This window comes from Triturus cristatus, chromosome 3_2 (genome assembly GCF_964204655.1).
Source record: "Triturus cristatus chromosome 3_2, aTriCri1.1, whole genome shotgun sequence".
Lineage (NCBI taxonomy): Eukaryota > Metazoa > Chordata > Amphibia > Caudata > Salamandridae > Triturus > Triturus cristatus.
The window spans coordinates 26,348,472-26,420,560 of record NC_140584.1 but is presented as its reverse complement, the minus strand read 5'-3'; positions in this window follow the sequence as shown (position 1 = coordinate 26,420,560).

Sequence of the window (72,089 nt, the reverse complement as noted above, 5' to 3'; positions counted from 1 at the left end):
CGTTGGCAGGCACTGGCGTAGCTAGGGGGGGGCGGTGGGGGCGGTCCGCCCCAGGCGGCACTATTTTGGGGGCGGTGGACACATGTGCGGCGGCAGTTTCTGAGCAGCCAGTCCGTCACTGCATAATCTGCTCACAGCGATAGTATGCGTAAAAATCTATTTGTGCATCTCGACTCTAAAGAAGTGATCTTTAAGTGTCAAACTCGAGCGTTCTGAACGCCCGAATTTGACAATTAAAGAGCACTTCTTTAGAGTCGAGATGCACAAATTGATTTTTACGCATACCTACGGGGAGGAGCTGCGTGTAACAACTTGGCCTTGGCGCCGGAAGGGGGGAGTGGGGACGTAAGGGCACGTCCTGCTGCCAGGGCGCAGAGAGTTAAATTTTGTAGGGAAATTTGAGGTAGAGGCTGGCTGCAGGGCTCACTGGTTTGCGAGCTGCACCAGAATCATGGTGCTCGGCTGGCTGGCAACACTACTGATTGCACCGGCTGCCAGGCAAGCCTGTTGCTGTGGGGCTAAATTATCTATGGCTGCCCCCTGCCAGCAAATAATTATTTCCGAGCCGGGCCGGTCGAAGGAGAGTGCTGGAGCCTGTGACGGGAGCCGGAGATACAGGCAGAGTGAGGCTGCTTCTCTTCGCAGCTGTCCAGCTCTCCGTTCGATGACAGAAAAAGGGCCCATTAGTCCTGCAGACTTGAGCCTTAAAAAAACGGAGTAAAATCGAGCTGGGTGAGTCTGCCCCCTCCCCGTCCCACTCACAGAGCTACCGGCAGCAGGTGTGCTGACCTCATTATACCCCCTTTAGTTGGTAGATATGATTCTTTTTATAATAAAAATGCCTATTTGTTTAACAATAACCCCCTCCCATTGCAGGCTCAGGCCTCCTTCTGCATTTTCAATAACGTGTTACTGTGGAGCTGCTGTGGATGGGTGTTTTTGGAGGGGGCACACGTGAGCCTGCGAGTGTCACTTTTTTATTACTTTTTTTTTTGTAGAGTTTTATATAGCGCGAACTTGACCCGAATCCAATCAGGTATCAGAGCGCTTTACATAGCAACAGTTCCAGTTACGTTACATGAGGACACACATTCATTTTTCTTTTGTTGGGCACGGGGAGATTAAGTGATTTGCCCAGAATCACAGGATGTTCAGCGTCGTTACCGAGACTCGAACCCAGGTCGAGCGCCGTTAGGCCAACTCCTCTCCCCACTATCTGTCTAGGCCTGCAGAAACTGGATAACTAACACTAATTCACACTTCCCAGCGAGCTGAGATCACACTGCCAGTGATTCTCTGTCCATTTCGACCGGAGTCAGACTGGGACAGACATTAGGCACAGGCATCAAAGTAAAAGTGCTTCAATAAGTGAACGAGACCCATGCTTCCAAATAGTGCCAGGTTTCACTCATACACGTCATACAAGTATTTTGCAAGGAATAGAAAACCTAATGAATTTAAACATTGCTATGTTTGTTTTAATAACAGGCAAATCAACAGTGAAAACCGGCACAGCAGACCACAAAACAGGCCACAAACAGACAAAAAACCAGCGCACACACTGACCTGGCAGACCAGGCCTTCAGCACTGGCTAACTGCCCCTGTAGAACAGTCCGACCTTGGCTCGAAACACATCTTTCAATTCCTGCATGCTTCTGCAGCCTGTGACCCTCCTTCCCAGCCTGGCCAAAGAACACACAGCTCAAGCAAAATAAATGAGAAAGTCATTCTTTTACATTAATCTCATTCAATTTTCGATTGATTAATACAACCTCTAAATGTTGTCCTTTTGGCGCAGTGGTGGATAGTGACTTCTGTATTCTACTGCTCCAATGTCCCATCTGCGACTCCGACCACTAGAATATGCACATTGCAAGTCTGACGCAGGTAAAAATTGGAGCCTTGCAAGTTCTGAGAAAGAGGTAGTATGCATGGTTGAGAGGGGCAAGTGCCGTGGCCATTTTTGCCTCTTTTCTTGATTTTGCTCGCGAGAAAGTGTTACTCATAGTCGTTGAATGTCACTCGTAATTACACTGAAATTATAAAAATGTCACACATAAGCAATCTGAAATCCTGGCAGCTATGTGTCGGGCAGAGGAGCAGCGCGTGCTGCAGGAGACCACGTTCCTCAGACTGCACTGTCCTCTTCTGACAGACCGGGCTTCCTGAGCCCAAGGGGTCTCCGGCCTCTTGCCCCTCTCGCACCGCTTCGGGCACTCCCCTCAATGTGCCCCCGAGTGCTGAGACCGTGGCCTGCCCGGCAGGAATCCGCACCATGCTGAAGCTGCCCTTCCAGGAGTCACCGAAGGGCTTGGACACTGATTTCATCGGTGCACCCCTGGACATCGGCACCTCCAACCACCCGGGACCCAGGTATCAGCGAGCAAGGGTGCGGGGGCCTAGCTTCACTTAACACATGGTACATATCTCAAGTATGAGATGTCATTTCACTTTATTGCACATCTAATTCTTCCACGCATGCAATTTGGCAAGCAGTGACTACGTCCCATGATAAATTCGAATTGGAAGCCAATACTTGAGGTAACATGCTAGTGAGAAACTTTATGGGTTTCCAATTCTGAAAGCAGAAAGACAGGCACCCAAAGGGATTTGTACAAAAGCGAATGAAGGGCATGACCCACCAGAGCGACATCAAAGGGCAATAAATGTGGACCTGGCTAGATGAGTACTTTTGAGAATACGCCTGAGACTCCAATAAAGAATAAAGCATTTTAAAAATGAGCATTGGCAAAACCAATAGGTCCCGCCTATATGAGAGCTATTGGCTTTGGCAATGTGTTTTAGCCATGTTGTACACCAGTTTGGCTGCTGTTCAGCCAGGGGTGTAACACAGGCCCCTGCAGTCTCCACGGTGCGGGGGACCCTCGTGCTCCAGGGCCTCCTCCGCGGCCGTGGCACAGTCACCAACCACTTAGCACTCCACACATCTGAACCTTCTCGGATGCATTGCTGGGAGTTACGTAACTTATGTTACGCTCGCCATAGTTGCAAGCGCGGCCGCCTCATCATAAATTAATTGATGTGCGGCCTTCACCCTTAGTGTGGAGCATACTATGGTTGGGCTCAGCTGAATCGAAGTCTGGTGACGTTCTGCCCCTGGCCCGTGAATGCCACTTCGCTCTCCCCTCTGGGCGCCCCTGGCGTACCTACGCTCCAGGAATCCCACCTCACATGTTCTCCCCAGGCTGGCCGGTCCCATTAGCATGTCATGACTGGCGCTGACCGCCCGCCCCTCACGCTCCCTCCGCTTAAAGCCTCGGTATTTGCAAACTTTGTAGCAGAAGGCGCGCAACCAGGAAGCAGCCCGCAGAAGGAATATCCCTCTTGGAGCTGCCGGAGCTGCTTTCATGGTCGGTCGTAAACTCAGAGAAAGGAGTTTGTGGAGCTCATGGGGTTGTGGCTTTCAACACCATGGGTAAGGACTGTCCATTGTCACTATTAATGGAAATATTGAACGATTATGCAGCGTATCACGCAAACCGTATCATGTTACTTCAGTATTAGGTGACATTTTTACCCATCACATCCACTTCGAAGGTTAAAGAGCCGAGTTGGTCCTGCCTGTTAAACATTACAACCCAGTGTTTGCTACAGGCGCACGCATAACCCACCAGGGCGCAGCTTCGGGTGGGGGGTGTTACCCCCCAACAAATGTATTCTATATTAAATATTTGGGTACAGGTACCTTCAGTTGGGTATGGTGAGGTGTCTGTCGAATTTCACCTAGGATTTTTTACTATGGCACACAGACAAAAACATACACACACACTCCTCTCTGTTTTGAAGTTCTTGAAAATGCTTTTACTTTACAACATATTGTGCTTTGAGTATCCCTAACAATCTGCACTGCTCTCCTTTTCCACTGCCCCCAGGGGCGTAACAGGCCCCTGCAGCCCCCGCGCTCCAGGGGCCCACTTCGCGGCTGCGGCGCAGCCAGCAACCACTTAGCACTCCACACATCCGAATCTTCTCGAATGCTGGGAGTTACATAACTTACATTATGCTCCCTGTAGTTGCAAGCGCGGCCGCCTCATCATAAATTAGGGTGGTGCATACTATGGTTGGGCTGGTCATTCTCATGCGCATGTCACTTTGCGCAATTTAAAGTGAGCGTGAGGTTAGGCGGCTGAGAGGGACCGTGCGGCCCAGGACGGACAGGTGCGGCCTTAATTTAATTATTGCCAATGCTAACGTTTCCCTGCCTTCTGCTGCCTGCTCGCGCCTGCCACTGAAACTGCAGGCCAGCCTCAGGTGAATCAGTCTGTCGCCTACACATTCTCACGTTTGAAAAGTTGATTGTCTCACACAGCATAATTTTTAACCTCCATGTCTTCAATGGAACCCATTTCCTCCACTGCCATCAGCATGGGCTGGGACACGTGACCGTCATAGCTCGACCATCCATGCAGTGTTTAACAGATGAATCTTTTCTGGAATCAATTATTACTGGCAGTTTCAAAAGTCAACCCTGGAGATTAACATTTTTATGTACAACATCCGACCTCATAACAAATCTCTACCTAATGCTCCACCAATCGCTACATCGTCTTGAGGTCCCGTCCACCTCCCCTCCCTTAATTCCTGGATCCACCTCTAGGCATGGCACATACAGCACATGCACTGATGCACCTCTACCCAAAAGTGCAGTGGCATAGAGTGGAGTGGCGTAAAGTCAGGCAATCAGCGCAGTAGTTGTAGCTCGCAGCTGCAGCATGGTTGCACCAGTTGCCTCAAATCAGTCCTGCAGCCAGGCGGCCTGCCTCATAAATTAAATGATGCACTTCTGAGCCTCTCAGTAGTGAAGATGGGTTGGCCCTCTCTCTCCGGTTTACCAGCCCAGCATCATCGTCTTTGTTGTAGCACAATCTGATGACCAAGTTATAGATAGAGCTACACAACTATAGGGGGAGCAATTACATTTTATGGTACGTTATTTATGTTTATATAAAGCATTCTATGGAAAATATGGCCCACGGCCCAAATGCCATGTCTGTGCTTAGTTAGATGTAAGCAAAATGTTTTATTTAATGTGTTGTGTTGGAAGTTTGTGTGTGTTCCATGCTATTGAAAAGTGCTCTTCGGAGCCACATTGCAGCCAGCTGAATAGCATATCTGCGCTATGTGGGGTGTATGCAAGGTCTGGCCAGAGCGTTCTGTTCGATGCTTGCGTGTGCTTGCGTGTGTTTTAAACTACTTACAATGCTCTTGGGAGCTGTGTGCCATCCATCTATATGGTATTTCTGAGCTATGTGCTATGTAAGCTCTACCCAGTGTGCGCTATTCCATGTCTGCATTTGATGTACATTATCGAAAAGTGTTGTTGGGTGCTACAGTGCACCACAACAGTCAGCTGTGCGCTATATCTGAGGTGCACAGTCAACATACCTATGTGAACTGGTTACCAAGGCTAAGTTTTTTCCTGGTTCCAGTACCCCCTGCCCCCCCACTCTGCTTATTCCTTGCATTTGAAATTTACATTTACTGCTGTAGTGTGAGAATGCATTTCATGAAAAGGAATATAGAGTAGGGTTGCCAAAAGAAAAATGCCAGCCATGTGTTTAAAGAGCCTGAAAAGACCTTGTCTTGGCACTAAATAGTGTTATAAATAAAAAAGTATGTATTCATTTGTAATGTGACTTTTCTGTCTTCGTTTCCTTTAATTATCAGTCATGGATCTCATCATTCATGCAGCCCTAGAACACAATTAAAGTGCATTCTATTTATATTTGCTGTTTGAAGTATGCACAGATAAGTGCTGAAAATACGGTTTTAGGTGACTGCTTATTTTTGTCGGTGGAGCAAAGTGGTAGGTGGTGGGCTGGGCCACTGGGCGGCCCCCTCATTGTGCTTTGCAGGGGGGCCCCCTCAAGTTTCGTTACGCCACTGGCTGTAGTGCTATGAAGTGACACCACATACCATCATGACTATTAAAATTCAGTTGTGGAATGTATTTTCCTATAGTAAAGTACAATGGGGCACGTGCATCAATGTAAGGAATTGCGATTCCTTCAAAGCTATTTTTAAGGAATCGCTTTTAAGGACTCGCAATTCCCTACGCATGTAGGAATCTCTAAATAAATTGCGATTACTACACATTCCCTATTAGCGAATCGCAAATTATGATTCGGTAATTGGGAATGTGTTCCCATTCATTCCTATGGGCCTAGAGGCCCATAGGAATGAATGGGAAACCACTTGCAATTTCCGATTACCAAAAATGTAATTGCAAATTGCGCATGCAATTTCAAGGGTGATAGGAGGTCAAAAGGCCACCCTGATTTATCCACAAAACTGGCAAAGCATGGCACTTTGAAAAATGCAATTTCTAGCATTTTTCTAAGGATTTGCAGATTACTACCAACTTGAAGTTAGTGGTTATTTGCGATTCCTTAATGCTAAGTCGCAAACTCAGATCACTTCTTGCATTGCATTTAAGGAATCTCAAATTGCGATACCCTAAATGCATTCGCAAAATAGGTAATCGCAAATTTTGCAATTACCTATTTTGCGATTGGGTTTGGGCTTGATGCATCCCAATTGGCTAATTACCAGTCGCAAAGGGGCCGATTCTGCGAATCGGCCCCTTTGACACCAGCAATTAGCTTGATGCATATGCCCCAATGCATCTTAAAATGTGATGTTTAAGCCTTGTAGTGATGCGCTTCTAATCATCACGTATTGGCTGTGTTCAGTGGCGTAGCTGGGGGGGGCGGTGGGGGCGGTCCGCCCCAGGCGGCACTATTTTGGGGGCGGACAAAGACATTCAGATAAGGCTCGACTTGCTTTCGTGTACGTTCGGGGACGGGCAGAGAAGGAATAGGACTCGGGCAATGTCCTCTTATTTTTTGTGCTGGCAGCTGTCCCCCCTCATCTTCCTATTATTCCCTCTCTTGCTGTCTTGCTCCTCACTTACTGAAAACCGTAACTTGAAGAAACGGTTCACAACCTCTCTTTCCTTCTTTCATTTAGTTGCTTCCCTGTGAAATGGATCCAAAAAAGAAAAACAGTCTTGCGGGAAATGCCCGTTTTCTGACATTTTTCTATTCCAAAGTGCAGCGGGATGGAGAGAAATAGAAGGTTTTAAATATGAAAAATAAATACATAACTAAATAAAGCAAGACAGAGTGGTTGCAAAGTGGCCAGATAGGTTTTATTCACATCCAAATACATCAGCCTCACTTTACAGAGTTTGCCAGTGAAGCGCTACTTTTGTTTTCTTGTCTTTCTTTGAACAGCATTGTTGTTCCCAGGTGGGAAAGTGTACCATTCCTGGAGGTACTGCAATACCTGGTTGATGGGTGGATTGGAAAAAAAATGTGTACCATGGCTCTGTGTTTATGGATGTGGTCTTTGTAAACCATACTGCTTACGGTTTGTAAGGATATAAGCAATGGACATTGAAACGGTTACCTTCAGGGCCCTGTAGTCATGTCCTTAACTTTTCAGGTAAAATCACTCGCTGATTTCTGAATAGTGAGTGAGAGATCGTTAAGGTAACCATGTTGTTTCTGCTTACATTTCACATGCTTTACTTAATCTTGCATTCCCTATGAGTGTTTGCTTTTACTTTTTCTTTTTAGGCAGCATATTACTCTTATCAAGTGCATAATTTGAATTGAGCAACATCCAAGTGTTTATAGCGGGCACAATTAGGTTATAGCTGAAGGCAATGCGAGTTTCTCTCAGTGGTCAAATATGGTGTTCAGTGGGGGAGAGGATGTGGCACTAGGGCCAGAGCTGTCGAATTTGGAACTGGGGAACTGGGTTCAGCCTTCATGACCAGTCCACCAGACCACTCTACTGAGGGAGCATATTCCCATGCTAGACATTAGAAGGCTCCACTAGACCTTAGAAGGCTTGATGTCTTAGCACAAGCAGGTGTACCCTAGTGGTGTCAATTGTGAGTTAACCTTGAAGGCCTGTCCACCACAATCCATACTTAAGTTCATCTCCAGTCTTGCGGGCAAGCCTACGAAGCAGCACACCCTAGAGCAACAGTGATCCAGTCACTGTGACTCTGTCACTGAGGTCGCATGAACCTTGAGCAGGTTAGGGCAGTGTGAACGGTGTGACCTCACTGGGAACCTATTTCGGGTGGGTGCGTAGTGTTTGCAAGTATATTATGGTTTAAAAAAAACTTGCTGCCTCCTTCCTGGCCTCCAGCAATTTTCAGAAACAATAAAAATGTCATGATAACTTCGGTGATTAATGTTCTTCCTAGAGAGAGATCCAAGTTTTGTCAAGTGGAAGGGTTGACTCCTGGAAAGGTAGCACAGAGTAATGTGCCTGCTGCAAAGAACATGTACCATGCAGATCACAAAGTGCACTGTTTTAATGGGGGGACCATGATGAATGGTCATTTAATGTCAGCCGTAGATGATGGATCCCTGAACAGTGTCATGCATGTGCATGTTTGCATTGTGCTGAGGGGATTACCAGGTAATTGTTCACGCAGCTCTCTGATGGATGTCACATGCGGTTTTTCTGAGTCCCCAGATAGATCATGCAGTCTCTGTGTTCCTTTTTGTACTGCCAGTCACCGGTGTATTCAACTCTGTAGCCTTGGACCGTGTCTTGATGTATGTGCATGTAACTTGCATGTTTGAGGTAACTATTAGCAGCGATACTACGTGTCTCTCGGTCCTCTTTCAAGTGCTTGCTGTCCTTTTTCCCCAACAACCCCCACCCCCCCCAGGGGCGGCAATCTGAGGGATAGCCTCGGGCGCCACAAGCTCTAGCTACGCCTCTGTTGGCAGGTAAAGAGCTCCATGATGATACGGTAAACCTCGTCGAATCTCTCGCCCAGGATCATCCTTCATCCATTTCTCTATGTCAGCCAAGGACATCGAAATTTGATTTCTTTCGTCCTGCGATTCTTGCAACACTGCTCCAATCACCTTTTCAGCAGGTAAAATTGTCTGAGCCTTGATTTCTTCAAAAACTCCTTCAGTTCCCCTTCCGGACAAGGCACTGGCCTTACCATTTTGCGAACCAGGACGATAGGTAATGACAAAGTCATAGTCGGCGAAATATAGTGACCAACATAATTGTCTAGGAGTCAAGGTTCTGGCCGACTTAAAAAACTTTAAATTTCTATGGTCTGTATAGACGGTCACTACATGCCTAGCCCCCATCAAATAGTGTCTCCACTCCTTGAATGCATCTTTAATGGCTAACAACTCTTTCTCAGTGATGGTGTAGTTGACTTCAGCTGCAGTTAGTGTCCTAGAGCGATAAGCCACCGGGTGCAGTTGTCCTGTGATCTTGTGTCTTTGGGAGAACACACCTCCTAAAGCCCAATTGGAGGCATCAGTTTCGACAGAAAATGGTCCTGATGGATCGGGATGGAGTAAGATTGGTGCTGTGGTGAAATCCTTCTTGAGTTGGTTAAATGATGCTTCTGCTTCCTTAGTCCATTCAAATTTGACCCCCTTCTTAAGCAATCTTGTCATAGGAATCAATTTCTGAGAATATTTTTTAATGAACCTCCTATAAAAATTAGCGAATCATATGAAACTTTGGATTTCCTTCACTGATTTAGGAGACTCCCATTCCAACACCGCCTTGATCTTGTTTTCATCCATGGTGACTCCACTCGAGGCTAGCACAAAACCCAAAAACTCCACAGAGAAAACGCTAAATGCACATTTCTCCAATTTGACAAACAAACTGTTCTCTCGCAGTTTCTGCAGGACCTTTTAACCGTGTTCTTCATGTTCTTCTACGGTGTTTGAATAGATGAGTATGTCATCTATGTACACGATTGCATTCCGGTCAATGAATTCTTTCAACACATCATTGATGAAATGCTGAAAAGCGGCTGGGGCATTGCATAAGCCATAAGGCATTACTTGATATTCAAAGAGCCCATGATTGGTCCTGAATGCCGTCTTCCATTCATCTCCTTCTCGAATTCGGACTAAATGGTACGCCCCTCGCAAATCCAATTTGGTTTAAATCTTAACTTCCTTCACCTGATCCAATAATACTGAGATTAAGGGCAAGGGGTATCGATTTTTTACAGTTATCCGATTTATTGCCCTGTAGTCAATGCAAGTTCTCAAATCCCCGTTTTTCTTCGGAATAAAAAAAAGTGGAGAAGACACTGGGGATTGGAATGGTCTTATAAAACCATTCTCTAGATACTTTCGTATGTACTCTTTTAAATGTTCATCTTCTCGCTCCGTCAAGGCATAAATTCTGCTACAGGGGTGATTGGATCCTGGTTCCAAATCAATTTTACAATCAAAGTCTCTATGCGGGGGAAGCTTCTCAGCTTCCAATGCACTGAAAACCTCCTGAAACTCAGCATATTCTTCAGGCAATTCTGTTGTATTTATCACACAGATTGTAGATTCTCTCTCACTTAAATTAAATGCCGGCGTCTTTTCTTGATCTCTATGACATTCCTTGTAACAATTTTCCTTACAGTATTCTGAGTTCAATGTTACTGAACGAGCTTCCCAATCGATGGTAGGATTGTGCTCAGTGAGCCATGGCAGTCCCAATATCAATTCGAACTGTGGGGCATCTATCAAATTGAATTGTAAGATTTCTCGATGTCCTTCTTCAGATTCCAACTCCACTGGTTCTGTATGGCTTACTATGGGTCCTGATGACCGCTTTGTTCGCCATAAGTTGGCAGGGTATGCTCAGACGTGAGTCCCTTGCTCACTTTGCCACTGGATTCAAGCAAGCCTGGCTGAAGACGGCTGAAATGCCAGAAACCGGTCCTAGGAAGCTTGTTTCCGGTTCAGGGAAGGCATGGCTTGGCAGTTCGGGCTGGACTGTTCCCATGAGGCACAGGGTCAGACTGATTTGCATATGGCCATGTCTGAACTGGGGTGGCAGAGTGGGCTAAAGAACGGTGAGGGATCAGACCCAGATCTGTTGACTGTGTGTGAGTGTTTGATTGGTTCTGATGCTCCGTCCATCACCACCCCCTTTTGTACCGCTTTGTTCACCACAAGTTGGCAGGGTATGCTCAGACGTGAGTCCCTTGCTCACTTTGCCACTGGATTCAAGCAAGCCTGGCTGAAGACGGCTGAAATGCCAGAAACCGGTCCTAGGAAGCTTGTTTCCGGTCCAGGGAAGGCATGGCTTGGCAGTTTGGGCTGGACTGTTCCCATGAGGCACAGGGTCAGACTGATTTGCATATGGCCATGTCTGAACTGGGGTGGCAGAGTGGGCTAAAGAACGGTAAGGGATCAAACCCAGATCTGTTGACTGGGTGTGAGTATTTGATTGGTTCTGATGCTCCGTCCATCACCACCCCCTTTTGTCCTGCTGACTTCTAGTATAAGCGCGTGACTGAAAAAATGAACGCTTGCTAGTTGAGCACAGACACCGCCCCTTGTAACTAAAATGGAACAGTCTTACTTCAATGCTTCTCTACTCAGCTCAGAACAGTACTCAAATTCTTTGTAGCGTGATAAAGTTCGTAATTTCCCTGACTAACTTCGCGACGCGTTTCCAGGCGACCTCCTCTCCTTAGATGCTCAGTGAAGTGCACCGAGCAACGCACCAACACCTGGATCTCCGTGATTGTTGTGGAACGCTGGAGCGCTAACCTGCTGCTCCGTAGTTCCTGTACCAGCGGCCATCTTAGATTCAGTTCGATCTTTTGTTAGGCTCAGGGTGTAGCGCCTCTTTCCTTGATTGTTGCCTTTTAACACTTTAATTCTTACAAAAGGTTTATTTATTATTTTAGGCCTGACAGTCCTGACAGTTGTTCTTTCAATGTTAATGTTATTTCACACGATTGTCTAAGTTTGTTTCACTTGTCATTTTTCTCTTTGAATTTTTTCGTTTTTAAGTGGAATATAACATTGTGTATAAATGTGTTTTCTAAATGTGGTGTTCTGTAAATGGAAGGTTTCTTTTCTAAGACATGAAAAAATATTTATTTGCTTCGCTAATCTAAATAATTTAAAGTAAGCTAAATAAAGCAATAGGAACCCTAGAATTGATGGTCTAGGGGATTCTCTTTAAAGTGTGCAAACTAGTCCTTCTGGACACACTCTTTTCTCTTGTATTTACAATGGTCCAGTCCAGGAGGTTTTAGGACCCGAGCCATCTTTGTTTTCAATGTAGATCTTGCCATGGCATATGTTTTATCTTTCCGTTGAGGGTCTGTGCCTTCACAATAAAAAGTTTTAAAATTTTGATCTCTGGCCCATAATCATTGTATGCGATTTGGCTATATTAACAATTAAATCCAGAGATCGCATAAAGGCCCCAAAAGAATCCAAAAGCCTCTGAAGCCCTACTGCTGTTTAAGCCAACATTACAGCGTCATCTACGTATAGGAGGGCAGGGATAGCCCTGACCCCTACACGGGGAATATCCTGTCTGGCAGAACACAAGGAGGTGTTCAGATTGTTTATGTATATGGTAAAGAGAAGTGGAGCTACAATGCAGCCCTGTCTGACACCTCTACCAATGCAAAAGTGCTTGGTGCATTTGCCATCTTGGCTAACTTTCACCCTTGCAAAAAGATCCCTGTGTAAGTCGGCCAGGAAGTTGACTAAGCAGTGATCCACTGCCATATCAATCAATAGAGCCCATAGCTTTGATCTATTAACTAGATCGAACGCAGAGGATAGATCCATAAAAGCCAACTGTAATGTCCCAGCCTTGGCCACTGTGTATTTCACAATTAATAAGTGCAAATTTTGAGACTGGTCTAATGTGCTCCTTCCTTTACGAAGACCATATTGGAGATTTGTTCATACACCACTATCATCCAGCCAGTCTGAACGTTTGCTGAGAATCACTCTCCCTAGCACTTTTACAGCAGAGTTAATCAGGGATATAGGCCTATAGCAGCATGGGTCACCTTTCCGGCCTTTTTTGTAAACCGGATTAATGGTGGAGTGGGACCAGGACCTCGGAAATCCCTGCTGACTAGCCACATTAAACACTTTAGTAAGAATTTTTGCCCAGAAAGTTGGATTCTGTTTGTACAAATCAGTGGGGTCACCATCCGGGCCAGGGGCCTTATTGCTAGTCATTTGCTTAATTGCTAGCTCTACTTCACCTTCATTAAAAACATAACAGAGGGGCCCATTTCTTGATCTAGGGGAGCGGGGTATCACAGCTCAACTGGGACCTCATATATGAGTTTAAAATGAAAGTACCATGGATCCTCCGAGATATTGCATTCTAGAAGGGAATTTTAAGTTTCAGAAAAAAAAGGGTTTATTTACTATTGCCCAAAATCTGGCACTATCCTTAAGGACCGCCGCTGCTAGTAGGTCATTCCATGCTTCCTCTTTAATTTAATTTTTGCGGGTTTTCAAAGCACACTTATAGGACTTTCTTAGCATGGCGATGGAAGTTTCATCTTGTGGAACCTGTTTCAGAACAACTGCTATCAAACTATCTCTCAACTGTTTCTTTACAACTTCTGCTGGGAAGGGTAAGGCCTATCGCTACCTGGACATAGATTCCTTAAAACGCAGGGAGTAACTCGGCCCCCAGTTTCGTTGGATCAAGACAGATGCCGAAGTTCTCCTCTTCGATCCCAGATCCTAGATCCTGGAGAAAAAGGTCCGGAATTACCTTAGTCCATTTCAACTTACATCCCTGATCAGATGGTTTTAAGCAGGTGTCAATAGATGGTTCTCCTTGTTTACCCTTTAAACCAGTTCCCCAGCCTAGCACAAGGAGGATTGGGTTATGGTCACTAAAATGAGACCACGGTGTATTATAAGAGACCAAGACAAGGTTTGTGTAATCTTTGTGTTATAAAACTCAACTCAAGCAGAACGCGTGATCTGACTGTGTGTTGTTTTTGATTTGTGCAATCTGACTATGTCTATCTGACTACGTGTCTATTTCTACAACCTCAGCATAAGGATGACACGTAATCTTGCTCTTGTTGCAATGTATTTTGATCATCCCTGTGTCTTATTTTTTCCTACTGAATTGACCTCAAAGCTGATTGGTTTACTTGCCGGCTTGCAGGATCATTCTCTGGAGGAAATGTCAATACTGGTTTGTTTGATGTACCAGGGATTTCTTGATTTGTTTGTTTTATTGATTTCTAGCTACCATCAGTATGTATCAAAGGTTGCAGTTATTCTCTCTCTGACCTCCTCCGCTGTAATTTAATAACTTGAAGCGTTGGGCACATATTGCTGTCTAGCACGTATAATCCTGAATTGCTAAAGGAGAGGCTTTTTAGTGACATTTTCTCTGGGTCCTCAATGTCTGTACTAAAACTTTAAATACTAGCATTCCCCCCCTTTAGTTGATTCTTCAACTATCTCAGAGTTTGTCCTGTCTTTGTTAATCTTGGATGTAAGGTTTGCAAACTGTCTATTAACATAGATTGCCTTTCCCAATTTTGTGACAGCAATGTACTATTAATTGGAAGATACAACACATAACAAGCAGCCCCACTATTATTGGAAGTAAAGATTTAAATAGTCCAGATACCCAATTCAGAAGCCAACTAAAGCAGTTTGAGAACCATTCATCTGGGGCACTTCCTTCATGCATAGTCACTTGTTAGTTATGTAAAGTCTGTTTGGCTTTGGTTAGAGAACCATTTTCTGCATCATTTCCTGGGATAAATGTACAGCAGGCAGTTTCTATTTTGGCACACTCCACCGTTGATAGCTGTGAGTAAATACAATACATTATCTTTTTTTGTGTTACCGTTATTCTCATGGCTCTCAGTTCTTTTTGATTGAATTAAATCAGTCTTCAGTATCGTTCATCATTTTGTAGTGCTAGAGGCCCTCTTATGGTTTGGAACCATGTGATGACCTTTAACTACCATGATTTTAATTGACTTTTGGTGTTTTACATAATTTGTTCCTGCATGTGCCTTTCTTGCCTTGAACATTTCTTTCATATCTCTTTTAGTTTTAAAGAGGGAACTGTCACAGCGTAGGAAAGAGAAAGATGTGGAATGTACTTCTTGGTCTCTAAGTGCAGTGTTATGAGCAGTGGTGATCAAATGTACATTATGTTGTACATTGGGCGATGAAGTGTGTGATGTTATAAGCAGTGGTGCTCAAATGTGCATTGTGTTGTACATTGGGAAGTATTATGAAGTTCTTACTATTGGCTTTCACATGCCCTCAAGTCATCTTGAATTCTGACTCTGTCTTGCTTGAGATTTTTGCGCACACAGGCAGGCCCCCAGACTACTCAAGTTGTTTAGGTTATTCATGTTCAAGGTTGCTTTGTTTTCTATGCTTTTGGAGATTGTTGAATGTACTGCCAGAGACTTTCGTAAGCTTCTTCAAGAAAAAGGCGGGAACACATGAGAATACAAAAGGAACATGAGAACTTCTTTGCCTTTGGAATGCTTCCATGGAAAGTGACCCATTCCAGTAAGTTTCCTTGGTGCAGAGGAGCGCCTCTCGGAACCATCTAGTGTGTTTTGAGATTATAAAGCTGGGGTTTGTTGACTTAGAAACTGGGATTGGAATCTGAATGGCTACGGATGTGTCTACTTCGGCAGAACCCCAGTTTGTTGAGGCTCTTAACCCTGACTTTGGTCCCCCCAGTCTGGAGTGGGCTAAGATGCTGTGTTTGCAGCCGGTGAGGTGATTTGTTTTTGAGTATTGACTTTGTGATGTGTGAGTGACTTTGTGTGCATATCCATGTTAATCATCTGATGTATTTAGTGTATATATCTTTCTGAATTTTTGCAGGATGTGCAGCATAATCTGCTTGTGTTTCATTCTAGCATTATTTGCTTGTGTTTCATTTTATTATTATTATCTGATTGTGTTTCATTTCATATTATTATCCCTGCATTTAACAGTTGCATTTGCCAAGTGTGTTATTATTGCTTGCATATATGTAAGTATATACAGCGTGAAGCCCCCCTGTCAGGCCGATTGAAAGCACGCCAGTGGCTGCCATCCATGGAACCCATAACCGGAGAGCCGGAGGGCACCCGGAGTACAGGTAAGTGGGTTCGGCATTCTGCGTGCAGTATTAGGCTGTGTAAACGGAGAGGCAGCTGTGTGAGTATCACTGCATTGGAATCTGGGAGGAAATTGTTGTGACTGGGCAGGCATGTAGTCGGACTGGCTGAAGGAGCGGGAGGAAGCTTCTGATAAAATGTTCGATGAAGCAGTGAAGAACGTGGGGGACAGTCTGGGCATTGCAAGCACAAGGTCCAAGACACCCGAAGCGAGTATTCCCAATACATTGAAGGAACTTGAGAAATTACATTGCAATGAAATCATTGAGTGGTGGAAGTACAAATCGCTCTCCAAGTACCTCGAGGTTGGCAAAATCCCACTAGGACTGCGCATATTAATTGCGCCAACGTACGAGAATCCGGATAAGGACATGCTCAAGGAATGGGCAGATAATAACTCGGAATCGTCACGAAGAATGCTACAGATTCTAATAAAATATGATCAGAGTGACAGAGAGAAAATTCTGGCCACTATTGAGGTATTGCAAAGTGACATCAATCAGCACCTTGACAAGGAGGAAATAGCCAGATTCAAAAAGGACATGATAATTAGACTACAAAAACATGAGCAAGTCATAATGACATGTAAAGCCACTAAGTTCCTCAGAGACAAGGTTGATTATCAAAGGGGACAGATCTACACCTTTGCGCGCAGGTTCGACAACATAAAACGCCAACAGCTGTCTGACAAATCACTTTCAGCAACCCAGAAACAGATTTCTGCAAACTCGGGCCTGAGCTCCGAGGTAGAAACAGACACAGAGGAGGGCCCCAGTGGGGAACCGACGTCTATCACAGATGAGTTGCATTTTTTACGGCTAGATCGGACAATAAATCTAAGACCCCGACCTCCAAAAAAAGACAAAATTGGCAATCCCAAAGGAAGAGGCAGAGGCAAAACAGAAGGAGGAAGAATCGAGCAGCCGCCTGTACAAAGACAGACGCGCCCCAAGACATGATCATGGTGGATGCCAAAACAGTGATTAATCTCTCTGACATGGAACTAAACAGCAAAGAAAAGGACATTCTTTCTTTGGGCCTTTCATTTTGCAAACCAACTAATTTTAATGTTCTTATAAACAACCGCAATGGAGCGCACACCGCTAGCTCCTCCTCCGGGTCGCCCCATGGGAAGCTGGTGCATGAAGTTCTTAAGTGGTTCACCCCAGTGGGTGCAAGTGAGTACTTGTTGATGATCTCTAGACCCGATACATGTCCCGGGTTTTCAAATATCGCCCGAGACATGGCTCGGGTTTCGGGATAACTTCCCTCCTCAGTAGAGAAAATAGTTAGGGGTGGAAGAGAGGGCCGCCAAGCAACCGTCAAGGGCCTCAGTGCCCACACAGGCACGCAGGTGCGTCGTCCAGGAGCTCGTCAGCTCAAAGCTCGAGGGAGCCATTTTTATAAACAACCGCAATGGAGCGCACACCGCTAGCTCCTCCTACGGGTCGCCCCATGGGAAGCTGGTGCATGAAGTTCTTAAGTGGTTCACCCCAGTGGGTGCAAGTGAGTACTTGTTGATGATCTCTAGACCCGATACATGTCCCGGGTTTTCAAATATCGCCCGAGACATGGCTCGGGTTTCGAGATAACTTCCCTCCTCAGTAGAGAAAATAGTTAGGGGTGGAAGAGAGGGCCGCCAAGCAACCGTCAAGGGCCTCAGTGCCCACACAGGCACGCAGGTGCGTCGTCCAGGAGCTCGTCAGCTCAAAGCTCGAGGGAGCCATTTTTATAAACAACCGCAATGGAGCGCACACCGCTAGCTCCTCCTCCGGGTCGCCCCATGGGAAGCTGGTGCATGAAGTTCTTAAGTGGTTCACCCCAGTGGGTGCAAGTGAGTACTTGTTGATGATCTCTAGACCCGATACATGTCCCGGGTTTTCAAATATCGCCCGAGACATGGCTCGGGTTTCGGGATAACTTCCCTCCTCAGTAGAGAAAATAGTTAGGGGTGGAAGAGAGGGCCGCCAAGCAACCGTCAAGGGCCTCAGTGCCCACACAGGCACGCAATCTGGTTTAACTTTATATTCAGGCTCCCTTGAGCCGGTGGAGTCGACGGACTCATGGTTACGCACCTGCGCGCTACGAGAGGTACTAGACCTGATAACGATTTTAGCAGCTTACACAGCAACCCCACACATTTTCCTACTCCCTGCTGACGAGAGGCAACTACCTCGAAACACGTGTCCAGGGATGGCACACGCCACGCATACTTGCATTCACACTCGAGCATAGGTGTATCCGCCGACGCTGACCTTCAGGGACCATTTTCATTGGGGGAACACGCCTGGTAGGTGTAGCAGTGTGCGACCAATCTGGTTTAACTTTATATTCAGGCTCCCTTGAGCCGGTGGAGTCGACGGACTCATGGTTACGCACCTGCGCGCTACGAGAGGTACTAGACCTGATAACGATTTTAGCAGCTTACACAGCAACCCCACACATTTTCCTACTCCCTGCTGACGAGAGGCAACTACCTCGAAACACGTGTCCAGGGATGGCACACGCCACGCATACTTGCATTCAAACTCGAGCATAGGTGTATCCGCCGACGCTGACCTTCAGGGACCATTTTCATTGGGCGAACACACCTGGTAGGTGTAGCAGTGTGCGACCAATCTGGTTTAACTTTATATTCAGGCTCCCTTGAGCCGGTGGAGTCGACAGACTCATGGTTACGCACCTGCGCGCTACGAGAGGTACTAGACCTGATAACGATTTTAGCAGCTTACACAGCAACCCCACACATTTTCCTACTCCCTGCTGACGAGAGGCAACTACCTCGAAACACGTGTCCAGGGATGGCACACGCCACGCATACTTGCATTCACACTCGAGCATAGGTGTATCCGCCGACGCTGACCTTCAGGGACCATTTTCATTGGGGGAACACGCCTGGTAGGTGTAGCAGTGTGCGACCAATCTGGTTTAATTTTAATGTTCTGTAAACAGAAATTGACTTGTTCAAGTACGTAAGGAAACTCAAATTACAGAAACATTTCCATTCTCACACCCCAGGAACTGAGGTCCGCAATGAGGCCAAAAATCTGTCCGCCAATCTGCAAGTGGCAGATTTGGAACTCCTTCAAGACTTGGACCAACTAGAAAGAGAGAGTCGCGTTAACAGCAGACCTCTTGATGCGAACCTGGGGGCTGAACTTGGGTGCAGGGTGCACTCACCTTTCAAGCCTAATTTGGTGTTCACACCAGTTATGCCTAGAGATGGCTTGGACATATTTTCTGAACTAGTCACCATGGACCTAAAGAGACTAGTAATTGAATCCAGCAAACGATTTCAAATAGACAATGCAGGCCGGTTGCTTGAGTATAATGCTGTCATGCAGAAGATCTCTGCTAGAAACGATATTGTGGTCCAGCAGTTGGATAAGGGGGGGCAACATTGTATTGTGGCCCTTGTCTATGTACAAGGCTGAAGCGTATCTTCAGCTCAATGATACATAATGCAACAGCAGAATGTCTCCCAATAGCTACAACGTGATCAAGGAGGGGTTTCACAATAAATTGTCTAGGTGGCGTGGCATGTGGTTACTTAACAATGACGAATTCAAATACCTTAAAGTTGCTATATTTAATCCCCAAATTCCACAAATATGCTACCAACCCCCATGAGATACCCTTCATATCAGCTATAGGGGGGTTGTTTGAAACAACCTTTAAGTATATTGACCATTTCCTTCAGGACCATATCAGGAACCTACCATCTTTCATACTTGACACAGGTGATTTCCTAAAAAAGATCTATGACATTGTTTGGGATGAATCTTATGTCTTCATGACCTTAGATGTTTCATCCCAGTACATCAGCATAAGACACGAACAAGGACTAAGGTCTACCAAACACTTTTTAGGTGCCAGACCCTTCAGTGTGTACCAACACGCCATCATGATGCTTCAAATGATGGAGTGGTGTTTAGACAACAATTTCTTTCTGTTTGAGAAGCATCTGTACAAACATATACAGGGAACTGCGATGGGCACCTGCTTCTCCCCCAGCTATGCAAACTTGCATATGGGCTGGTGGAGGAGCAGGTGCTCACCTCGGAATTTTCTGAAGAATGGACAGAGAAATTTTTCCTGTGGTCACATTATATCAATGACCTCTTTGTGCTTTGGAGAGGGTCCATTGAATCAGATAGGGACTTTGTGGCTCGACTTAATGTTAATGACCTGAATTTAGCATTTACTAGTAACATCAGTAAAAGTGATGTCGAGTTTCTAGACTTGAATGTGTATGTACATAACAACCGAATTCACACTAGGACCTTCTGCAAGTAAACTGTGGGCAATTCCATACTTCATGCGCAAAGTTTTCACCCGCAAAGATTGAGGCAGAGTATTCCTTATATCGAAAACCTGTGCATGAAAAGAAATTTCAGCAAAATCCATTCATTGAGGGAAGTTCAGTCTGAGCTAGACCTCAGATTCTGAGCGAGGGCTACAGCCCTGAGTTGTAGAAAAACACACAGACCAAAGTTGAGTCCATTTCTAGAGAGGTAGATCAAAGACACAGAGCACAGTGAGAATGATTATGAGGTACCACACATACCATCAGAAATTGAGGACATCCTCCACTTACATTGGAATTTGATACGCATTGACCCGATTATTGGACCTTCTATGTCCATACATCCATTCCTCTCCTTCAGGTCAGCTAAATTCATGAGGGGAGAACTATGCAATAGCAGGCCAGAGATGGTCACATCAGAGTCATGGTTGGCATCATCCCCTGGTTTCCACAAATGTAAGGCATGCACCATCGGCCAAAATACAAGTGAGAGTCACAGCTCTCTTAGTAACACCACTCTCAGAATCCATCATTCCTTTAGCTGTAGGAGCGACTTCGTGGTGTATGTTCTTGTCCTAAACAATACGTGGACAGCACCAAACACATGGTCCACGCCCGGATCCTTCAACATCTATGTGCTATTACTAAGAATGACAAGACGTAGCCTGTTGCATGACACATCAATGAAATTCATGGGGGCAATAGTGGTGATCTGGTGTACTTTGTCACTGATTCAGTCCCCAGTCACATCAGGGGTGGCAATAGGGAGCTTAAATTGTGTAGACTCGAGTCCCGCTACATCATTTTTCTTAATAACAAGATCTCCAACGGTCTGAGCTTGGACCAGGATTTGTACATTCATTTGTGATATTCCCTCTCTCAAGGACTCATTGGGCGTGTAACCCCCCCCCCCCGTCCTTTCAGCCCAGTTCAAGCGCTTCCAGCTGCATGCAGAACTTTCTGCTGGCCATTTTCTGTTTAGGTCTTGGGTGGGTTTAGTGTCACTACACCTGTCAAGCACTCAATTTCACTTTTTCCACTTTTGTCAAGCAGTGTCACATAGAGAACTCATGGAGGCGCGTTTGACTTGTCCTGGGGGGTATTTCTTTAATGTGTAGACTGATGAACACATTGGACACTTGTCCAACACACTATGTTCCACAGCGAGTCAGTAAGCTTCATATTCAATTTGCTGTCCAGTATATGCCCATCTGGGACAAACACACTCATAGTCACACAGGCTACACGGGCCCATCAAGCCCTGTTGTGTTACATAGTAAATTGCAGCACTACAATGAGAGTGAATACTTACAGCTATGATCCCTATTTTTAACATTGTGTCTTGCTTAAGATCCTGCATTGTTTCTTACTCTCAAGCTGGGGTTATGCCATTGCGTGTTCTCTCTTCACTTTTACATTCATTTTTGTTCCAGGCAGAGTGTGCTTCTGTCATAATTCAATGCAATATTGTAAGATAAACTGTAACGCTCTGCACTGGTTTAAGTTGTGTATTTTTTGCTTTCAATCCTTTATATATTCATTGTTATTCTTTGAGTATTTTACTATTCTTTGAGTGTTTGAATTATTTGTTATATTTGCCACAAATTGATGAGTTACATTGTTTCATGCTATGCAATTTATAAAATGAAACATTCATACTTCTTCTTTCTGTTGCTGCATCCATCCCAGTATGTTTTCTGTGGCCCCTTTCAGCCACGCATCATCAAGTGGGGGGACGCAGCAAGCAGGTGTGTGGGCTTGAATCTTACCAGAGAGAGGTGCCGTTCATTGGGGCCCCTGAGGATCGCAGTGCCCGCGCCGTCTCCCTCCCGCCGTCACTTGTAGAGGTGGCCGCCGTGTGGGGGGAGCGCAGGGAAAGACTACACTTCCCAGCATTCCCTGGGGGCCGGATATCGACGTCAGCGCGCCCGGAGGCGCTATTTACCGGACCTCGACCCCGGCAGAGCGGGGGACGCAGCAAGCAGGTGTGTGGGCTTGAATCTTACCAGAGAGAGGTGCCGTTCATTGGGGCCCCTGAGGATCGCAGTGCCCGCGCCGTCTCCCTCCCGCCGTCACTTGTAGAGGTGGCCGCCGTGTGGGGGGAGCGCAGGGAAAGACTACACTTCCCAGCATTCCCTGGGGGCCGGATATCGACGTCAGCGCGCCCGGAGGCGCTATTTACCGGACCTCGACCCCGGCAGAGCGGGGGACGCAGCAAGCAGGTGTGTGGGCTTGAATCTTACCAGAGAGAGGTGCCGTTCATTGGGGCCCCTGAGGATCGCAGTGCCCGCGCCGTCTCCCTCCCGCCGTCACTTGTAGAGGTGGCCGCCGTGTGGGGGGAGCGCAGGGAAAGACTACACTTCCCAGCATTCCCTGGGGGCCGGATATCGACGTCAGCGCGCCCGGAGGCGCTATTTACCGGACCTCGACCCCCGCGACGCGGACAGCGCGCGGGCAGCGCCGGGAGAAGCCCGGGACAAGGGCGGGACCGTCTGTGGCCGTCCGGGGCCGGAGGAGGCCGGGCTGGGCCATATCTCCTTCGTCCTGAGACTGTGAGTCACCACGGTGTTCTATGCTATTGATTTGTACTTGATTATTACCAGGCACATGTTTCTGGATAAGTTTATTACCCACTGAAGCACAAGACCCCTCATTTACGGACCAGAGACTATTAACTGTTTGGATTGTTATTTCCACCTACTGTTTACTTGTGGCAGATTCATTTTCATATTGGGTGTATTAGCCCTACGTGATAAAATTAGGAAATGATGAAACGGGGAAGGAAAACAAACGCCAAAGCCCCCGCAACGCGGTCACACTCTAAGTCCCTAGCTGCAGGTTCCCAGCCACTACCAACATTGACTGCTATTGATAAGATGCTGCAGCAGACCATCGGGGTCGTGGCCAATGCTATAGAGAATACCGAGAGACGGCTCTCCATTACACCATCACTGTACATTCCAAGTCAGGAAAGAGACACTTCGGTCACTATGACTGAGGCGCTGGAGGCTAGCTCCTTCATGACATCATCTTATATAGATCTACCTTCCAGTCAGGTGCCAATAGAAAATTCTAAGGATCCTCGAGATAGATCCACTATACTGGCTTCTCCCCCTGTTGTGAAGAAAAGGGTGGACACATGTAAGCCGTGCCCGAGGAATAAAAATAAAAATAAAAATAACACTGTCCCAACTAAATTAAACAAAAATATCCACACCAACCATGACCTGGTGACTCCATCCGAAAATCTGCGTGACGCAGCGCCAGGAATACCGTGTTGGGTTACTAATATGGTCACGGACCTACAAACCTCCTTGGAACGTACAATTCTCACTCAGCTCAAGCCACTGGTATCAAAACTAGATAAATTGATTTCCATGTTGAACACCAGAGGCGGGGGGAAAACTGAGGCAGCTAACTCCCAAAGATCGTCGGCCCCTCTTGGTATGGAAGCCCAACAAAATAAAGCTCCCCGCACTTTAGTTCCTGACACTACTAGCCAACCGGCACAGATTGCCAATACGGGAGTGACTATGGATGCCCAAAAACCTACATCCCCTCCACCCCAAGACACTCTTAGTGATGGTTCCCAGCAAAGATATAGCCAACCCACAAAAACTCTGGCAGGTAAACCTGATAAAGTCCCGATTACGTTAAAGCAAGGCCAGCTGAGTAACAATACTAGCATTCCCGCAAAAGCTAATATGATACCAGAAGCTAATGCCCAGCACTTGCCCACAATAAATTTACCACCCGAAGCACAAACTTTTGTCGTCGCACTGGTGGGTGTTCCACCCTTAAGAGAGGGCAAAAGAGAAAACGAGGGTGAGTTAAAGAATAAGTGCATTCAGTGGCTCACAGTAAATAGGCCCCTACCAAGAGACATTTCAGGAGAAATTTTGCTGGTTAGAAGAGTGGGCTGGATTGGGAGGAACCCAAAGACTGTAGCAGGAGATGTAATAATTCTAAATTTTAGGGATGCCACTGCTGTACAATATATATGTAGTAGTGACACTTATAAACAAAGCACCCAAATATCTGCTCTACATCTCTCCTATTTCTATCCTACTCCTAGCTGGGAACCGCACTATTCTAGAGCCAGGATTCTTAATAGGGGGCACCACCTCCCACCCTGCAATTCGGAAAATAGAGGTATACACAGAGAAGGTTGGCCTATTCGTACTCCTCTCTACCCGCTACAGTCACATTGGAATAGATTCAGTGTACTGGAAGAGGTGGATTGACTTAGCTTGGGCGGAAAACTAGATCAACAACTTACTAGTAAAACCACCAGCTGGACAAGGGCCATAGAGGGAGAAGCACCGCTAGCAGACTGTATAAATAGCTCACAAAACAGGGAAACCAATATAAATAGCTCGGACACTGAGAGCCCTGATGATCCGACACAAGGTTGCATAAAATTGGTCTCTTGGAATATAGCTGGCCTAAAAAACAAGTTGGGCTCCCCAGATTGGACTGCGTTTATGACTAAATTTGACATTTGCCTAATGCAGGAGACCTGGGCACTGGAGGATAGTAGAAGCCCGACTTTTGCTACCTATAACATCCTCGCAACATCACTAGGTAAAGGCCGCCCGTCTGGGGGATTATCGATATGGGTAGCCACACATTTGGGAACCCAGGCCGTACAAATACCAACAAAATCGCTGGACTTCCAATGTGTTTTATTACAACCGCCAAATAACCCCCCAGTAGCACTAATCAATGTTTATTCGAGGCCAATCAGAAATGGTAAAGAATCAACCACACTGAGTGAGCTGGCATCATTTATCTCAGGGCTAGATCCTTATATTTCTATAGTCCTCGGCGGGGACTTTAATTGCCAGTTTGAACCATTGGGTGGGGTGGATCAGGGTGAGCAGGATGAGGTAGATGCGCTATGGCACATCCCAGACCCGGATATTTCCCCAGTCAGAGCTTGGACACCTTTGGTATTACAAGCAAAATCCTTCTGCCTTACAACGTCTCTGCGGGCGTGTAATGGGAGATTGGACTCTGACCGCCCAGCAACAGGAACATTTAACCGGACAGACAGGGTCTCCATCATTGACTATATAATGATTGAAGCCAAAAATTGGAGCAAGATAAAGAACTTTAAAGTTGAAAAAAGGCAGGATAGTGACCACAATGCTCTGACTTTAATTTTGAAGCCAGGGTCGTTCGGGTTAAAAAACCCTGAGACTACACTAAAAGTGGCAATTCCTCCCCTTGTACTAACTAACAACCGTAGAAGGGTGAAATGGCCTCGTCTGGCAACGTCACCTTTACAACTTGCGAAAATTTATCAAACCGCGATACCCTGGATAACTCGGATGGCTGCTGAAACTGGGCCTACGCAGGTAGTGGAAATACACAAACAGCTAGTATTGGAACTGGGGGATGTTTTTTATCCAATAGCTAGAGCAAAGAGGTATGTGCCCAAAGCGTTTCCTTGGTTTAATACTAGGTGCAGGGAACTAAAAAAGAACCTTCTCGCAGCAATTAAATAAAAAAATAAACCCACCACTCGAGATGCTAGACAAGCGTATAAGAAGGAGCTGTCTAGGAGTAGGTTGGAATGGGAAGAAGAGAGGTGGGAAGCACTGAGGGATGCCTTGGTGACTAAGGACGCCAAACTCTTCTGGGAGCTAGTGAGTTCTTCTGTAGGAGGCAGTGGGGAATCTTTCCTGCCAAACATTGCTCCCTCAGTATGGGAAACGCACTTTGCCACATTGTATTCTTCCCCCTCGGTCACCCCGGAGCCACTGAATAGAGCTCGGATAATGCAACCAAAAGACCAACTCTGTGTTCCATTGGATTTAAATCCTACACATGACCATTGTCCTCAGGAGCCGTCAGACCGTGGAAACTACTCTGGCCACGTAAGAACTAGGAAGCAGATGACTACTGGTAGTACTGAGGTTATCTCAATCAAAGAAGTAGAATCTGCTATTACCAGGCTACCCTCTAACAAAGCCCCAGGGCTAGATAAAGTGCCAGGCGATCTCTTTCGTTCACAACCTAAAATCTGGGGACCTTATCTAGTTGTACTATTCAATGCAGTCCTGGCAGGAGCTAATTTACCAGATACCTGGGCAGGGGCTGAAATTGTTCCTATTTACAAAAAAGGTTGTCCTTTAGCTCCCTCGAATTACAGGCCTATAAGTCTCTTGGATACTACACAGAAACTTATGGGCCGGATCATACTAGATAGAATACTTGAGTGGGCAGAGGAGAATAAGATATTAAGTACCTACCAGGCAGGGTTCAGAGCAGGGATCTCGACCCTGGATCAGCTCTTTAGACTACAGGTCTTGTTTTGGAAAACCGTAATTCTGGGAGGGGGTAGTCTCTACCTGGTCTTCGTAGACTTACGGGCTGCTTTTGACCTCGTGCCCAGAGAAAGCCTATGGAAGGTCCTGAAAGATCTAAACCTCCCGCCTTACCTCCTAGAGGTTCTGAAGCATTTCCATAAAGAGAACTATGCTCAGGTACGCTGCGGGAAAAATGGAGAGCTTTCAGAACGTTTTCCAGTTACTAGAGGTGTGCGTCAGGGCTGTGCCCTGGCCCCCACCCTCTTTAGCCTTTACATCAATGGTTTGGTGGGTGAGTTGGACAAGGTTAAGAATGGTGATGTTCCCCGGTTGGCATCTGGACGGGTGCCTGCATTGATGTTCGCAGACGACACCTTATTGCTGTCTCGAACCTCTACAGGCATCCAGAGGGTATTGGATGGCTTTGTAATATTCTGTGCTTCGAGGGGGCTCGAGATCAACTTAGAAAAGACAAAGTTCATGATCTTCGGCCCCCCGAAGCGCACTCGCCCCTGCCCAGTCCTAAATGGCATCCCACTGGAAAGGGTTAGTACCTTCGTCTATCTGGGTGTTACCCTGACCGAAGATTTTGGCTGGGGCCCACAGGTGGTCAAATCTGCCCTGAGGCTCACACAGATAGCGGGGGGTATAAACAAATTCCAAAGGAAAACGCTATTTAAACCAGTCTCCCCTGGCCTCGAAATTTATAAAGCCCAAGCTAGACCTGCTGCAATGTACGGTGCAGAACTCTGGGGCCATACCCGTGTATCACCTCTTTCCAAGGTCGAACATACATTTATTAGAAATTTGATAGGGCTCCCTCAGAGCACCCCGCTGATACCCCTGAGACTAGATTTAGATCTAGAGCCTATCTTTGAACTTCTGGCGAGCAGACCCCTCTTGTACTGGAGAAGGCTGTGGACAGCGTCAGAGCTCGGCGATTACAGAGCTGAGTTTCTTGCAATTTGGGATCAGCTGAAGAGTAGAAACATACCTTGGCTATCCCATATAAAGGCCACATTATACCAGATTGGCCTCCCCCAACTTTGGGTGACCCCAGAGCAAGGCTGTCTGGCGGTAAAAAGAACGGAGTTGTTAGCTATAATTAGACAGCATAATCTGGACCAACTATACCGCCTGTCATCTATGGGTAGGTTGACAACGGAATTCCTGCAAGTAAAACTGACCCCCAGTAAGGAGGAGTACCTAGACTTGATTCAGCCGCCCAGAGCAAAGAAGTTATATACCCAATTAAGGTACGGCTGTCTCCCGATTGGGGAATTGACTTGCAAGTGGACGGGAAGAGGTGTGGGGGTTTGTCCCGTCTGTAATAAAACCAAAGAAGACCTTGCCCATGTTTTATTTTTCTGCTCCGCTTACAACAAAATACGAAGAACCTGGCTTGTGCCATTGTGCAGAAACTTGGGATTAAAGCACTGTGCGCAAGCCTGCAGGATTTTACGCTATGACACTTCCCTCCCAATTGTGTTTTCTGTCTCCCGTTTTTTATATGGTATGTGGAGAAGAAGGTCAGCTCTGATAAACCAATCAACTACTAACTTCTAATATAATTGGAATTTTATTGTTCTTTGTTCCCACTTTGATAACTGCTGTTTAATAACTTTTTATCCAAAATACTGAATTATTTATGTATTTTATGTATATGTATATATTTTATCTGTGCTTTTATGGTCACTGACCGAAATAAAGCTATCAAAGTGAAGGTATTAAAGGCTTTTCAATGGTGGCCGTGCTATGTGATCAAGGTGGCTGTGTCCACCGAAACGCGTCATCCAGCATTCATTTCTACCTAAATAAACATATTTTCCAGATTCCTGGTTGCCGGTGTCTGCTTTAATCCTTGGTTATAGTGGGATTGATTTGGATATATATATATCTACATACATTTGAATGTTGTTCATTTGACATCTGGGAAAGCCTTTCTGTTTGAGAGCATTAAATAAATAAAACCCCAAGCCTTATTCTGAAAACGGTCTTTGATGTGCTTTTATTTTACAAAGCGAAATCCCTTTCCAGGTGGTGTTGTGTTGTTTTTATTGCTTTGCCAAGTTTGAGCCCCTGTGTGGGAAGGTGGTATCCTCTATTATCAGGGAGTGCAAAGCAATAGACATTTTTAAAAGCTCCCACCTTCCGATCTGCAACCACCTTGCATTTGCTTTTATTTGCAAGGTGAAGAAGGGTATGGACATTCTTGCATTCACTTGGCTTTCACTAAAAAGCCCGAAATCTTGTGCAATATCTTTGTATGTATTCCATCCAAAATACTCAGTTTCTCTTCTTGTTCTTTTCTAGTGAAGAAGGGTAATCTTTTTGCTCATTGGTTGTTTGTGCAATGTTGAAATATGCTACCCTGGGATTATTAGCACCGGTGTATGCAGAGGTACCAGGGAACAGATACTATGACATTCGGGTGGCAATTGGGCATAGATGTTTTCTCCACAATGCCAGTAATAATCCATTCATCCGGAGGTGCCTTGTTGTAAACATCCTAGATTTTTAGTGGTGCTGCAGTTATGGTTGATCACCACTGGAGCTGTATCTTTGCCTCAAAACATGAAGAAACATGTGTTACTTTAATCACTTTGATAGTTTTAGGAGTAGGGCTAACAGTGATGTAACTAGAGGCCTAAGGGTTCCAAATGGGCTTACACCCTTTTGTGTGTGTGGCATTTTGCCCCTCCTCCCACAAAGACCTTCCTTGGCAAGAAATTATGAGATTGTGACTCCACCCCTCTTGTGAGTAAATTAATCCATCTATTAGAATCCTTGGACTTATTTCATACCCATCTTGAAGAGTCTCATTGATGTCTGTGCAATTATTACATCTAAGATCGGGATCGCATACTGCTAGTTTTTCCAGTTCTATCATATATTCTTTCAGGCAATGATGTATTTTATAACTTCCTAAAACCTGTCCTCATCTCCCCATATCTTTTAGTGCTTAACCTATCATGGATCTGTCTGTTATGATTTTGGTTAAACTAGCAATTGTTTTCTAGACAGAGGCGTTCGTGAATCTGTTTGTTGCTTGGAATAAATAGGGCTGTATTTGACTTGTTACTCTACAGGCAAGCAAATGTATTAAGCAGAAGATGATTTTTGAGTCTATCTCTTTTGTTAATTATAAAGTTGGGGTGGACGTTGAGTGAGGTATTAATAAACACACATAACATGATATATTTTTGGTTTGTTCTCCAATGTTTTTCATATGTGCATACCATGTGTTATCCTTTAATCCTGTATGAATCTTGTCACCCTTAGTTTAAGTGTTTGAGTGTACGCTATTCCTTTCTCTATTTTCCCTACGTGTATGTTTGTTTATTCTATAATTGTCACTATTGCTATTATTACCCATATTGTTGCTCATAAACTCTTTAGGTGAATTAATATGATATATCTACATACATAATCCAGCCGTGGATAACAGAAAAATTGATAAAATACATATCTCATATATCTTTGTGGTAAAAAAAAGTCCAAATGCCACATTGGAGGGGAGGATCCATCCCCCCTTTTGTTTCTTTCACATCTCCTGGTATTAAGTTTTCTTTGTCCGTTTTATATGGCTTAGGTGAACCCATGGTGTTCTGTCTTTCATTTTCAGTGCTGTATCCATTGATTTAGTGACCGTGTAAGGTCCTTTAAACCTAGGATCTTTCTACTTCCTGATGACCTTCTTGATGTACACGTGTCTCCTGGTTGTGGGACCAGGTCTGCCTCTGCAGGATCATTGGAGCTCTTTTGTTGGTACCATAAAATCTGTTTAGAAAGCAATTCTGCTGCCTTTGTAGTTGAGACAAATAGCCATACATTACTTTTCCTAGTACCTCACTACTTGTTTCAGCATCTGGTTTTCTTCTGGATAGAGGATGCTGCATTTTAATAGTTCTCCCTGTCACTATCTGATGGGGATTGAGTTGATTGGTTCTTGGTGTGTTTTGTAGTAGCAATACTGCAATGGAAGGCAGTGTAACCATTTTTTGTTGAAAGTTGCTGATATTTTGCTAATTTTGTTTTTTGAAAAGGCCATTAAGGCGTTCTACAATTCCATTATTTTGTGGATGATAAGCTGAAGCCAGTTTATGCCTTATTCCTAACATTTCTGTGATATGCTTGAAGATATCATTTGAGAAATGAGCTCGTTATCTGATCTTATTGCTCCTGGGACTCCCTATCTCAGTATAACCTCTCTTACAAGGAAGTTGGCAGCTGATTTTGTGTCAAAATGTACACAGAATCAAAATGTACACATGGGCCTGCCTCTATCTATCTTGAAAATGGACAGACTCAACTAATAGATACCTGTAGTTGTTGCATTTAGCTAACATATCTACAAAGTCAATGTGCAAAGCTCGTAAATGACCCTGTGGGCATGGTATTGTTGATGTGATCACTTTTAGAGTTGGTTTTGGGGAATATTTATAACAGGTTTGGCACTCACTTAAATACATAGTCACCATCTCATGTAAATTTTGTATGAACTATTCTGATTGCAACTCATTGCATATAGGAGTAATGGCGGTGCATGCAGGGTGATGTATTTTATCTAAAGCAATGATCAATAGATGTTGAGGCATCACTGGTTTGCCTGCAGTGCTTGTCTGAATATCCAGTCAGTACTAGATTGTCAACATCCTCTCTGTTTCCAGTGGTCTTTTTCAAACTCAGGTGCTGCCTCTTGCATATGTAGCTGGAAAGTCTCAACATATGGTGTTGTTCTGGATATGTTTATCTCATCTCTCTTATTCTCTTCATTCTCCTCTTTTTATCCTGCATAGAAAATATGGTGTGTTGGTTGTGTGTCTCTTGCTGCTTCTTTTGCTGCATGATCTGCTAACTCATTTACTCTGGACACAAAGTTCTGCGCTCCTGTGTGTGCTGAACATTTCACTACCGCCACTCTAGTTGGTGATTCTGGAGCTTCAATGATGAGTTCTAAAATATCTCTGTGTGTTACTTGTGTTCCGTCACTTTTGAGGAATCCCATCCTTTTCAACCTAGAGATTCTAGAATGCACTGTGGTGGTGACATCAGCTGAATCTGAATACGCTGTAATATTAGCTCCCTTCCCATGTTCCAGAGCAGCCAGCAGAGCTATGAGTTCTGCAGCCTTAGCCGAATAATGGGAGAGCAGTGTTATTTGCTCTGTTATCAAGAATATATCACTGTGTATTTTACCCTCTACTAAAGCTGCACCGGTATATCATATTCCTTTTACTTGGTCAATTGTGGATGAGTCATCACTTAAGTATATATACTGTTGGGTATTGGTTCTTCTGCCTTTATAGCCTCATCTAGTGTAAATGTAGAGCAGTCATCTTTAGCTCCTTCCTGTACTGGGTGTGCTGTGAATGTGGCGGGATTTACAGTGTGACATCTCACTATTCTCAATGAAGGTGAAGATAATGTTATTTCATACCCTGGAACTCGTTGTGTGGTTAAATGTGCCTTTTCCATTCTGTATAATGGCAAACACTGCATGTTCCACATACAAAGTTAGAGAAGAGCCCATCACAATAGGTGTGCTTTTTTCAACAAAACAAACACAAGGAGATGAAGGACTGAGCGCTGAAACCTTTTAGTCACTCACCCCCAGTCACAGATCTGGGTTGAATCCATTATCATTCTTCAGCTCACTTCACCACCCAGTTCAGACCAGCTCTATGCAAATCAGTCTTGACCTTGTGCCTCATGGGAACAGTACAGCCCGAACTGCCAAGCCAGGTCTTCCTTGGACCGGAAACAAGCATCCTAGGACTGGTTTCGGGGTAACAACCCTCATCAGCCAGGCTTGCTTGAATCCAGTGGCAAATTGAGCAAGGGCGCAACGTCTGGGCATACCCTGCCAACCCAGGCCAAACAGAGAAAACACAAGGGAATGATGGACGGTACACTGAAACTTTTCAGACACTCACTCCTAGTCACAGATCTGGGTTGAATCCATCATTGTTCTTTAGCTCAATTCGCCTCCTCAGTTCAGACCAGCTAAATGCAAATCAGTCTTGACCCTGTGCCTCATGGGAACAGTCCAGCCCGAACTGCTAAAGACAGGTCTTCCCTGAACTGGAAACAAGCATCCTGGGACCGGTTTTGGGGTAACACTCCTCATCAGCCAGGCTAGTTTGAATCCAGTTGCAAAGTTAGCAAGGGGCCCACGTCTGGGCATACCCTGCCAACTTAGGGCGAACAAAGCAAACACAAGGAGATGAAGGACGGAGTGCTGAAACTTTTCAAACACTCACCTCCAGTCACAAAGGACACTGCTTAACCCCAGATAAAAGTGCTTCTGCCTTTATGGTAATTGTTACTGGTGGTTCTGTCTGTATCAAACCTACATCATATGGTCCTTTTGTCCACAACTGTGGTGGTACTTTTGCTAAATCTTGGTATTTCATAGAGTTGGGACTTGGCTTGGGTGTGGATATTCCTATCTCTAATTCTACCCAAATCATAACTGTATTTTCAAACACCATTGTGGAAGTTGTTGACTTATTGTCTCCAAACAGTTGCTCATCAAGTAGGTATTGTAATCATAGTCCAGGGTTCATGAATATTGCACATGCCCATGTTTTTGGTGCTTGTCAGCGGCCAATAGTATACCATGTTTGAGAGTTATTTCAATTTCATCAATGGTTAACAAGAGTTGCGTGCCCTGAAACTGCTGTCATTGGTGTATTAATTGGGATCTGAACAGGAATTATTTTGGAATCTCTACTAATCTTCCCTTCAATTGGTGGGCATCTGCTATCATAGCATATACTGCCCTTAGAAACCATTTTTCCTCAGTAGGCTTGGCTCGATTTATTTATTGATCACTGCTCTCAGTAGTAACAGCATTGCTCTTTTTTCTGAAACCCCTGGAGTTCTACAGACCATTGTGCCATCTGAGCCGAAAGGTATTGTCATATTTAGTTTTGACATCAATTCCCTTCTTAAAAGATTAGCTGGTGATGATGGTGATTATAACAGTTTTCCAGCCACTTAAGTTCCTCCTATTTGCACCTCAACTGTTTCAGTTAATGGAACCCTATTTACTGCCCCTGAGAATACATGTGTGTCCATATCTGTATTAGATAATGGGATCTTTCCTTCTTTGATGATTGATTTTATTGCCCCTGTATCTACTAGGAAAATATATGGAATTTTGTTTATGGAAACTGTCACAGTGGGTTTCTCATCTGATCTGTGTGTCACCGATAATATTGGACACATTTGAATGCTCCGTGGGCCCCTTCATTGTCTGTATTGTTGTTGCTGACCTTTGTCTACCGTATTCCGATAGAATGGATTTGTTCCTGCCATCACTACCTTTCCTCCATGTCTATGCTGTGTTCAGGGCTTCCTTTGGTGCTGTTGGATTTGTGTACTATGATTCTGATAACCTTAGACGTTATTCTGCTGGGGTGGACTCAGAATTTGTTGTCCTTGTATCATGTTGTTCTGCAGTGGTGTATTTTGCATCTGTTGTCCCTGCACTATCTTGCCATACGGCCAATTTTATGACAGAAGAAGCAGTGTATCGCGTTTCGGTTGCCCATATTTCCTCTAAAACTTCCTCTTCCCATTACTTAACTGGTTCCTTCTGTAATATTGCTGCTGTGGTTGTGACCTTGTATTTCGAGGTGCCATATCAGACAATACTGCCCCTTCTGTTGCTGTCTTTTTAAAATTTATGTTGTTCTAGTCTAGCAGCTGCTCTTTCATTTTCCGTTTGTTTTTGTTTCGCCTTTACTATTTTCTTTTTGTAAAAGTACACAATATGTGCCAGGGTTTCAATCCAGGGCTTTGTTTCCAACCCCACTATATTCTGTAAATTGTCCTGTACATCCGATGGTAGCCCTCTTTTTATTATGTTATAGAAGAAATAGTGTTACTTCCTTCATTCTCCCATGCTTTCCCAGTCTCTTGACTCACCCCTCTTTCATTCTATTTACATAATCAGTTACATTTTCATCTGGTCTCATTGTCTCTGCCATCATGCCTCCTATATCTGGTTTATTGGGGTAATTTTTCTCTAGTGCTTCCCATATTTCTGTTCTGTGATTGTTAAATTGAGATTCATCAAACGTATTTTCTGTAAGTGCTTCCCCTGGAATTCTAGCTGTTTTGAAAATGTTGTCAGTTTGGCTCCCAATCAACCCGCTCAATAGACTTTTTTTACATCTCCTATAACTAAGGTCAACCCTTCAGTATGTCTCTCAAAGCTACTGATCCACTTATCTGGCCCTCTGACTTGGGTGGTAACTTGTTTTTTAGTCCTTCTTTGTCCATTTGTGGCCATGGGATATAATTTGACTGACCTGTTCCTTTCTGAATTAGTAGTAACTGCATTATTCTGTTCCTTATTGCATAGGTGACCATATCATTATATTCTTCCCTGCAACAAATTCCTTGTTGAATTTGGCATCTAGATTGTCATATTGAATTCTTTTTCCAAACTGTTAGAAAGTTTTGCATATAATCATAATCCCAGTCTGGGTCCCCCTCCTGATGCATCGTTCTGCTATTACCATGTGGTCTGGGTCAAATGATACCTTCCGGGGACAAGGTCTCCTCTGTGGAGCCTGTCCTTCTGTCCATCCAGCCATATAATCACAGAAGGGGTTTGCAGATATATATCCTTCTTTCACAGATATTATCTGTTTAGGTATGAGATCTCTACTTCTTGCTCTATCGTTACTTCTTACAATATATGCAGCACTGGCAGCTGCGCTCATAATTCTAGTGCTCATTCCTGGTCTTCTTATTTGTTCTCCTAATTGTGCCCGTAATCTGTCGGCCATTTTATTGAATTTTGCAGTTCTTATCCTTGGTGCTGTATTATCTCTGTATATGCTTTCTGCATGTGATATTTGTGGTGTTGGTGGTGGGGGTGGTATATTGTTATTATTATATATATTCCCTGACATAGGTGAGTGTGGAGATGTGGGCACTGAGGAATATTGTGTTGGTTTTGGTGTTTGTATTAGGTCTCCTAATTCCTCTTCTTCTTCTTCTGTGTCCCAGTCTTCTTCTGAGGCTCCATCTGTTTACTCTTCATAATGAACCCATTTTTGTTTATTTTAAATAAAAGGCACCCTGTTCTCCACTTTCCAATTTTACATCCAGTCCCCATATTTCTTTGAGCTAACCCTGTTTCTTGTGTCTGTACCCCTTTTGGGCTTTGTTTACTTGTTGTAGGAAGTTGTACTTTTGGTGATTTTTCATATCCTGCTGCTGGGGGCAAAAGATTTGGGTATATTCCTACATAAGCAGGAGGTGTGGGGGTGTTGTGGGTATAGGGGGTGTCGTGGGCTCTGGCTCTGTGTCTTTATTCCTCTCTTCAATGGGGCTTTTAATTGGCAGCTCCTCTTTATTTTCAGAGCTGTTTTAAAATATAGACCATAAGCTAAGAATGAGCTTTCTTTTGTTTAATTTATGTCCTTTATATTTTGCCCTGATACATGTTAATGTGTGTACTACAAGATCTTTGTCAAATTAACCATCTTTTGGCCATGAGTGTGAATTTTTTGTGGTTTCATTGTGCCATTCTTAGTTATATTTGCTTATTCTTTTCTTGTCACTTGGAAATGTCTTTAGCATGTGTTCAAGAGGGGACCCTATTTTAACCTCTGAATGCACATCTTTTTTAGCAGATTTGTAGCAATCATAAATTTTCCTATTCATCTTGTATGCCTGTAATATGTGTCGCATTCTACCTGCAGAGTGTCTAAGCTTTTTATCTAGTATTTGGTAGCTACCTGTCTTTTTATCTTTTTGGACAATTTTAGTTCTCTTCAGAGCCTTTTTATGTATTTTAATATACTTGATTATTTATTCTAAGCTGCATCTGATATGAACCATATCTGCAAAGTAGTGTCATGAGTTTTCCGGTTCTCAATCAACTCACTCTTTTAGATTTACGTTCTCTTCACATCTTCCAGACCTGGGCTTGGGTTGACTCTATAACCTTAAAATTAGGTTTTGGTCTACACCTTTTACCCGTATTTCTCCTCTCAGATTTGCTTTCTATACCGGCCTGAGGTATGGAGCTGACTTATGCATACCCTAGATGCCTTGTGCACGTTTGTCATAACAAAAGCTCTTTTTATTAATACTTTAGCACAACCTTACTTCAAATGATATTATTCAAGAGGTCAGCATTGGAATCACCTTATGACAGCCACCACCTCAGAGGGAGAACTACCTATGAGAAGAAGAGACAGACTTTTTGACAAATAGGCATCTGCTTACCTTCTTAGAGAAATGTGCAGTGTTATTCCCAATGGGCAGTCTCCTGCCTGTTGGTTGGTGTCAGTGATGACCTCTGTGACCTCCTGGCTGGCTCGCCAGAATGTTGGTTAGACCTTAATTGAAGTAGAAAAACAAGCAAGAGTAAGTGATAAAGTATAAGGGTTTTATCTTACAATGGCTGGGAGAGTGATGAACCCAGGTTGGATTGCCACCCAACTCTCAAATTGGCTACAGCAGGTAGCTCTTTATATAGTGTATTTTTGCTGAATCATACATACATCATGTGACCAACAATGGCCATATTTGACGAACATTACACAACTAAAGCCAAGCCTCCCACCCTCCTTCATTCATTGGTGAAATCATTTCCACCCTCCTGACTACGTGTTCTTAGTGTTATCTGCCTACGTGTTATTTGGTTTGTGTAATCTATGTGTCCTAAAACTTAACTCAAGCAGAACGTGAGATCTGACTGTGTGTTTTTTTAAATTTTGCAATCTATGTCTGACTACATGTCTATTTCTATAACCTCAGCATAAAGAGAGCATGTGATCTTGCTCTTGTTGCAATGTATTTTGATCATCCCTGTGTCTTATCTTTCCCTAATGAATTGACCTCAAAGCTGATTGGTTTACTTGCTTCACTCCCCTGGTACCACCTCCTTGCACGATCATTCTCTGCAGGAACTGCCAGTTCTGGTTTGTTTGATGTACCGAAGACTTCTTGATTTATTTGTTTTATTGATTTCTAGCTACCATCAGTATGTCTCAAAGGTTGCAGCTGTTCTCTCTCTGAACTCATCCACTGTAATGTATCAACTACATGCATTGGGCATATACTGCTGTCTAAGCATGTGCCAAAGGAGAGGCTTTTTAGTGACATTTTCTCTGGGTCCTCAATGTCTGCACTAAAACTTTCTATACTAACAGCGGGTGGTACAGCCTTTCTCCATTCCTTTACCCCTATTAATAAGCCCTCTTGATGATCCTGCATAATCACTTGTGGCAGACAACTAAAGTAAACAGCCCACACTCTATCTCCTCCTCTTTCCATCATCATACACTTCAAGCTCCTTGATCCAAGATGGGCCAAGAGCACACTAATCTGCTTTCACGTGGCAACACAGCAAATGAAAACACCCCCCTCTTTAACCAAGTTCTTCCTCGCCTTGTAGCATGATACCAATCCAGTAAAGCACTTCACCCCCTCGCAAGGGAAACAAAACATTCTGCAAAGGCAGTTTCAATTACAAGAATTAAAGAACAATAAACATGCAATATTCATTTCATTTATTATCTTTATTTCGACCTTGTAAAGTCATAAAAGAGATCACAATACAATTAAAACAGATCATTACACACTGCAATATAGCTTTCTAAAAAACGAAGGAATATACATCTTCCAAAAGAAATAAACATCTTCGTTGCCAATAAAATACATCGATAGGAAGTCTCGGTCAACAATGAGAAACTCATGTATGCTGGGCAAAGTCTCATTTTGCCACAAAAGTTCTTCTAATATTCCACACAGCAGCTAAATATTTGCTAACAGCAAAGACAGTTAAAGGGGATAGGTCGGATTTCAGTAGTCGATAGGCATGCAAATGATGCTTAAACCCCCAATTTCTGCAAATGGGAATAATCCACTTTTTCCTAGATTTCATATAGGAAGAACAAAAGAACATAACATGAATGTCATTCTCGAGCTCCTCAGTGCAGGCTGGACAGTTTTTAGTGGTTGGTGGGTGCCATCTACTAGTGAGTGCTCTAATTGGTAAAGCGTTATATCTCCATTGGAGAAATAATTTCCTAAGGCCAATGGGGTTAATATCATCCAGGACTGTCTCCAACTTGTAATAGTCCTTCATTGTTAAAAATGTACTAGACATTATCCCCATTTTGTCCCTCGATAGGGAAGCAGACAAATTACAATCATAATACGTTCTCACCAGGTCTTTGCGAGATATACTTCTACAGGCCTCTTCTGGGTTTGTCCACAAAGCCGAAAAACCCAGCCTCTCAAATTCATCCTTTATAAATTTTAGCCATGGAATTTTCCTTACAATTTGATATTGAAATAGTTCCGTAAATTCGCACCGGTAACTGCAGAGTTCAGGGGTTACCCAAAGTCGCCTCCAAAAGGTTAAAGGCTTTAAGCCTAATTCCTCCTTTACTGATCTTAGTCCCAGGTCAAGCCTGAGAGGAAGAAGGGGTGAACTAATAGGTAGGGCAGCCAAGTTCCTGAGGAACTTGTTTTCCGTCGCAATGATTTCAGGGGCACAGTTGTGTCCCCACAATTCACTACCATATATTATTGCCCCACGCGCATGCATTTTATAAATTTCAAGTGGCGATCCAATTGGTTTTGTCATGGATTTGTTCCATAGTTTAATAATTCCGCCTACCTTTTGGGTTAACTTTACGTTGGATTTTATCTGGTGATGGACCCAGGTCAATTTTTCGTTTAAAGTCAATCCCAAATACTCAAACGTGTGAACTCTCTCTAGACTAACACCATGAATTACCGGGTTTGGGAGGGATGTCTTTGGAGGATTAAAAATCATGAATTTAGTTTTGGCCGTGTTTATTTCTAGCCCCCGATCATAACAAAAAGAGACAAAACCATCCAAAACTCGCTGGACACCCATTGGTGTCTTGGCGAGTAACAGGGTATCATCAGCAAACATAATAGCTGAGATCCCTATACGACCCAATCTTGGAGCGTCTCTGTTGGGGACCGCATTCAAATGGGAGATGAGTCCATTTACATAGAGGCAAAACAGGGTTGGCGCCAGGACACAGCCCTGCCTAACCCCCCTGTCAACGGAAAAGCTAGATGATAAATTTCCTTCTCTCCCACATCTAACCCTTGCAAAATTATGGGTGTGGAGTCGAATTATGATTTGCAAAAGGGGTGCTGGGACACCTAGTTCCCGCAACACAGTCCAAAGTTTCCTACGTGGGACCAGGTCGAAGGCCGCACGCAGGTCTACAAAGACAGTGTAAAGGGAGCCACCCTCGACCTTAACTGTCTTCCAAAAGAGCATACTCAATCTAAAAATCTGATCAGTAGTTGAAACGCTCTTTCTAAACCCCGTCTGATACTGGCTCAGAATCTCAAATTCCTCCATCCAGTCCAAGAGGTGGTCTAGGATTAGCCTTGCAAAAAGTTTCTGGGCAACATCTATTAGGCTAATTGGCCTATAATTGACTGGGAGCAGGGGTGACCCCCTTTTAAAAATAGGGACTACCTCTGCTCCCAGCCAAGTGGAAGGAACTGGCATACCCCCGGAGATTGCGTTAAATATTATTAAAAGATAGGGCGCCCAGACTCTAGGTTCATGTTTATAAAGGTCTCCGGGGACCCTATCCAACCCAGGTGCTTTGCCCGCAGGAAGCATGGATATAGCAACTTGGACCTCACCCAGAGTAAAACTAACCGGCTCTAAGCCAGCAGCGCCACTCGGCAATAATTCAGTCGTTGCGACCTCCAAACAGGAATGGTCCCCTTTATACAGGGTGCTAAAATTATCTTCCCAAACTTCTGGGGCAATATTCGGGTTTACTGCTGGATCGGATTCCACTGAGCCCTAGACACAATCTGCCAGAATCTCCGCGCATCCCTGCCCGCAAGGGCGGATGTTAACCTAGCCCAATTTTCATTTCCCCACTCAAGCTTGGCATGGTGAATTAACTGCCGATAGACTCGTCTCCTGTGTTGGATGACATCCCTATTTACATTATTTCTTAGTGCATCCAACAATTCACTCTTTGCCAATCTACATGCCCTATTATACCATGGATACTTTCTACATGGCCTTTTCCCACAAGGGGCTGGAGGATTTAATATATCTATTAAACTGATGAATAGTGCTTTATTAAGTTCACACAGTTTTTCATAGGAATCGGGAAAGGATTGTTGCTCAATAAGAGTCGCTACGTCATCCAAAACTGGGCTGACCCTAGCATAAATTTGAGATAATTCCTCTGGGTTACTAATCAATTTAGCCCATCTTACTCTACGTCTATTGTTTGACAGGATAACTCCATTGGATAAAACAGATTTGGATAGGGATAAAGAATCACCCATACACAGACCTGGTAAGGAAAAATCCAATATCAGGGGATTATGATCACTCTCTCCCCTAGATATCACCTTAAAATCAAGGACTCTATTCCACTCCTTGCACTGAACAAAAATATAGTCTAGTCGAGCTTCTCTCCCTGGCTTATTGTACGTAGGCCTAGAAGGATTATCAGATATTGTTCGACCATTGCACGCCCTGATCGAATGGGCCATCGTTAGGGAAGTGATTTGAACGGCCAGAGGAGCCCAAGACCTTACCATTGGGCCTACCACATGTGGGATTTTCCATAAATCGTCCTCCTCCTGATTTATAGCATCCAGCAGCCCCTCAAGTGGTTCGAAGTGGGAATTAAAATCTCCTCCAACAACGAACATAGTACCTTCGGGGATCTTGGTTAAAACAGTGGATAGCACATCAATAACCCCTGATTCCGCAAATAGACTCATGGGTCTGGAGTACTCATTGATCACAGCTAATTTAGGACCTATCCGCCAGTCCAATAGCACACAAAGAACATCATCAGACCCAGTTTCGAGAACACTGGCACTACAGCCCAAATGGGTGGCAACCCAGATTGTTAGTCATCCTGACGGTCGACCCCTTCCTCCCCACCTGGCCGGGACTGAAAGAGAAGCAAACCCCATGCGAAATTGCTCTTGCCTTGCCCATGTTTCCTGGAAACAGCATATATGCTGGAGGTCTATAAATGAACCCCATACAGGGCAGGTGAGTTTATTAGAAAGACCAGCTATATTCCAGGAAAGAATTTTAAGTACAAATGGGGCGTTTGAAGTGACAGAGGGGTTTTTACACACATCAGCTTCACTAAGATTCATCATAGGTATTAAATGGCCACCGTCAGGGGTGGAAGGGAGAGACTGTGACTGAGCAGGGCACGATGACCCACCAACATCACCGCAAATACCATCCTCCCGACACAGTCAATCAACCTCCTCAAGGCAGCTGTACCTATTGGTACAAAAGTAGTCACCTCGAGTGGGCACATCACAACGAATGTGCCTGTGCCTTCTGCCATTAGGGCTGGGTCCGACCCTGATCCATTCTTCAGCATTCCCTAGCTGGGTATGGGTATTTTGTGGAGGATAAAAGAAAGACAATGGGAGGGGTTTGATGGATGTGCCTCCCGTATTATCCATCCAGTTACGAATATATGAGACAATCTGCGGATTACTAAAATTCACCAAAATGCAGTCACCCTTAATTTTCTTTATAGTGTTTCCCAGCCAAGCGACCCTCCTGACCATCAAAACATTACCTCTCATATTTAGGGGCAGAGGCCTATGTGTATTTAGCCAACTGATCACTTTATTTTTAAGAGAGTCATAAGTTTCTAGAACAGAGTTAGTAGGCTCTGGGACACCGCTTAAGATTATTACATAGGGCGCTGCCTCAGGGGGAAGATTCACTACGTTTTTCCTTCCTAAACTGGCCGCTTCTTGGTGAGTAGGGCCGTCAGTTTCCTTAGGGATCTTCCCTGGTTCTATTGGATTTAATTTGGCTAACCCATTGGGATTCATTACCGGGGAAGATTATTGTCCCTGTACAAGTGGGGGGGGGGGGGTAACAGTAATGGGAAGTGAAGGATTAAACATAGGTGGTAATGTTCCTGCTGGAATAGGTTTAGTAGCAGTAGAAGATTTAGTCATACCAGCAGAATTAAAAGAGGTAAGCAGCAGGGGATCACCCGTATTCTTCGGAGCCACACTTTGAATCGTACCATTTATCCTTGCAGGATACACAGTAGCCCTTGTAACCCTTTCTATTTCTTTAAGCCTATCATCGATAGTGTCGAATCTGGCCATCAGGGGGGTAAAAAGTCCCTTCAGAACATTTGTGAGGGCATTTAAAAGACAATCCTCCCCCCTACAGATCCTGTTCCCAAGATTGAAGAAGAGGGAGGCTGGAATTGCAGGGGGGTTTGCGCGGGGGTTTGATTAGATGTTACATTACGAGTTGCAATTGCCCGAGTGGCCACTACAGATGACATGCTTGGTAGATTGACAGAGGGGCAATCCATTCTAGCCTTTTTTCCCCCCCTTGAGCTTCCTGTCACCTTTCCTTTTGGGGACTGCACCCTCACACGGCCCTCGTACACATGACAACATAGGATTACTCCTCACATCAGATACTACTTCCAATGTAGAGGGAGGTACACACTCAAGAATAGGCTGGAGTGAATCTCTGCGTGAGGATGTACTTGTCCTAAGATCTTGCAGGACAGATTCAATTGTTTGATCGATACTATCCATAAGAGCAGTATGTGAATCATCCAACTTGGGAGGAGACCTAGCAGATGCAAGTAAACCCAGCGAGGATCTTCTAGTACTATCAATCCTATCTGAAAGGCGTCTTTCTAGCATATTTAACTCATTGTCTATGACAGAATTAGCCCTGATAATGAAGCTGTCCAGAGCACCTGCAACCATAGGAAGTGCTGGCATGGTTTTACTTCGGGTGTCCATTGATGACGATACCTCGGTCCCCGACCTGCGGACTACGCAGGTGCCAAGAGGGGGGGCCCGGTCCGGTCTTGACCGTGCTTGAACAGGCTTAAACGGGCCCGCCCTTTGCCCGGGCGTCGCCCGGACTGCGCCCCGCTCGCGTCCCGCTCGCGCAGGACTGGGCGTGCCCTAAGTAATCAGGTGGAGGGATCGGGAAGAGGGCCCCAGATGCTGGCGATGTAGAAAGCGCAAAGCGCACTGGTCCTCGCAGTCCCGACGGAGATATACCACAGTTGAAGGCACACGTTCCTCTTTAAAACCCCATCTGTTCCTCTTAGGCGATTCCGAAGTGTCAGGATGTGTGGAGCAAATGACCAAGCCTGCGAGCGGCTCCCGCGAAGCGGGGGCCGCGAGGCGTTAAGTTCCTTGCGGGGGAGGGGTCGGGAAGAGGGCCCCAGGTGCTGGCGATGTGGAAAGCGCACAGCGCACTGGGCCTCGCAGTCCCGACGGAGATATCCCACAGTTGAAGGCACACGTTCCTCTTTAAAACCCTGTCTGTTCCTCTTAGGCGATTCCGAAGTGTCAGGATGTGTGGAGCAAATGACCAAGCCTGCGAGCGGCACCCACGAAGCGGGGGCCGCGAGGCATTAAGTTCCTTGCGGGGGAGGGGTCGGGAAGAGGGCCCCAGGTGCTGGCGATGTAGAAAGTGCAAAGCGCATTGGTCCTCGCAGTTCCGACGGAGATAACCCACAGTTGAAGGCACACGTTCCTCTTTAAAACCCCGTCTGTTCCTCTTAGGCGATTCCGAAGTGTCAGGAGGTGTGGAACAAATGACCAAGCCTGCGAGCGGCTCCCGCGAAGCGGGGGCCGTGAGGCGTTAAGTTCCTTGCGGGGGAGGGGTCGGGAAGAGGGCCCCAGGTGCTGGCGATGTAGAAAGCACAAAGCGCACTGGTCCTCGCAGTCCCGACGGAGATATCCCACAGTTGAAGGCACACGTTCCTCTTTAAAACCCCGTCTGTTCCTCTTAGGCGATTCCGAAGTGTCAGGATGTGTGGAGCAAATGACCATGCCGCAGAGCAGGAGGGTAATAGCGACCACGCAATATTGGTGCCCAGTGATGTGAAAGTGCCTAGTCCCAGGGAAAGCAGGTTTCACTTGGCATTCTGCTTTTTAAAAAAAGAAACTGACGAGTGTGCACACTCAAGATAGGGGGCGTGACCTCATTTGTACACGCACGACGGGTAGTGTAAAATGCGCCTACTTTGAAAAAATTTTCACAATAATTGGCGTCTGGATGCCCATTGGTTGGAAATGGACACACGATGTCGGAACACTGCTGTGTTGTCTTCCTCATTTCCTGGTCCCTCAGTGGAGAGTTACACAAGGTAGAACTGATATGTGTCTGGCCTTGTAACATTACCTCGGTGCTGCATTCTAGACTCCGTTTGCCTCATGATGAATGAAATTCTCAATAACTAGCAGTTAGCAACAAACGTGATCATGCCTGCTATATTACTGTGACGCCTTTATTTCCGATCACGTGGGAAGAACGTAGCATGGATGTCCTTAGCAGCTGGCCGGAGTAGGTGTCTACTAACAAGCTGCTTTGTTTGTAAAGGACATCTCCGTTACCAGATCACAGATGCTGCTGAGGGGCAGTCTGGTTCACCTTAATGTAAGGCATGCAGCTTAATCCGAGTAGCAAGGACGTTCACTGGGACCTGTGTAGCCCCGTTTCCTTCTCTTTGTAGCTGCCAGGTATCAGTACTGTACCAGACTTGTGCAGTGCTGTTCTCTGCCTGCCCCTACTCCTCCTTTCACTTCCACCGGTGAGCCCCTGGGCCCATCCCTACCACCGATTCTTGCGCTGTGATGTGAGAAGGGTTTATGGATCATGGGAGCTTGGGTTAGGCTCACTGGGGCACAGCTAGTTCCAGTCCATGACTTGCATTCTACTGGTCCCCCCACACCCCACTCTCCATGTCAAGACTCTGAATGGTTGCTGCAGCTGCACCCGAGCCTCAGTTGCTCTAGGTAAATTTTTAAGCATTGACCTACAGAGACAGACCCTTGTTGGCTTGCTGTCTCCTGGACAAATCTAACTAGACCCGCACTGGGCTGCGTAAATGGCCTGTGACTACCTAGCCCCAGGTCCATAGTCTTATTTGCGTGAGAGCTCGCTCTATTTATTCATTTTTATGTAGTGCAGACCTCGCCCAAATGAGCTACAGCCCTTTACAATAGAATAGGAGCGTTACCAAAGGGTACATATTGACATAATCCAGTCCATACAAATGTAATAAATTGAAAGCATTAGTTTGGTGGGGTGAAAACCCACCACAAATAATAATTGCAATCCTACTCGGTGTGAAGTACAAAAGTCACTAAAAAAGTAAGATTGTGGGCAGGGAAAAATGTGTATAAAAAGTAAAAAGATGCACAATGTGGCAAGATCAGTTTGAAAGTCATGAATTGAAATGATGGCAGAGCTGAGTCCCGGAGCACTGGGACTGCAGACCATCCATGCAGTGAAGAAACAGCTTGTGACTCAGCTCTTCCATTATTTCAATTTACGACTTTCAATCCAGGCAGCATTCCTCAGTGTGTGTGGGGTGGGGTTAGGCGGTGCTTCAAAGTGGAAGACCTCCAACAAAACGAGCAAGGCAGGAAAACCAAGTTACAGAGCAAGGAGGAGGGGGCATCACACATTGTACGGTGTGATAACCAACTAAAATGTTCTCTGAGTGAAATCGCCGGGAAGGGGGCTAAGAACAAAAAGAAGAGACATTTACACAAATTCACCAACAACAAGCCAGTATTTCTGAATGCCACAGATAACAACCAATGGCAATCGGTGGGTGTGCCAAACCTCACAGAAGAGATATAACAGGTCGCAGCTCGACCTAAAAAGGAATCCTGCCTCAGTCATTTTAATGAGTCAAGATTCTGAACAACTTACCAAATGCTAATTTCGGATGTGTATGTCCGTCCCGGTGCAAATGTGAAGGAGGTAACAAAGCATTGGGTGTGGCTGCGTTGGGACCAAACCAATAGTACATCTGGTCCCTTTTATGTTCTATTGTGTAAAGTAAATGTATTAAGGGCACACAAACAATGCTTCATGGCATTGGAGAACACAATAACCTTGAGACATATCTAAACAATAGTAAACTGACATAAAGGAGTGCAAAGGAGAGAGAAGGCAAAAGTTTATTCATTTGAATGATAGGAATTAAGGCATTTTTTTAATTTAAGCAAAGTAATCTGTGCCCACAAAAACAGAGGGAGGCCATCCCAGACTTTTGCAGTTGCACCAGAGAAGGCCAGGTATCCATAGGAAATTGTTGGGCCTGCCAGCAGTGAACTGATGGGCAGATCTAAATGGCCTTCTTGGGGTGTATCACTTGGATTTGTTAGATCAGAATGCTCGGTTAGGCATATGAACAGCCTTGTATACAACTTTCAATATATTGAAAAGTATTTAGCTATAGAAGGGAATCTCATGCAGTGATATCAGTCCCTTAGAGGTACAGTTTTGCCCTGTTAGTCTCAGAAACAACCTATCTGTAATGATGAGTGAGCAGTAAGTGGGATAAATACTTAGCTTGGGCTGCTTTTTTACAGTCCAAAATCTTAGATATTTATCAGAGTTTGATCCCAACTCTAGGCCGTCCAGCCATTCTGTGATCTCTGGAATGCATACTACAATTAATCAGGAGGAGCCATCCAGTTTAAGCATCAAGACCAATGATCTCTTTAAATTCTCCAGTCTTTTGTCCCAACGGGTCGCACAATTTCTTTTGAATACCCATGCAGGCTCACCCCTAGAAGCCTGCACTCCAGCAGTTCTTCACATGGCAGTCGATATCATAGAAGAACCTCTCTGTAAACTTATGAATAATGTGATCCTATCTGGATCCTATCCTCGTAGCAGGAAGCAAGCCATAATTAAGCCTCTTCTAAATAAAAAATCTAATCTATACCCCGGGGACTGTAAGAACTATCAGCCTATTTCCCTGCTCCTAGTCCCTGGTAAGATTCTTGAGATGCATCTTAATAGCCAGTTGATGGAAACTGTGGAACAGCAACTTTGGCTCAATGACTCTCAGTTCGGCTTTAGGAAACACCATGAGACAGAAATCGCCCTAATAACAGCCACCAACCATATCAGGTGCACTATGGTTTTAGGTCAGAGGGTGGTGCTGCTACTCTTGGATCTGTCAGCAGCATTTGATACCATCTTGCCTACACTGCTGCTGGACAGACTCCAGAGTCTTGGCATCTCCTATAAAGCACTAGCCCTATTGTCCTCATTCCTGATGGAAAGATCTCAAAGGGTGAAATTACAGCCCTTTCACTCTGAATCCTTTGTTTTACCATGTGGAGTTCCGCAGGGCTCATCGGTGATCCCCACTCTTTTCAATCTTTATGTGGCTCCCCTAGCAGCCATGATTCACTCCTTTGGACTAGAGGTGGTGTCAAATGCAGATGACACACAGATCTTGGTGTCAATCCCCAAGGGCTCCGGTTGAGCATCACAGAAAATTCCAGTTGCATGACTAAAGTGGCAGAGTGGATATCATGTAATTCCCTGAAGCTAAATGGGGACAAGACTGAAGTTATGATTTTCGGATCAGGGACATCAAGCTGGAACAGCAATTGCTGGCCCCAGTCCTTAAGATCTTGTCCAATGCCGGACAAGAAGGCCAAGAATCTTGGAGTACTATTGGACACAGAACTTGACCTTAATGTCCAAACAAATCGTACCATGTCCATGCTCCTGGATTGTAAGGATGCTAAAAAAAATCTTACCCTTAATCAAAAGGCAGGCACGCAAAACAGATAGCTCTTGCTCTAGTAATGTCCAGACTGGACAACTGTAACTCGCTGTACCTGGACTCAAACAAGAACATGCAATATGAACTCCAGGTGGTGCAGAATGCATTGGCAAGACTTGTCCTGGACATTCCTAAAAAACTGTCTGCGGGGAAGGGATTGGAAATCCTGCATTGGCTCCCCATCAACAAACACATCAGATCCAAAACACTATGTATGGTACATAAGGCACTTTATCTCCCTTACCCCACAAGATTAAAAACCATGTTCTGCTGGCACTCCCCTGGTAGACCTCTACGCTCATCTGTCCAACTGCAGTTTGCGGTACCGAGAACCAAAATAAAGAAGTGGGGCAATTGAGCTTTCTCTGTGGCAGCAAGCAAACTCTGGAATTCTCTTCCTTTCGCCTTAAGAGCCATCCCTCTTCTCCTGCCATTCAGGAAGGCTCTTAAAACATGGCTAATCCCTCAGCCGGGTCAGATGCAATGGTGTAAAGTTTGTTCTCTGACGGACGGCTAGTCTTCAGCGCCTTGATGCCCTCGGGTGAATGCTGCTCTCTATAAATCTAATATCAAATCTAAGTAAATAGCTTTCTCTTAGTCCAAGTGAGTTTGGCATATGGTGTTTACAACAGGCATGTGCAAATGCAGGTCCATAAAGGTAATGTTTTCTATAGCATCTCAAGTTGCTCACAAGTTTTCCATGAAGGTGTTAATAACAGCGTCTCAGAAAAAAAGGTCTGCATCCACCCAAATGCCCAAATTAAAAAAACACCTTTACAAGAGGCGGTGATCAATCCTTGATCTCAGACCAAACAAGGCTCTGCCATTTTTGCAGTAGAGAGTTGTTGTTTTTGATCAGTTTATATGTGTATGATGTATGGTAACCCTTGCCTTAGAACCATCCTTGTTTCTTCACTGTTATGTTTTAAAACTCCCTGCCTTCAAATGCTTCTCTCGCCGTCTTTGTAGATCAGTTAAGCGAAGGTAAGTAATTTCATAATATTGCATCATAATTGCATTATTGCACTTACATATTGTTTGCTAGCCTGCCAATATGTTGAAGCACTTTAAGGTAAGTAGCACGTACTGTGTAACCCAACGTTAGTGGTTGTCAGTGGTGTTCAGTTAGCGAGTTTAGTCTTGTGTTCCCAGAAGAAAACTTAACATGCATTAGCCCAGTTTGTTTGTAGTGGAATGAGAGGTAGCTAAATGCCAGACCTACTGGGAGTGGGGATATACTTAGGCAAGTAAATAGTGGTAACTTCTAAGCTTTTTCCAGGAGGAAATCCTCCAGAATCTGTACCATTATATGTACCATCTTAGTGATGAAAAGGCGAATACATTTAAGAATCATGTATCTTTATTTTATGTCTGACTTTTGTCCTGCAAAATAAAATACACCTTCAAATTATAACTCTCCTTTTTTCCCAGAAGCAGATGCCTGAGAAGTTTTAATGAGCAATTTCTGTTTGACTTCAAAATTGTATTTTCAATGGTCTAACAGTACAAAAGTAATAAACTTTGAGATAACTCGAATATGAAGCAACAAATCCCAACTTTTTAAGACCTAGGTTTTTCTGTTCTATGTTAACCATTCTCAACTGTCTAGGTCATAACCTCTGTACCTCAAGCACTTCAGACAATATATGTTCTATGATATTTAACAGTCCCTGCTTTCTTAAACAATATCAATTACATTAACATTGGAAAATCACTGCTGTCCTTTATCTCATACACACCTATATAACTTTGTAAACATTTTGACTACCACATTTTGAACAGTTCTGTATACCTCTTGTAATAATTTTAAAACAAAGAAAAGTACAGAACTTTTAATTTTTCTTAAATAACTTTTTAAGAAACTATCCCAACTTAAAAAGCTCCCGAATGTTTTGAAAATTCCCCATTAACATAAATAAAGTTTCAACATATGCTTACATTGTTTTTCATAATGTTGGTTTTAAGCATGTTAGGATTAATTGATTTCATGAGTGTCTTTTATAAACAGAATATCTAGATGTGTTTGATGGCAGGATAAACAGATAACATTAATGTTTTCCAATAGGAATTGCAATGTTGGGGATAGAAAATGATAGGGGTTGAGGCAATTGAGTGGAACGGAGAGGGGAAGTGATATTAGCAACCATTGAAATAAGGGGCAAATGTTATTTCAACTAATTGTAATGGGTATTATCCCTATCATTCTCTGCAACAGTGAATGTTCCAAACCTGGATGTCCAAGTTAGTTCTGGAGACTCAAAGCCACACCAGATTTTCAGCATCCCCAAAATAATATTCAAGAACATTGACATATTCAGTGGCTAACCTGAAAATCTGGCCTGATTCAGCTACTTCCTGACCTCTATTGGAGACCACTATTTCAGGCCCTATGCTCAAAAACGGGAACACTAATTTGTGCGGCCAAAATAAAACTCGGCCACCTAGGCGAATGCACAAACAATGGGCCGAAAAGAAGGGCGGGGAGGGAAGCAAATTCGATCGCATTGCCTCTACCGGTAGAAATAAGCCAGCTACACACGCTAGACCTCCCCTCAGCAGTGCTCCCTTACATTTTAGTCTTGGACAACGCGCCCCTGTTAAGCATGGACCAAAGGGAATCCACGGTCCAGTTAATGAATAAAGCTTTACACTGGTTCAGAACTCAGCTCAAAGGCTATGGTCTATGGGGCACTATTTTGGACTAGCATATTATAATGGCCAAGAGGGTTGAATGGGTGGGCCCCTCTGCCAAAGACATTAATAGTGACTGTGTTGTTGTTAACTTTAACAACCAGCATGTTGTAAGAAACCTGCTGAGAGCCTCCACAAACGCCCCTTTGCTCTCCACACAGATTTCTGTCTTTCTTTTGGCAAAATTTTACAGACCCATATTATGCCCACCTCCCCACAGTCTCAGACCTTTAAACAGTCCGTGATGCCACTCTTTGTTACCATCACGGGATCCCCCTAGTCCGTATAGACTGAGGACGAGGCATGAGTTAGAAAATCGATTTGCCCCCCTGTATGACCTTGAGGCCTGTGAGTGATTACCCCTGGGGATGCAGAAGGTATTTCAACCTCCACTAGTGAGCCTCCATACATTCCACTTGCACAGATCTCTGAGTATTGGACCAAACCTCCTAGGGGGACAGCAAATTACATTTTACTTAGTAGTAATGCTCCACCAAGTACCTCAGGAGCACCGTCCCTAGTAAACCAGACGGCTCAAGAAAAAAGGGGGATGTATTTAGTCATGTGGAATGTGGCAGGTCTTGCATCAAAGATGGCTAAGGTGGAGTGGTTAGCCCTATGGCAGGATCGAGATATCGTATCATATTGATCCAACAGAAAGGGGGCAAATTTACATATCCTCCCTGCGTCACAGATCTGTCACCACACAAACTCATTCACACACACATTCATTGGTGGGGCCCATAACACCAACACTCACACTTCTCACTCTGAATCCGCATGCAGGAGGACGATGAATCCGCTGGACATGTGAGGGAAAGGAAATTTGTTACAAAATATACATATTTACATCAACACCTATAGGATCCTAACCTTAACAACAAGGCACTCCACCACTTGGTTGATGGACCAATTAGTTGGACTGGTTGATGGTGATCTAGAACCAGCTAAAACACATTAAAGCTTCGGAATCCTTTTTAGTGACGTACTTGAAGAATCACAAACTAATTTTCTGTTAATCAATATTTAGTTTATCTAATTTCTTGCTTGCAATTATATAATTAGCATTTCGGTCAACCAAGTTGAATTTAATCAATCAACACAAATTTACATGACATTTTATATTGACCTATTCTTGCTATCGGGGGTTATTTTCTAATTCAATTGGCTCTGCATTACTTCAATCCTTTTGCAAACTGTCCCAATCGAAAGCAGGCCAAGAGTCAATAAGTCCGAAAAGTTCTCTCGCTCAGCACGGCACAGTCCCAAAGATATCCAACGGACCAAGCACTCATGTAAGACACTCTCCTCTGGACACAATCTGTCTAAGGTGGTCCTCCGATCTCTCGTTCTCACGATCTTTCTCTAACCCCTCCCTATTCTACTAACCTTTTTATAATAAAATTCTGGGTAACATGAAACATTTATTGAACTGGGAAGAACTGTGATTGGCCCATCCGGCAAAAATTGTTATATGGTCCAATTTTCTCAGAGTCTTGGGTTCTCAGAGAAAAAGCTTGGTCATATCCTCAGTTTATGTCATTCTCATGCAACAATGTTGATTCTTCATTATAGGTGACTATTGTTTGTTCGGGTAATTTACACTGACTGAAATCTGGCAGTCCTCCACGTTCCTATCCTTGACCAGGAACACTGTGCTCTGAATTGAGGATGCCTGGAAATCTTCGGAGCCATCCGAGTCTGCGCAGTAGACATCGCGCTCACAAGACGGTGGCCACTTCCGAACTCCATTTTGAATGTCATGGCTTGGTAGGCCCGAATGCCAACTTAAGCAAAACAAACACAAAAGAATAATTAATAATTAATAATTAATAGCTTATAGCAACATTTAAAGCAATAATACTCACCATTCGGTCCAAACAGGAACGCAACCGTCACCAAAGCACATAAATCATGCAATTTTCTATCACCACACCTTCTATTGTTAAGAGGCGTACCACAATTAGTCATTAAGGTTATTCTGCCATGCAAATAGCAATTAGTCCCGCGTGTAATTTGTGTTTACCAAAAACGCACTTTGTTGATTAATAAATCACAGCACTCAGTTAATTCAGATTAATATATAAATTGATTACGTCATTAGTTTTTTCATGCAAAATAGAGAAGGTATACAAAATGTTGTTTTACCTGCTACATCAGTATCATAAATGGTTACCAAACCTACGCAGTACCCCCCTCTGGCAGGAAGACCTAAAGGGGGTTTAGTAACCCTAATTTCGAACATATTAACCATCAAGGTCTTCAAATTTGAAAACACCTCCCTGTATTTCCATCTTGTAGCTTTTGAAGGAGGTCACCATCAGTGCTGGATACTAATAAAGTACTATAACAACAGTGTTGGTGGCAGTATGGCAGCTGTTATAGATTCATTGGAAAAAGAATTGGAGAAATTCACAAGGTCTCTGCTGTGCAAAGAACACAACATCATATGGCTAGGTGATTTTAACTCCCAACCATGCCCCAATACTTTGGGAACAGTTTGTGGCATAATTAATATGGACGGAGACCCACTAGTCCACTTCACGTACCATTATTATGGGAACGCTTTAAATAGATTCTTAGCATCGAAGGGTTTGGAAGTGTCAGATTTAAGTAGATGCAGGAAGTTTGGAAAAAACCTTTATCCAGGGCGATTCCAACACTATATTAGATTTTATAGTTGCATCCACTATCTGTCGTGGACTTATGTTTCACTAATCAAAAAAAATGACCACAACGATGAGGGTCCCGCACCCTTGCGCACAGGGAGTCACTTCCTCAAAATATTTAAATTACCAGTGCTCACTTAACGAATGGTCACCGTTAAACCATCCCTACATTGAAATAATTTCACACTTGTAAGGAGAACTACAAATATACACAATATTTCCAAACAAATATCTTTGATTCAAAAACATTTATTCTCAAATCTCATATTTTTTAAACATGGAGAATGTCCAATTGTTTATGTACCAATGTGTTATTGCTTTGATGCCTCGGTTAGTCCTTTATCCATTAACAAATGTTCTTGCCCAAAACATTTTTTTCCTTTTAATCCATCCAAATTTTTCTTTTGATCCATCAATCGTTGTTACCAATTTTTTATGATCCAATCACTTTATCATCCTTTTGATCCATCCATCGTTACTTTCCAATCATATAGAATATTGTATGACTGCATTTGAAATAACGTGTCTTGGATGCACTCACCAATATTACTGGATAAAGGTGAGACCGGTTCAACTGTACTTGATCTGGGAATATGGAAATGTAGCTGAGAATTAAATAGGGTGGCGAAATTAAGGATGTTATAGATGATTGGTTCTTAGGACTTTGAGTACAGGATAGAGACAACAGAAGTAGGGTCATAAAAGGGGCAGATTTCGATCAGGAATGTAGGAATTCAGACTAAGGAGAGAACAGGGTCAGATTGATGCATACGAAGAGGGTTCTATAGAAGGATTTTGTTTTTGGTACAAAAAATGGGGTGTTTATTGCAATGAGTGCTATGAATATTACCCATGGGGTTTATTATATCACCAATTGTGTCATTTTTGACTGATAGAGATGATGTCTGTTACAAACTAGAACTACTGGTTTAACATCCTGATTAACTTGGGAGCCTGTTATATAGGTAGGAATAAATTAGAACAACTTGTTTACTAGTCTGATTTACTTTGGAGCATGTTATATAGGCAGGATTTGATTTGAAGGTGTGAATATATGGACAGGAAAGTCTTGATTATGATGGCATGTTCTCATTTATTTCACAGCCCTGATGATGTCCCGGGAGGGGACAAAACGCGTCGGCTGTTGAGAGTATTGGACATTAGGAATGGAAGTATAACCTCTTGATCTAATGATTGGATCATACAATATTCTATATAATTGGAAAGTAACGATGGATGGATCAAAAGGATGATAAAGTGATTGGATCATAAAAAATTGGTAACAACGATTGATGGATCAAAAGAAAAATTCGGATGGATTAAAAGGAAAACATTTTTTTGGGCAAGAACATTTATTAATGGATAATGGACTAACCGAGGCATCAAAGCAATAACACATTGGTACATGAACAATTGGACATTCTCCATGTTTAAAAAATATGAGATTTGAGAATAAATGTTTTTGAATCAAAGATATTTGTTTGGAAATATTGTGTATATTTGTAGTTCTCCTTACAAGTGTGGACTTATGTTTCACACCGATATCAAATTGTCACATTTTAGTGACAACGCAGCATTATTCCTTGAGCTTTTTGGTGTTGGAACCTACCCATGTCACATGGAGAAAGTTCCAAAACCAATTTTGGCCAGGCTGAATGGATTCCATTAGAAACGGGACAACACGGACAAGAATAAAATCATTCAGCAAGTTATTGCCAATAAGCTGAATCTGATCTTAATCTGCTTCGACCCAGACACTGCATCAGATATTTTATTAAAAAAATTATAGAACTACTTCAGGAGATCAAATCTGCCTTGACTCGGCGTAAAACTAATAGGGAGAGATTCGAAACATGATGGTTCGATGAGACTTGCACCAAGGCCCTTAAGGACCTTTGTGGGGCCTTGAAGGGATTACCTAGAAATCAATCCCAGATCAAGGACCTACGACTGGTGTATAAGAAAGCGCAGAAAAAACGAAAAGACGAGTTAAAAGAAGAGGCATGGGAAAATCTGGCTAAGGCTACATCTCTAAATAGTAGTAGGGATTTCTGGAAGATAGTAAATGCCCCCTTCTTTAAGAAAGAACAGGATAAACTACAAGATAATCATGTGGACGAAGACACATGGGTGGCACATTTTGAAATGATTTTGGGGAACGAGACTCAACCAGGAGATGAATTGCTTAATCCTTCAGAGACCTCCCCTAACCCTACAACTTTCAACCTGGAGGAAATAATATTTGTGCTTGCTAAATGTAGTCGCGCCAAAGCACCAGGACCAGATGGGGCCCGATCGACTTTTTTCTACAACATCAAGATCTACTGGCCCCCCTATTAACTATCATAGTCAATGAAATCTCTAAGAGTGACCCGCCTTCATTATGGAGAACAAATATTATAGTCCCAATTTATAAAAAAGGGGACAAATCCAACCCCCAGAACTATCGTCCCATCTCTCTTCTGGATTCCACCACTAAAGTCCTGGGGCAGGTTTTACTGAACAGGTTAAAACCCTGCGCAAGAGAAAACAAGGTCCTGATGCCATCTCAATATGGATTGCAGAAGGGCAGAGGCACGATAGACCAGTGCCTAAACTTAAGTTTGATTATCTCTAAGTACACCAGATCAAAGGGAGGTAGCATATACATGGCCTTTATGGACCTGTCGGTGGCTTTTGACTGCGTAGCTCATCCAAAATTGAGGGCAATCATGGCTGTGATGGGCATAGATTCCTGGCTGATTACTTTGATATGCCAAATGTGCTCAAAGGCAGTAGCTTCTGTCTGCTTCGGAAGGGACGGGGAATGCACTAGACGTTTTAAGATCATGAGAGGAGTCAGGCAGGGCTGTGTCCTTGCCCCATTTCTATTCTCACTTTATACAAACGGGGTGGAAGCCACCGAAAAGGTGTACATCTAATGTTCCTTCCTTCTCCTCAAGCCTATTACCAATCTTGGCCTATGCGTACGACGCCGTCTTGATAGCTAGGACAGGTGTAACACTTCAACGCCTAATTGTTGACACCTACGTGAGTTTCATGTCATCCATGGATTTTAAAGTAAACAAGTCAAAAACCTTTATTTTAGTGTCAGGACTACCAGCCCCTAAAAATATCCCATTGTTCCATATTGGGACTTGTAAACTAATTGTTGCGGAGACCTTTTCATAAATTGGAGTTGTTTTTGACACCAAACAAACCTGGTCACACATAGTGGGTAGTAGGGTCCAAACAATGTAGTGCACTATGGTCGCTGTTTTCAGCTTCACTAAAAAATTAGGCTCAAAGCCCCTAACAACAATAAAAAAAGATCTATAATGCCAAAGCAATCTTGACAACAACATATGGGGCAGGGGTCTGGGGAATAGTACCAGCGGATTCCCTACAGACGCTAGAGAACGTGTTTTTCAAGAGGATTGCCTCGCTCCCTCCCTCATTCTCAAACTACGTCACTCACTGGAGCTGGATTTCCCCTATGTGTCCGACATAGCGAGAGTAGCCCCGATTATGCACTTGCATTCAATATGGAATAGGGACACAGTGACCATCGTACAAAACTGCCTTTCAATGGACAAGGCACATAAAATTCCTTGGATGGAGTATGTCAAATCAACCTTGTACTCGCTAGGAGTCCCAGAATTATATGTAAATCCCAGCTCATGCTACAGGTTCCCAAAAAAAGAGACTAAAGGTACTATTTCTGGACAAGTTAGCCTAAGAAAGAAAGGAACCCGAGAAGTTAAAATCAACTGTAAAAATCTATTACTTGATTCCATTGTCAACAGAGGGTGAATTTTCGTATTTGGATGCGATAAGGAACCTGCACCTCCGGTTTATCCTTTTAAGGTTCCCATTAAACCAAATTCCTCTAATGCTGGGCTCTCTTTAAAAAAAATATGCCTTTAGTGACCTGACTAATTGCCCATGTGATAATCTATCTGTCCAGTCTGACCTCCACCTCTTCTTCTTTTGTCATTTCTATAAGGACTGATGAGTTAAATATATTACAAAGCTTTTAAGGCAGCATCATTTTAAGCAGTGCCATGTTGCTCTGCTCTACATGAAGAAGCTTCATGACCCTATTGTATGCTTCTGCGTAGCATCATTCCTTTGGGCCTGTAAGCGAAGGAGCCACTTGCTAGAATTGGAAACTCACACAAATTTTTAGTCCTGTACTCAGTTTCTCTCTTGAAAATATTACGAAATGTACTTGAAACAGATTCAAAGAGATATAGGATCTGTATAATATATGTAATATTCTTAAAGGTTTTATAATGTGTATAGACTGTTTCTTTTTCCCCAAATTATTCTGTTGTAATTATTTTTTAACTTATGTACTCATGTGGTAATCGGGAACCAGCAGTCTTGCATTTGACCTTCGATTGTGTCCATTGCAAAAACTACAGACATTAAATTGTGCACTTTGCACAGCCCAACCCTACACCCCTATTGTTTCAGGGTTTTATCTTTCATATGGCATCTTACTATCATAACTGACAGCTTTTAGTAATTTTATTGTATTAGATTGTATTGAGAAGAAATATATTGTTTTCTATTAATATGTATACTTTAATGATCTATGTTTTCAAACTAGATACAGAAGGGTTTTAGTAAGGTTGGTAAACTGATTGATAATCTGGGAGGGGTAATTATTACAATGATTTGTGCAATTGTTTTGTTTGTTACAGTTTCCTGGCTGTTCTTACAAAAACTTGTGAGTGTATGGGTGAAAGAAAATCATTAAAATTAAAGAGAGAAGAATACATCCAAATGGAGAATGTTAAAGATTGTGTTTACAGCCAGCTGAAGGTGATAGATGATATGACAAGAAAGAAGCAAAAAGTGATGCAGACTGTGTTTCTAATTTCATGATTAATACATTTTTATTAATTGTGCATTAGTGATTATAGATTAAACAGGGGGAATTTGTAAAAGATTTCTATGGGTTTGTTTGTTGTGCATCATTAACAATGTGCAGTGAGCTTTTAAGGACACAATTTCAAAGGTACAGACTATTATAATGTGTTTGAAACGAATTTCCTATGATGAGTAGAAGGCTGTTTTTCTAATGTATGTTAAAACTAGGCCACATTTTAGTGTAAAACACTATCTTGACCAAGATGGAAGCCTTTTGTGTCACTCACCTTGTACTTCCGCTCCCTTAACTCATCTTCTTTCCACAAGTGCCTCAGTGCATAGTCAAGCTGAAATGTGATAGGTTATTTCCAATGTCAATGTTGTTCTGTTCACAAAGAACCTTCCCCAGTTCAACTGTAACTAACATGTTGACGTGTACTCTGCTTGCTCAATGAGACCTATTCATGCATTTTAAAATGTATTGTTAATGTAACTTGCTCTGTTTAAGTGTCCCTATGATATTATCTTAGCGGGTGCTGAATATCTAGTCATTAAGGTAATGGCATTTATTTTTCTTGCGCTCTGACTTGGTGAAGAAATTATACATTTTCTTGAATCACAGTGAATATGTAGCAATTTTTATTTCATATCAATAGTGGTGTAGAAAAACCCTTGATAATAGGGGTGAGCTGGAAGATATTTCTATTATACTAGGGATGCTATCCAAATCTTTTCAAATTTTTGCTGCCCATTGAGGATATTTTCTGATTTTTACATACTCTGTATAACTCTGCATTTGAGTTCCGTCATAGCATGGACTCTCCTACTTATGTTTGAGTTTTGTAATATAAACCTTTAATTTTTCATTGATCTAGAACTCAATTACTGATTGAAACCAATTAATCACTGAATTCTATTTTTTCTGAGTTTTATGTTTTTGGAAGGCACATTAAAAGGGGACACATTACCTCTGAAATTGAGGATTATCACCATTCACATCCAGGATATGTGGGAAATCAGATTTAGGTCAAATGTGGGGTGTCTCAACTTTTTAGTCCTTTTTTTGCTCGCACACAATTGAACTGAGGAGCATTCCTATCGCTTTCAGATTTCTAAGGCAATCAAATGCATGCATGGTGATATCATGATCAGGGCCACTGAAATTATGTGATTTTGTAGGTGTGACTTTTTCCTTATGGTTATGGAATTGCCGCATTTGCCCCATGATCCATCATCTGCTGTATAATCTGCAGATTTCAACAAAAACATGAGGGATATTTACAAGGAAATGACAGAGAGCGGAGCTGCGGCATATTTTGCAGAGCCACACTCCACCATTTCCAAAACACAGAGATGCGCTGTATTTACAACAATACAGCACACCCCTTTGTTTTCCCTAGAGCTGGTGTTACAAATAGCTGCCTAGCACCAAAGCAGACACCCTTGCACCATAGTTCAAGGGTGCCTGCGTTGCAGGGAATATTTTTAACGATTGTTTATGTGCAGGAAGGGCCACCTTCCTGCACATAAGCAATCATTTTGCTTTTTCTATGTGTGCTGCAGAATGCAGAACACATAGAAAAAGCAAAACAGAGGAGAGTTAAAAGTATTTTCTCCATTCTAACGCCTGCTGTTGCATGGCATAAGTTTTTAGCGCGGCCTCAGATTTACAGCTCCTTGTAAATCTGGGGCCGCGTCAGAAAAGCAATGGGCGTTGCGATGGAATGCCCACAGCAACACCCACTGCATGCCCCTCTCACACAGATACCTGTGTGAAAGGGTACCATATTTATAAAGCGGCGTTAAGCCACAAAAAGTGGCTTGATGCAACTTTGCAAATATGGTGCAGCAGGGGCATAACACAGGCCCCCACAGACCCCGCGGTGCAGGGGGGCCCCAAGCTCCAGGGGGCCCCCTCAGCTCAGTGCTCCGGCCCAGGAGCTCCTGATTGAGCTCGGAGGGGGCCCCTCCACATAGCTTGCAGGGGGGCCCCCTCAAGTTTCCTTACACCACTGTGGTGCAGGGCATTGAGTCACCGGAACTTCAAAAAAAGTTACTCTTTGTGACGCAATCCCCTTGTAAATATGCCCATAGTTTCAAGCTTCAATGGATCAAAAGTTACTAAAAACATGGTGACACGTGTTGCTGCACAGTGGAAGGCCCTTGGTAAAAGCTGACTGGTAACCGTTCTGTTGCTTATTGCTGTATATAGGTGTCAAACAGGCACTCATAAGGTGACACCTTGGACAAAATATGCCACGTTATGCTGCATAGTTTGCCTATACTTCTTGCATGATTTAGTCACCACTGCCACATCATTTGGTTCGCCGCTGCCACATAATTCAAGCGACCCTGATCATAATTTTGTAATGATCACTGTTCCTGAATGCCTGCTACAGCACTCAGACGCACTATGCGCCTTTTACACCGTTACACCAAATATTCCAAAACGTATTCAACCCTCTTACACAGTCCATTAATGCGCTACTACACCAAGGACACCTCCCAGTGCCCTTCCTTCAAAAACACAACATTTCTAAAAATAAAGATATACCAATTTTACGGTGTACTAAGTAATATAGTATATGCTGTTTTTAACATCCACTATCCCCAATTAGTCACCATGTGCTTTTCCCTTCTGTTGTTCAGGCCTTTTGTTCTCATTACTTGTTTTAGTTTCCTTAAGAACTACAACAGTGGTGCATATAGTGTTCAGCAATTTTTAAACTGCTCTCAAGGAGTTTGAATATACTGTTAAACAGTCTTACATTTATTGACCCTCTATGACCCTGATTTAGAGTTTGGTGGGTGTGATACTAGTCACAAATGTGACCGATATCCCATTTGCCTTATTACTCATGCATTATAATCTAAGACACTTGTAAGGTTGAACTGATATCCCTCATGTTTGTAACAGAATAACCCGTCTGTCGAACTGTAAATAGGACCCTCTATTTGTATGCACTCTCCCATCTCAATAGTTATGTCTTCACCTCAATAGGTATATTACATTGAACTTTCATTAACCCTGGATTATCTTTCCCCTTTTTACACACCTTCCCCTCTATATAAATGAAGTGGAGGGGCGTGGCTTAGGCGCCTTTGGTGATGGCCGCCGTTCCTGGGAGCTCCGCGGTGGCGTGAGGCGGTTGAGTCTTTCCGGGCTGTTTCCGCTCACATTCGGAATGTAGAAACCTCTTTCAGTATCGACAGAATTGCTGCTTCTGTCAACGAGCTACAAATGAAGGACGTGTGGTGAGCTTGAGGATACATTTAGGCATTTCCCCCTCAATCGCGGCTGCATTTTAATCGCGGCCGCCATTTTGTTTTCATCTTCAACACGCTTTTCGCGCACCTCGTATTTAACACCACTGTGCCTCAGAGAATGTTTCCTTTACTGGAATGATTGCCTAAATATGATTTTATCGCACTTCCTCCAGGCTCCTCCATTATTTTTATTTTTATTTCTATTTTGTGCCTCATATTTGAACTGCCTCAACTGACACAATTTTGTCCTTTGGCTCCCCTCATGCTTGCTGTCTTTTGTTCTTGGAAAACATCTTGCTTCATCACAAAGACTGTTTGACATGGCAGGGATGTTATTCTTTTTGTCTCTACTAATATCAACTCATTTTGGACGACAATATCTTCAGGCATAATTTTATGCTCCGCATGGTGCCTCGCCTTATGGGATGTTTGGCATGAGCATTATTGTTTACCGCTTTCGGTCTTTATTTTCACTTTGAATAACAATTTTTTCAGAGTTTTCGGAACTGCTATCAGTGTTTCTTCTCCTCGTATATAATTCATACAGTGACGCTGTGCATTTAGCAGGTTTATACTGCTATAATTTGCTCTCCAGAATTTTGTTGAGGATCACCTTTTTTCAATATAGACCATGGCAACATCTCGGGCCAGTCGTAAAGAAGCTCCGCAGTCCAATGGTGCATCTTTAGAGGATTTCAATCCTTTCAACATTCTACAAGAGAGCGCAGATGATATCCCCAGTGACTCTGCTGTTAATAAAAGCTCCTCTTCTTCTACGACTCGACTAGGCTCCAAACAGGGGTCCAAAATACCATCGTCAGCTTCCTCCACGCGTAGAAAGCGAGGAAAAACGAACCCGCCCTCTCCCACTAACTCCTCTTCGCCTCTTTCATTGGAACTTCTTCTTGAGGAGATTCGCGCCCTCAAACCATACATGGAAGAAACCAACACTCGCTTGCAAAGCTTGAAAGATAATTGGTCGCACACTGAGCAAAGAGTTGATGGCCTTGAGAGACGCGTTGATACTGTTCAAGAATTCACTGTTCAAGTTCCTCTTATTCACAAAGAAATTGAACACCTCAAACAACAGGTTGAACATTTAGAAAATCGTAATAGGCGTAACTACCTACGCATTTATGGTCTGGCTGAAGGACTTGAAGGTTCTAACCCAATATCCTATTTTCAATCATTTCTTCCAACTCTTCTTGGTCTTCCCGAATCTCCGCCATTAAATATCCAGCGTGCACACCGTTTGGGTCAGAATCCCCGTTCTCCATCTTCCTCAACGAAACCTAGAGGAGTAATTTTGTACTTCCTAGAATACACTGAATTACTTAAAGTCTTACATGCTACCAAACAGAGAGGAAAAATTTCATGGAATGGTTCCAATCTCTTTTTCGCTCAAGCCTATGCCAAAATAACTGCTGATCGTCGGAAGAAATTCTTAGATATGAGACCAGCACTTCGCAGCATGAACGCTCGTTATGGCTTATTTCATCCCTGCCTTTTCAAAGTGACTTACAATAACAGAACAACCAACTATGAAGTTCCTGCCGTGCTTCAACAATTTTTGAACTCTTGTAGAGGAGTCTCTATGGATACTTCTAAGTCATAATGTGACATGAATATCTTAATTCCAAATGCTTATTGTTTGTTACTTGTTTGTCCTTAATTGTGAATTTCTTTATGTTAGATATATCTGTAAGTTTTGGTGTTATTATAACTTTCCGCATTAATTACTATCCTATTTTTTTCCTTTTTTACCAGGCTGCGGTTTCTGTGTTCCCTTTTTTCTCCGTTTCCTTCATTTCGCCTGGATGATGTTCTCCGTGTGCCTCTCGTCCTGCGATCTCTCGTCCGGTGTCTGGCCTTCCCCATGTGGCTCCACCTACCCCATCATTATTGTTCTTTTGTGGTAAGTTTTTCTATTACTGTATTGTCCTATCAATTGTTAATTTTGCTTTGTCTTTTTATTTTTTGTTCTATTCCTTTTATGCTTCTTATTTATATAATCATTTTTCTCACTCTCATTGCTTCTTCTATTTCATAATCTTATGTATTTGTCACTGCTATCGCTTTCTGATAACACTCTTTTCTCATATTTTGTTGAATAATACACATTGTTTTCGCTTTTACATATGACAGACTTTTTACGGAAATGTTTTGATTATATTTATATAAGATTTAAATGTCGTTAAATATTATATCTTGGAATGTTAAAGGTTTGGGTTCTCCTATTAACCCCTTCGACGCGCATGACGGAACGGTTCCGTCATGCACGTCGGTTGCGCTGTGCGCATGACGGAACCATTCCGTCATGGCCCCGCCCGCGCACGGAACCTTCAGCGTGGTGCGGAAATCCGCGCCGCGCTGAAGGGGTTAAGCGTCAGCGAGTTTTGTCACATATTGCAAATTTAAAAGGGGATATTGCTTTACTGCAAGTTATTCATATACCAGATACTGAAATAACTAAGCTACGACGTAATTGGGTAGGCCATATTTTTGCTTCACCAGGCTCTGGAAAACGCAATGGCGTTGCTATTATCTGCCATAAACGCTTGGATGTTCAGCTCATACGACAAGATAATGACTCTGAAGGTAGATGGGTTGTAATTTCCTTACTGATTAATAAGATTCCTCTTACTATTTTTAATATTTATGCTCCCACTACTCAGGATAAATTGTTCTGGCCCCAAATCCTTTTTAATGCAATATACTGATGATTATTTGATTTTTGGTGGGGACTGTAATATGATTGTAGATCCCTTTATTGACAGGAAATCCAACTCCAGATTCTTCCCTTCTTTTATGCATTCTCAATTCACCTCCACTAGCTCTCAGAGGTCTCTTGTGGACTCTTGGAGACTTTGTCATCCTACACTACAGGATATATACTTATTATTCACCTGCTCACTCTTCACAATTTCGAATAGATTATCTTTTTATTTCTAAAGCTCTAATTCAACACATTTCTCACTCAGACATAGGATCTATTCTAATTTCCGATCATGCCCCAGTTTCTTTACATTTAGATCTACTTCCTCCCATTAAAGGTACTAGACGCTGGAGATTTAACAATTCTCTTTTACTAGATCCTAAATTCACACCAGCCTTTCTTGATTTTGCATCCTTGTATTTTGAAGAAAATGAATCCCCTTAATTATCTCCTCAACTTGTATGGGATTCCTTTCAAGCTGCCTCAAGGGATTTTATTATTTCTTTTGTTGCTCAAAAACGTTGTGCAGCTTCTCATTCATCACAGAAACTTAATTTACAGATTAAAAAACTGGAAGACCTTTATTACTTAACAAAGAGCCAGACTACCTTAAGAGAACTTATTAATGCTAAACTTTCTTTTAATAAACTCTCTACTGATTCTGAAAATCTATACTTACTTAAATCCAGCGCTAAATTCTATAGTGCACAAAATAAATCTGGCAATCTTCTTGCTAATTATCTTAAAATCAAAAAAGAACATACTAAAATTGAATCTATTGTATCTTCATCTAATACTATGATCCATAAAGACGAAGACATTCTTTTAGAATTTTCCAATTTTTATAGATCACTGTATACCCCTGAATCTCCACCCCTTTCATCTGACATTGATCAATATTTAGCCTCTATTTCTCCACCTCCCTCTTTGGATGTGGATTTTACTTCCTTAGAAGCTGATATACAAATTAAGGATATCCTCACAGCTATTCAATCACTTAAAAAAGGAAAAGCTCCGGGTCCTGATGGTTTTACTATAGAATTCTACACCCATTTTTCCAATCTACTCATTCCCAAACTACATAAGTTATTCTTGTTTTTTATACTTTCCCAGAGGTCTCAAGGTTCATTTCAAGAAGCTTTGATTTGTCTCCTTCCTAAAGAAAATAAAGATCATACATTATGCAAGAACTATAAGATATTTGCGAAAATTCTTGCGCTTCGTTTGGACAGTATTCTACCACAATTAATAGGTAAAGAACAATGTGGCTTCATTAAAGGTCGCCACCTTTCTGATAACACTTGTCTCTTTTTCAATGTACTCAGTAAATCTCACTCCTATAGTTCTTCACTTGCAGCTGTTGCATTGGATGCTGAAAAAGCTTTTGACAGGGTTAATTGGCAGTTTATCTTTTCAACACTTACTTGGTTTGGTTTTGGTCCTAAATTTCTTTCCTATATTTCACTTCTTTACTCTTTTCCTAGATCGTTTATTTTAGCTAATGGCCTTGTTTCCTCTTCATTCCCACTTCTTAGAGGTGTCAGGCAAGGTTGTCCCCTTTCCCCTCTTTTATTTATTTTGGCTCTAGAAGCTTTCTTATCCAAAATTCGGATGAACAAAAATATTACCTGTTTTCCATATGGCGATAAACACTTAAAACTCTTGGCATGTGCCGATGATATTCTTTTATTTATATCTAATCCTCAGATCTCCTTACCGGCTTTTCTTTCAGAGGTCTCTAACTTTTCTTCAGTTTCAGGGTACAAACTCAGTGTTGATAAATGTGAAATCCTTCTGTTAAATAAATATTGTTTCCATGCTGATTTTGTATCTTCTTCTTTTCACTGGAGCCCTACTAAGATTAAATACTAAGGCTTATGGTTTACTCCTTCTATTAAAGATACTGTATCACTCAATCTTAAGAACCTCCAATCAACTTTAGCCAATTCCACTTCGCGATGGCATCCCTTATTTTTGTCCTGGTGGGGTAGACTAGATTCTGTGAAAATTATGTTGGTTCCTATAATTTTATTTTTCTTGTCTAATCTTCCAGTCAATATTCCAAAATCTTGTTACAGAAAAATGTATACTATTTTATCCAAATTTTTGTGGCAGAACAAAAAAGCTAGGATGTCTTTTTCTAAGCTTAAACAACCTAAACATTTGGGTGGAGTCAATTTTCCCGATTTTGCATTATATCATACTTCCTTCTTTCTTAAAAAATCTTCTTCATTACTATCACAGAATACGACTGATTCTTTATCTTTACCTGTGTGGGTAGAAATTGAATCTTATTTCAGTTACCCTTTTTCATTTGAAGAATTTTTATCTCTATCTAATACTCCTCAAAAATTCTCTCTCCCCATTCTTAAGCATACTCGTAAAATTCTTCACCCACTTATCCTAGATGGTTTAGATGATCGAAACCATTTTTTGCAATCCCCGATTTGGTATTACAATCACATTAAGCTTAAAAATAGGACTCTTTTTTGGAAGGACTGGCTCAAACTTGGTCTTAAATGGACTCATCAGCTTTTTAGGTGATACATGTATACCCTTCTCTATAATGCAAATACGTTATTCCCTCCCCTCTTCATATCATTCTAAATATATATTATTGACTCTAGCTGCTCAGCGTTCTTATGATAATCTCATGGCTTCTTCCGCACATATTACACCTTGTTCTGTTCAACTTTCGTTTTTGAAATTAGCCCCTTCGGCTTCTCAAATTTACAATAAATTAAGAAGCATTGGTCATACTTGTGATAAATCTACAGTAGAATGTAGTTGGGAATCTGATTTAGGCACGTCCTTTCCCATTCCAATGTGGGATAAAATTTGGATTAAGATAAGGAGACCTTCTAGAGCAACAAATACTACACAAACATTATTTTTCATGTATAACAGACTTCTAATCACTCCGGCCAAATTACATCATATTGACCGTCTCAACTCCTCTACCTGTTGGTCCTGTCCAGCCCCTGTTGCAGACCTTAAACATATGTTATTCACATGTCCACTTATTCATCCATTTTGGATTAAGGTATGGCAACAAGTTAACAAAATATTTCACACACATTTCCCTTTTTCTTTTTCTCATATTTTTCTGGGTAGTGTTGCAGAGGTTTTGTCCTCTTCCACCTCCTTTAATGTCTCCATTATCGATTTACTTATAGCTGTTGCTTTTCAACAAATTACTAAGTCATGGAAAGATGCTTCAAGTTTTTCTTTCAAAGCCTGGTGGTATGGTATTTGTTGTAATCATAGATTAGATAGGGTTTATGTTCACCCGCTTGCACTTGCCATTAAACGTGATTTACTATTGCTACCCGTTACTAACTTTCTGAATCTGTCTGCTCAGTTGTTACCGTTACATACTCCAAACATTGAGGAAGTTTCCAAACCTCCATAGATTACTGTTGCTCCACTAATATTTGTATTTTGTTCCTATCTCCAATGTATAAGTAAGTTTGTAGTAGTGAGATAATTAGGATTTGCATGTTATATTTTTGAATAATATTTTAGTTAAGCCAGTATTGGATATATTTTTCCTACCTTCCCTCCCCCCACCTCCCCTACTTTCTTTCTTTGTTATATATAACATATTTCTATTCGATTGTTATTTTATACTGTATTGTATTATTGTCTTATCTTATACTTATATCAAATAAACTTTCTTTAAAACTTAATAAATGAAGTGGAACTGATTCAACAGTCCCACTACTTCCCCGAAGTTGGAGATGCATTCCAACACTTTAGTCTACTAATGTCCCATAACGGTATATGATCTGAACAGACAATAACCTGTGTGTGCCCACCCTAAGGCCCAAGATGTTTTTATCGAAGATACTGTCTAGGCTTCTTTCCCAAAGGACTCAGTGGCTCACTTTCATTCCTTCCACAATCTTGGAGGAATTAGCAGTGGTAACTTCTTTATTCTCTTCAATTGTGAGCACAGATGATTTAATACATTCTTCCTTAAACATTTGTAACATTTGCTATTGTTAACTTTGTTTTTCAGACCGTTTGAAAACAGTTACATTTTTTATCAAGCGCTCCATGAAAACAGTTTCTTGCACATTTTTAAATAAACTTTGCATAAAATTCTTCCAAAACAAAAAAATATATATACATTGTTTTTTATCCTGAGGTTTCGCTGTATGTGCTGAGGTTTTTTAACAGTTCTTTAGTTGTTTCTAATCTTCATTCATTTCGTACCCCAAATACTCTAGTGATGTGCAGGATTCTAAAAGAATACAACCCTGGAGACAGTTCCAAAAATACCAAAATGACCCTCGCACAGATAGCTAAGGATTTTTTATTGGCATGTATTCTGCCGTTTCTAAGGCTGTGCAGTGACGTTTAGATTTGCCACATTCTTCTCTCGGTTTAAAGGGTCCATAGCAGACTGGAGTCTGGTGTTGTTTGTGAGGTGTAGTAAGCAATCCCCAGTGTGAGGTCTGTGTGTGTGTTATGAGTTTGTTCGGTGTGGCAAGCGGTCTAGCCAAGTTGCCTATGAACTGATTGGGTTGTCTGCGTTGCTAGGCCGTTCTGTGTAATATGTTGTGTTGTCATTTCATGCGTGTTAGTGTGCAGGTAGGAACTGTTGCAAGCAGCGTTGTTGTGTCTCTGTTGCTTGCATGGAGTTTTGTCTAGCCTCTTCTGCAGTAGGTTGTGTTAGTGCCGAGTGCTGCTGAGACCATATAACAGTCACTGGTGACGTGTTCAGTTTGGTTGAATGTCATGCTCTGTTCTAAGTGCACTGTTGGACTATCCTGTGCAGCGTCCCATGAAAGATATTGATGCTCTTAACAATCTGTGGCAAACTACACAAAGCATAGAAATCATCCACTTTACAAAGTGGCATTGAGTGATAGAAGCTTTGGATGACAAGGAAGGCCCTGAAATCTGACATCCAGGACTAAACAACTGAGTAGAAGGTCCCAAAAGTCCTGCCCTCCAATCATGTAGGTACTCCATAGCCCTCTGAGGAATCAGGTTGGCATGTGATTCAAGGGTAGGTATGGATAGTGCCTGTTCTGACCTTCCACTACTATGGTATACGCTTTCGCCCACTTCTTCCTATCATCACTTCTGTCCATGGAGCTCCAAAACCTATTAACTGGACCCCCTACAGGGTATCTTCACACCAACTTTAGGATATTTAGTTAGTTCTTTCAGGTGCATCTAATGGGGAGGTGTGCAGGGGAAGGAATGGGTGTTGGTTGAGGGTTTTTGGAGGACTGCATGGGAAATAGTGTATTTGGTGATGCTGTCTCGTGCTCTCTGGAGGTGATAGGTTTTCATCCTTGTCAAGAGGGACACATTAGATGAGGTACAGTTGGGCTGAGAGATGAATTAAGGTAATGTAGATGATTCTGAGGTTAAGAGGTGTACGAGGATGGCTATGAATTAGGTACTCCTTTCCTTTATTTGCTCATAACAAGCTTTTGTCTGTCGCAAGAGTCAGGATAGTGTAGTGCAGTGGTCTTTCAACTGAAAGGTGTTATACAATCCCCATAAGAGGCACTCACTTGTACACATTAAGTGGTTACTGACATTACACTTGAGATCACATTGCTCATATGTTTACCTTGATGATTTGCGACTATTTTATTCCTATAGCTATTGGCTCTTAAAGGTCTATGTCTGGTGGGTTGAAAAGATTGAACGTGGATTAAATAGAGCCAGCCCGATTCACGAAAAATAGAAGAAATTTTTTTTTTTCTTTTATGAATAGTGGTAGACATTTGGCCAAATCGTTTCCTTGATAATTTGAGGTCTCATTTAAACATAAATGTTAGTAAGCTTTTTGATTATGGATGAAATATCACATTGTGATTTGTTGTGATTAACCATCCATCCTTAAAGGCTAAGTGTGCAAAGATTTCATTGAATTTTGGAAGGGGAAGTTGGCCTCAAACACACAATTATTTATATGCTGATGTTGCAGTTGGATTTGTTGACCATGACCATAGAGGCCACTCACTCAGAAGTCACTGGAAGTTCAATAAAACGTATAAATCACATCTCATTACCTAAAGATCATACTGCAATACTAATTTATATTAAGATCCTTCCAATGTAGCAACATAAGGTACCCTTCCGCTTGCTTTACCCATAGACCTTTCCTAAGAAATATTTGCCACTAAATTCTACACCTTCATCAAAGGCTTCAATAGGTATATACTATGTCCCCAGGATTTTCTTGGTAACCACATCTTCTCATTATAATGCTTGCTATGATTGTCATTTGACATGATGGGCAACTTAGATCTAGAATCTGCTAGCAGCCTAACATATATATATATATATATATATATATATATATATATATATATATATATATATATATATATATATATATATATATATATATATATATATATATATATATATATATAAAGCGTATCGTTACGGCGTTTTCACAAGAACGATGCCATGGCCACAAAATTTCATCTCAGCGTGCTTTTATTCCAACGGTCTTTGTTACTCATATATAAATATATATATATATATATATATATATGAAAAACCAAAGGTTGCCCTCAGAGGAAAGGCCACACACGGGGGGTTAGTACCTCCATCGTGAGGACAGCAGCGGAGCCAGCCTCCACCCTCCAGCACTAGCCAAACATGTTTCGGAAACAACTTCCTTGATCACTGGCAATGGAAGGACGAACACCTGCGATGAGATAGGCACACCTCTTTATTGAAGTAAGTTCCGCCCCAGTGGGCATAGAGGTCTCGCTGAGTAGGCGTGTGCACTGTTGCACTCTGGTCTAAGTAGTCCCGCTCTTAAAATCCAAGTGGGTGCAGCTGGACGCCTCCCATCAAATCAATGTTAACCCCAGTGGGTTTGCTTGAGGGTAAATTCATGACGCCACCGCCAGTAACAATGTCACTCACAGTTGTGTGCCCCCCGGTCCACATAGGTCTTCAAATAAATAGACCCAGGATCCGCTGTATCAGCGACGGGCCTCTCCGCGGCCGGACCAGCCGCCAAACATGAAAAACCAAAGGTTGCCCTCAGAGGAAAGGCCACACACGGGGGGTTAGTACCTCCATCGTGAGGACAGCAGCGGAGCCAGCCTCCACCCTCCAGCACTAGCCAAACATGTTTCGGAAACAACTTCCTTGATCACTGGCAATGGAAGGACGAACACCTGCGATGAGATAGGCACACCTCTTTATTGAAGTAAGTTCCGCCCCAGTGGGCGTAGAGGTCTCGCTGAGTAGGCGTGTGCACTGTTGCACTCTGGTCTAAGTAGTCCCGCTCTTAAAATCCAAGTGGGTGCAGCTGGACGCCTCCCATCAAATCAATGTTAACCCCAGTGGGTTTGCTTGAGGGTAAATTCATGACGCCACCGCCAGTAACAATGTCACTCACAGTTGTGTGCCCCCCGGTCCACATAGGTCTTCAAATAAATAGACCCAGGATCCGCTGTATCAGCGACGGGCCTCTCCGCGGCCGGACCAGCCGCCAAACATGAAAAACCAAAGGTTGCCCTCAGAGGAAAGGCCACACACGGGGGGTTAGTACCTCCATCGTGAGGACAGCAGCGGAGCCAGCCTCCACCCTCCAGCACTAGCCAAACATGTTTCGGAAACAACTTCCTTGATCACTGGCAATGGAAGGACGAACACCTGCGATGAG